This window comes from Nicotiana tomentosiformis, chromosome 3 (genome assembly GCF_000390325.3).
Source record: "Nicotiana tomentosiformis chromosome 3, ASM39032v3, whole genome shotgun sequence".
NCBI classification, from domain to species: Eukaryota; Viridiplantae; Streptophyta; class Magnoliopsida; order Solanales; family Solanaceae; genus Nicotiana; species Nicotiana tomentosiformis.
Window position 1 is genome coordinate 116,119,679 of NC_090814.1, and position 72,089 is coordinate 116,191,767.

A 72,089-nucleotide genomic window follows, 5' to 3' on the forward strand; every position below is an offset into this window, starting at 1 on the left:
GCACATCCAGCTTTGAGATTTTTGCGGAGGGAGGTTCTGCGACGTATTACGCGATCGCAGAACAGGTCTGCGGGCCGCATAACGACCGCAGACCCAGACAGATTTTTCCAGTTTTTGTTTGGCACCCAATTGTGCGGCCGATATGTGGACCGCATATCCATTCTGTGGTCGCATATGCCACCGCAGATCCTATCTCGGGACTTCATTTTTGGGGTTTTTAAACCCGACCCTACCTCGTTAAAACACATGCCATAGTCCATTTTTGAGGATATTCCTGATATTCTTAGAGTGAGAAAGAGTTCTTAGAGTGGGGGAGTAACCTTTAACCTATTATCCATTAATTCTTGCTCAATTATTGAGGATTAACAAAGAAGTCTTCACCCTAAAGGTAAGAATCTATGCCCTAGCTCTTCATTTCGAAAATCTTCTAAAAGAGGAGTAATTAGCAAGACAATTTTTGTGTGTGGGAGTTGTTATCTTGCATGCATGTGTTATCAAATAATGTAGGAAGGTTGTGAGCTAAAAATAGTAGAGAATGGGTTGAGGGATGATGGAATCTTTCACAAAAGGGCCTTAAAAACTATAATACACACCTAGTGCTTGATAATATGCTCAAATGAGCTAGAATCATGATCGTCTTCCTAATTTTGGTTCAACTTGTTATATTTCTAAAATAGACTGAAGTTGCTAAGAATTACGGAACGTTTTAAAATTTTAAGGAAGCTCAATTGATGTATGTTGGCTAAACCCCCTTCTTCTTAGAATCGAATCCCACGGTGTTCATATAATTGGTGTAAGTCCCAAATTGATCATTATAGAATCGGCTATTTCTAATGTGTTTGTGTTGAAGGATGTATGTTCAATATTTATTCTAAATGCTTCATCATATCATCTTGCCATTTGAGGATGTTTTCAAAATATGGAATATGTGTTAGAAATGTTAAGACTTCATGTCAAGATCGAATGAAAGTTGTTATGCCAAACTGTATGAAAAACATCTATGTGCCTAAGATTCCCAAATTGCTCATATATGAATTTAATATCTAGGATGGGAAACCTTTTTATTGTTGATAATGATAATGATGTTTGAATGTGGAAAGAGGAAACTGGAATTATGAAATACAGCCAAGTACCAAGAATGACTTTCTAATTGAGGCCACTCGTGCCAATGAATTGAAAAGATGTGAAAGAAGTATGAAGTGAGATGATTGATTGAAAAGGTAATGTCTCGGGTGAGACGGCCTAGCCGATCGGGCTGTGAACGGACGCCATGCCGCACACATAGTGGTAACTGTGCTGGAAATTATAATGAAATTATGGTTTATGGTTGATGTCTCAAATGAGACGACCTAGCCAATCGGGTCGAGATCGGACTCCGTGTAAGAATACAGAGGTATTGCAAATTATGGTATATCGGCTTTAAAGATCACCCAAACTAATAACATGGGAATTGACTTGAGAACTTATGTGATCCTTACTTGATGTTTTAGTATTGTTTGAAGCCCTTATTGAACTCATGACTGTTTACCCCTTGTATTATTATTCATTCTATTAAGATGATGTTTAGTTTTACATACTAGTATTATTCGACAGTACTAGCATCCCTTTTGCCGGGGGCGCTGCATCTTTAAATGGATGCAGTGGTTCCATAGCAGGTAATGTTGATCAGCGATAGTGGTACATCCTCTTCCCAACAGACTTGGTGAGCCCCACTTCATCCCGGGGTCATGTATTGTATCTTTTGTTTATATTATTATCACGTTTTAAGGTAGAGCCGGGGCCTTATTGCCGGCACTATCATAACACTCTTTTGTATCTTTTAGATGCTCCGTAGACACTATGTGGGTTGTACATGGGTGCTAGAAAAGTCAAACAGATTATGTTGTGTTTTGGTCTCTTGTTCCACTCGAATCATAAGAATGTATGTATCTTGAAACTTAAAAATGATGTAACCAATGAGACGATTTAGTATTATATATATGATCTTCCTACTGTCTAATTAATGAAATCATGTCTTCTCTTGATCATGGGTGAGTTGGGTAGAAAGTATCTAACATGCTTGCTCGACTGAGTTCACTCGGTTGAGCACCGGTCGCGCTCTCCCGAGGTTAGAGCATGACACAAATGCTGGAAATTCCCAGTTTTAATAGCTTTCACTGCCCATTGTGCAAACAACTTAGAAATCATGCCTATAGGATAGTGTCACTCGCCTGAGACGTCTATCTATAAAATCAGTGCTAATAATCCTGAGTCTGCAAACAGTTTACTGCCTCCTCGCCTAAGCCACTTAGAACAATAACGATACATATACGATACTGGAATTCAAAATCACCTAGAAACCATGCCTATAGGACTCTAAGTCTCGATTCTGGAACTATGTACTACCTAAACTGCCCGCGTGCATTTGTTACGGAGGCTAACTTGGGCCTTTAGTTGTCTTTATGTGGAGTCATATCTATTTTGAATGTCGCTTAGTTTTATCATTTTGAACATCCTAGGTGAAGTCTAGAACCATACAAATAATAGGTCCAATGCCTCCTGGACCGTAGGTATGGGACGGGTAGTGCATGCATAGGATACGATTTAGAATTGAATTAGCGCGCCTTTAGGTTGCAACTTCAACATAGTAATTGAGTAGCAGGAGATGATAGTATGTGCCCGCTGAATAATATGAGAAACCCCTAACTTAAGGGAGTTGCGAAGTATTATTTATGTTGCACGGGGTGATCCTTTAGGCAAAAAAACTTAGGACCCCCCCATTCCTGTCCCCCACTTTTCTTTATATATTTGTTATTTACACTTAGTCATTTAACATAAACCAATGTAGTTGCATCCCTGTGATCATTAAGATTTGTACCAATTCTCATATGTTATAGTAAGACTCTTCGACTTCTAAATTTTCCTTTATTTATTTGATCACCTAACCTAGTCACATAATCCACATAGTTTAAAATTTGACTGGGACCCATAGTTGTAGACCTCGAAGAGTGCCTAACACCTTCTCTTTGAGGTAATTTGAGCCCTTACCCGATCTTTGGTGACACAGACTAGTCAAACAGAGTTATTTTCAAATAGGTGTCCTAACACACCTCAAAAATCATTAGGTGGTGACTCTTCTCTTTTAATACCTTCATTTAAAAGAGTTGTCAAACGTCGAAATCCACTTTCGCGAGAAAACGGGACACGACAGCATGGCGACTCTGCTGGGGATATACTTAGGCTTTTACTATGACGAACTTGATTTATATGGATTACTTTCCTTATTTGTTTGAAACTGCTATGACATGCACATCCCTTTCCTTATTCACCTTTATTTATTTTAAACTGCTGTGACATGCACATCCCTTTCCTAATTGTTTTAAACTGATGTGACATGCACATCCCTTTTCTTATTCACCTTTATTTATTTTAAACTGCTATGACGTGCACATCCCTTCCCTTATTCTCCTTTATTTGCTATGACATGTATGACCTCTCTCCATCTTTTTTAGCTTGCCTAAGACTGCTATATTATGACTCTCCCATCCCTATTTCCCTACATGCTTCATTACGTTCTCGCACATTTTCATGAGCTAAAGTGACTTCTCTCTTTTGTCTTTCTTTTCTTTTCTCTTCTTTTCACGTTCACCTTTGTTATGTTGTTTACTAATTTTACATACTTTTATCATGCAACTTGGAAATGTGTTATTATTCCTTCATAAAGCATGCTCCACCTCATACTCCACTCGTGCCAATTATCAATATAGTGGCACTTGATGAGTGTCCGCGCTTTCCTGAAATTACCCTTTTTAGATCGGAAAGGCTTATTTGCGGTAGACTAGTCGATCATCGGTGCAGTCGACGGTCCTGTGCCTTTCCCTCTCAAGTTGTCCACTTGGGAGTACTAGTCTAGACCCTTTTAGAAACCCCATTCCAATTTTAAATGTACATGCATCATGCTAAACCTAGTACGGGTTGAAGAGTTATTGACGTAACAACCCTCTTAGATAAACCTTATCCAAAGTCCGATGGGATTTCCATAATACCAATGGACACTATCATGTTATGTGCATTACTTGGAGAAAATTTGCCAACATGTTGATCATTATTGCGTAAGTAGCCGAATTTGGAGGGGAAAAAGGGTTAACTTTATTTGTTTGCAGAAATGAAGCACAAAATCCCCAGGTTTGGTATAGTCCAGACTATCCCGCCTTTGCTACTTGACTGGTGGAAAGACCTTGTACCTTGTGACAAGAATTATGTGAAGAGAGTACTTGGTTACCTACCATCTTTGCTGAACATTCAACCAAATAGGGAATTGATCGAGGCCGCTACCATATTCTGGGATGAGAAACGATTTTTTTTTATTTGGCAATATAGAAACGACTCCTCTCCTAGAAGAAATAGCGGGTTTCGCCAAGTTACCATGGGATAGTCTGGAACTGCTAGTACCAGAGAATCTCACTCCCCGCGGTTTTCTGAAAATATTAGGTTTTAAGAAGAATGATGAACTGCTCTGTCTAAAGAAATCATACATCCCTTTTGAGTTTCTTTACGAGCGTTATGGGCATAGCAAGTCATATCGTCTTCATCATGATGAACTAGCCATTACTTCTTTGGGATGGGTGCATCTCCAGGTTTATGTTTTCATTGTCTGCTTCCTAGGGTTGTTGATCTTTCCAATGAAAGGAGGAAGAATTCATACTCGCTTAGCCATGGTCGCCAGGACCTTAATAGATGGTATCGAAGGACAAACTTATACTATCATCCCAATGATCTTAGCTGAGATGTACCGTGCTCTAGATCGGTGCAAGCATGGGTTTGGACACTTTGAGGGTTGCAATCTATTGCTACAAGTCTGGCTGTTGGAACACTTTCAGAGGGGTGAGTATCGTCAACAGCTTCTGTAAAGGCCACTAAATGACTACATAGTCAACCATCACCCAAAGAAAATGACGTTTATTCCAAACAGATTTGCAAAACCTGGAAATGCTGTAAGTTGGGTGCGTTTCTTCAGCAATCTGATGAGCAAGTACATTGGATGTTTGAATGGCTTCCTAGTAGTGAGTTTATCATCAGATCAAAAGGAACTACTCACTTGGTACTGATCAGTCTGCGGGACATCTACCCTTACGCTCCTATAAGGGTAACGAGACAAGCTGGAAGAAAACAAGTCATACCTCGAGTTTCCAACATGGTCCAGTACAAGGCAGATTTTAAGGGAGATGTCATCCCGTTCAAGTTCGAAGCGCAACACATGTGGAACCAAAAGATCATTGTGGAAGGAGAAACTATTGAGCCAGACAGGTATCACGTCGGTCATATGCACTACTATCTATCATGGCTGGAAGACAACGTAGCTGGGGATGTCAAACCAGAAGTCAATATGAAGGATTGGATCATAGATGAAGTGGTTGAGGCACAAGTGAAGTACAAGAGGCTACGCAAAAGGGTTTTTGAGTCCAAAGCTAAATATCTAGAGCAACACAAAGTGAACATGGAGGCGATAAGGGAATGGAAGAAGATTGCCACTAAGTCAACGGAAAGATTGGAATACCTGGAATAAGGACTGATGGAGCTAGAAGGTAAGATGAGAAAGAGACTTTTGGATTGTCAATGCATCAAAGACGATGAAGGATGAAAGCTGGAAAAAGCTTACTTATTGCTAGATATGCGCGATCTGGGAAATATGATTGATGGGGTCAAAAGAGCCAAGCATGGAGAAGGTCCTTCAGGGACCAAGTAGATTAGGAGATGATGTTCTTTACTTCTTTCTAGCTTAGATTAGATTTCGATGTAATAAAGCTAAATTCCATTAGTAACTTTATTATATTATTGTCGATTTAGTAAAAGATTGTTTTGGCTCATTTTTGCATTAATGAAATGAAGCAAACGTTGGCCCCAATTTTCTCCAAGTCTATGTGTCGCTTAGGCCTACCTCAGGCACAATGAGGTCCCCAAATTAGGACGCGAATTATTGTATGACTTTGTAAAACATGTTTAAATATTGCAAACACTCTTTTATTTCACCTTACTAACTTGGTTACCTTTTGCTTTTTCTTTCTTTATGATTACTCAAATCCCCAAAGGTTGGTTCGTGCATACTGGCATCATCAATATATCACACTAGATCCAGAGGTCCTCCACCTTCTCCTCCACCTAGCAACCCGAAAAGCGAAAGCAAGGGAAAGGGAAAATGGATGATTTAAGTGGTATCCGGAAAGACAATGCTGTTGTGGTGGAAAATGTTGAAACTTCAGATGGTAGAAGTACTCCGGGGCAGAATGAGTTGGTCTTGCTTTTGGAGCAGAAAATCCTGGAACTACAGGGTGAGCTTGAGCAGGTCCTAAATCTGGTAAACCTTTCCCTTGCTCTCAATGTTCCCGACATCAACCATCAAAACCAAACTACCCAGAACCAAACACCACCACAAAATACACAAAATCAGAATCCACCACCCATAGCTCAGAATCCTCCCGCAGAACACCAGTATCATAATCCCATACCTCCCCATAACCTTAACCCACCATCAGTGCAAACCCCTCAACAACATCACCATCATCCAACTCAATACCCACAAACCATATTTATCACACTCCCCAAAATACACCATAACCTACTCCCGATCCCCAAAACTCAACCAACGACCACCTATATACCGAAGTTCCAGGAAATCGTCAAAGTAATCCGATATATGTTGAAACCTTAGCCCATACTCTGCAGCAAACCCTATACATACCAGAACCGACTGAGAAGGACCTGCTCATTCGAAACATGGTAGAGTAACTCAAGAAACTTACGGGGAGAGTCCAGAATATTGAAGGTGGGAAAGGCATTTAAGGTCTGAATTATGAAGATCTGTGTATTCAGCCAGATGTGGAGCTGCCGGAGGGTTACAAACCTCCCAAGTTCGAAATGTTCGATGGCACTAGTGATCCAAAAGTGCATCTAAGAACATATTGCGACAAGCTTGTAGGAGTGGGTAAGAATGAACAAATCCGCATGAAACTGTTCATGTGAATCCTTACAGGAGACACTTTGTTTGGGTATATTAATCAAAACCCAAAGAAGTGGGCTAATTAGGTAAGTATGGCATCAGATTTCATGGACAGATTCAGGTTCAACACGAAAAATGAGCCAGACGTTTTCTACATTCAAAACCTCAATAAGAAGCCGACAGAAACCTTCCGTGAGTATGCTACTCGTTGGAGATTAGAGGCCGCAAAGGTAAGGCCATCACTTGAAGAAGAGCAAATGAACAAGTTCTTTGTTAGAGCACAAGATCCGCAATATTATAAATGGTTGATGGTCAACGAAAATCACAAGTTCTCAGACATCATCAAGTTAGGGAAAAGAATAGAAGAAGGAATCAAGAGTGGGATGGTAACTAATTTCTAGGCGCTGCAGGCCACGAATAAAGCTTTGCAATCATGAGGTATTTCAAAGAAGAAAGAAGTGGGTGCCGTGATAGTAGCCCAAGGCCCTAAGTCTCCCCTCACATACCAAACACCTCCATCCACATATCAACCCTCACCCCCAAAATACCAATACCCTGCCACCACCTACCATACCTATAACACTCAACCTGCATATTACCATTCACCTCCACTCGCCCACCAAAGCTACCCAAAGCCACGTCCAAATTTTGACCACAGACCTCCTAGACAATACACCCAAATTGCTGAACCCATAGCCCAACTGTATGAAAGACTGAAGGCCGCTGGTTACGTCACCCTTATTCCTGCTATTGTTGTGGAAAATCATTCCCAATGGATCAACCCTAACAAAACACATGCTTATCATTCAAGTATGAAGGGTCATACCATTGAGGAATGTCGCACGTTGAAAGACAAGATTCAGACGCTGATCGACACTAAGGTTTTACAAGCAAAGGAAGTTGTACCGAACATCCACAACAACCCTTTCCTGGATCACAGATGTGAGGGAGTGAACGTGATAGAAACTGATGAAGAGTGGGATCAGCAAGGGTCCATTGGACTCATTCGAGAGGGAGACGCTCCTAAAACATCTCCGGTCACCCTCATGCCAGTTGTGGTACAAACCCAGGCGCCATTTAAAGTTAGGTAACTACACCCTTCACTGTAATAGTAGCCCCTACACCATCTTACAAGTCTGATGCCGTTCCGTGGGATTATGTTGTGGAAGCAAGAGGAAAGGGAAAAGCCAAAATAGAAGAAACATGTGTCGCGCAAGGTATGACTAGAACTGGCAGAGTTTACACACCTGAGAATCTGGGAGTAACAAGTAGGGAAGTTGCACCTAAGCCGCCTGTTGTTGAGACTAGCACTGACGATCTTTGGAGGAAGATACAAGTAAGGGAATACTATGTTGTTAACCACCTGACCAAGACTCCTGCTCAGATATTAATCTTATCACAGTTGCAAAACTCAGACGCGCACAAGAATACTTTGATGAAGGTGTTAAGTGAAGTTTATGTACCCGTCGTCATCATTAGTGTAGAGATGTCTAACATGGTCGGACATGTATTAAAGAGCCACAAAATCACTTTCCACGAAGATGAGTTACCACCAGAAGGACTTAGTCACAATAAGGCATTGCATGTCACAGTGCAATTCGAGGACAAGTTCAATTCCAGGGTCCTGATAGATGGAGGTTCGAGTCTGAACATATGTCCACTAACCACTCTGAAGAGATTAGGTAAGGGCCTGCACAAGATACGAATGGGAAACATGAATGTGAAGGCGTTCGATGGATCTTAGAGAGCCACTATCGGAGAAATCAACCTTGATCTACATATGGATCCGACTTGGTTTTATGTTGAGTTCCAAGTGCTAGATATATCGGCTACTTATAACCTATTATTGGTACGGCCATAGATACATATAGTTGGGGCAGTGGCTTCTACTCTGCACCAAGCTGTGAAGTTCAAGTAGAATCATCAGGAGGTGATCATTCATGGATATGGGAGCAACCCCATTTACACCAATCAGATCGTTCCAGTCATCGAAAATAGGAGGAAGTTGGACAGAGAAACATATCATCGCATTGAATGGGTTAACGCAATTAAAAAGGACCAATGTTGGAGCAACAAGATAGAAATCATATTGCTATGGACGGGATACGAACCAGGCAAAGGTCTTGGTAAAAATCTTCAGGGGATCACCAAACCCATACAACCACAGTATTATGGCACGACCTTTGGACTTGGGTATGAATATACTGTGCAAGAACATCAGGATCGGACAGCGCCATGGCACGCCCCTTATTATCTGCTGGAACAACCCATACCACCTCTGCACCATACATTCCATCGGGCTGACATAATAAGGGGATTTGAGGAATATGAGATTTTGGCTGGCATGAGAAAGCTATTTCTGGATGAAAAAGAGATGGACTGCAGTGCAATTGTTGTTGAGGAGGAGGAGGAATACCTTACCATTCAGACAATGGAAGAGGGAGCTCTTCTCAAGAACTGGACCGCTGCACCATCCCGAACTCGCCGTGTTCCTGGGTAGCCAAAAAATTAACATGACTTATTTTCAAATTGTTTTGCATTTAAGACATTTTTCAGTATTTTGTTTTGAAATAATTACTCGAGCCATCGAGTCGTACTTGTTGACATTTTAAAAGTTTTATTAATGCATTATTGCTTTTCATATTTATTATTATCTTTCTACATTCTTTTCAGCATAATATCCTGATGAACCTACGACTGTGACATATAATGAGACAACGCAACATAAGGACAGTGATTCGGAAGATCTAGAGGATGATGTAATACCTGAGGAAATTGTTAAAGAGGTAGAGAATTTTGAAAACAAACCAGAGTCTAATTTAGAGGAAACTGAGGCCGTTAACTTAAGGGATTCTGAAACAGTCAAGGAAACTCGCATAAGCATCCATCTATCACCAACAGAAAATGAAGATTACATCAGATTTCTAAAAGAATATGATGATATTTTCGCATGGTACTACGGCGATATGACTGGGTTGAGCACATCCATAGTAGCTCACAAGCTACCTACCAATCCCATGTGTCCACCGGTAAAACAAAAGCTCAGAAAGTTCAAGCCGGATATGAGTTTGAAGATAAAAGAGGAGATCACCAAACAAATTAAAACCAAGGTTCTCCGAGTGGTCAAATATCCGACCTGGTTAGCCAACATTATGCCGGTTCCAAAGAAATATAGGAAAGTTAGAGTATGTGTCGATTACCGGGATCTGAACAGAGCAAGTCTTAAGGATAATTTGCCGCTACCTAACATACACATACTAATTAACAACTGCACCAAGCATGAACTCCAATCCTTTGTGGATTGCTTCACAGGATACCATCAGATTTGGAAGGATGAAGAGGATGTCGAAAAGACCACCTTTATCACGCCATAAGAAATATATTGTTACAAAATGATGTCGTTTGGTTTGAAGAACACTGGGCCACCTACATGAAAGGCCATGACGACTATCTTCTGTGACATGATACACAAAAAAATAGAGGTGTATGTGGATGATGTTATCATCAAATTTAAAAGGAGTTCGGATCACATAGCAAAATTGAAGAAATTTTTCGATCGGCTTCGAAAATACAACTTGAAGTTGAACCCTACAAAATGTGCCTTCGGAGTCCCTGCTGGAAAATTGTTAGGTTTCATCGTCAGCCGCAGAGGTATTGAGCTAGACCCGTCAAAAATCAAAGCTATCCAAGACTTGCCACCGCCAAAGAATAAAAAAGATGTGATGAGTTTTATAGGGCGCCTCAATTATATCAGCTATTTTATAGCACAATCAACGATGATATGTGAGTTAATCTTCAAAATGCTGAGGAAAGATGCTGCAACAAATTGGATTGAAGAATGCTAGAAAGCCTTCGACAAAATCAAGGAGTATTTATCTAAACCACCCGTGTTGGTCCCACCAGAACCAGGAAGACCTCTACTGCTTTATCTGTCCGTGTTAGATGGGGCCATTGGTTCCGTTCTAGGACAACATGATGAAACTGGGAGGAAAGAGCAGGCGATATATTATCTGAGCAAGAAGTTTACGCCTTACGAAGCCATGTACTCTTTGTTAGAACGCATCTGCTGTGCTTTGACATGGATAGCCCAGAAGTTGAGACATTATTTATGTGCGTACACTATATATATCATATCAAGGATTGATCCGCTAAAATACATCTTTCAGAAGCCTATGCCTACGGGTAAGTTAGCAAAGTGGCAGATATTGCTGAATGAGTTCGACATTATCTATGTAACTCAGAAGGCAGTCAAAGAGCAAGCATTGGTTGATCATTTGGCAGAAAATCCCGTAGACGAAGAATACGAACCTCTAAAGACGTATTTTCCCGACGAAGAGGTATCATTTGTAGGAGAATATATTACTGAAGCATACGACGGTTGGAGGATGTTCTTCGACGGAGCAACAAACTTCAAGGGAGTGGGCATCGGAGTTGTCTTAGTATCAGAAACTAGTCAACATTACCCGGTATCCGCAAAACTTAGGTTCCCGTGCACCAACAATATGGCAGAATATGAGGCCTGCATCTTGGGACTCAGGTTAGCCGTCGATGTGAACATTCAGGAGTTGCTGGTAATCAGAGATTCAGATCTATTGGTGCACCAGGTTCTAGGAGAATGGGCTACTAAGAATACCAAAATATTGCCATACTTGCATTGTGTACAAGAGCTGATCAAGAGGTTCGCGAAAATAGAATTCAAGCATGTTCCAAGGATTCATAATGAATTTGTAGATTCATTAGCCACCTTGTCTTCCATGATACAACATCCAGACAAGAATTTCATCGATCTTATCCCAATAGGAATTCATAAGCAGCCAATTTATTGTGCTCTTGTTGAAGAAGAGTTTGACGGAAATCCGTGGTTCCATGACATCAAGGAGTACTTGGAAAAGGGAGAATATCAAGAGAATGCTACACACACTCAGAAGCGAACACTCCGAAGATTGGTCAATCATTTCTTTCAAAGCGGAGGAATTCTATATAGAAGGACTCCTGATTTGGGATTACTGTGATATGTCAATGCCAAGGAGGAATCTAGATTGCTTGAAGAAATACATGCCAGAACTTGCGGATCTCACATGAACGGTTTCATTTTGGCCAAGAAGATATTAAGAGCACGGTATTTCTAGATGACTATGGAAACAGATTGCATCAACTATGTTTAAAAGTGTCACCAATGCCAGATGCACGCTGATATGATACGAGTGCCGCCCAACGAACTCAATATAACGAATTTGCCCTGGCATTTCTCTGGTTGGGGCATGGATGTCATCGGACCAATTGAACTTGCTGCTTCCAATGGACACAGGTTCATTTTGGTGGCTATAGACTACTTCACAAAATGGGTTGAAGCCGCGTCCTATAAGGCTGTGACTAAGAAGGTCGTAGCATATTTGTCCGGGATCGCATTGTTTGTCGATTTGGAGTACCTGAGTCAAGCATCACTGACAATGCTGTCAATCTCAACAGTGATATGATGAAAGCCATGTGTGAAACATTCAAGATCAAGCATCGAAATTGCACAACATACAAGATGCAAATGAATGGGGTCGTTGAAGCCGCCAATAAGAACATCAAGAAGATATTGAGGAAAATGGTGGACAACTACAAACAATGGCACGAAAAGCTACCATTTGCTTTACTAGGGTATCGAACCACAGTCTGTACATCAACTGGGGCAACTCCCTATCTACTGGTTTATGATACTAAAGCCGTTATTCCCGCCGAAGTGGAGATCCCTTCCTTAAGAATCATACAAGAAGCCGAGCTCAGCGACGTAGAATGGGTATGAAACCAGTATGAACAACTAGCTCTCATTGATAGTAAAAGAATGAATGCAGTGTGTCACGGTCAACTCTACCAGAACAGAATGGCAAGAGCTTTCAACAAAAAGGTTAGGTCAAGGCAATTCACCTCGGGGCAACTGGTACTGAAACGGATCTTCCCATATCAGGATGAAGCAAAGGGGAAATTCTCACCCAACTAGCAAGGCCCTTACATGGTTCACCAAGTACTGACAGGAGGATCACTTATACTTGCAGAGATGAATGGAGAGATATGACCAAAACCTATCAATTCAGACGCAGTCAAGAGATATTATGTTTAAGATTATATTTGCACTTTCTATTTGATGTAACCTGAACTACGCTTGACCTGATTCCCGTTTAAAAGGGGATATGTAGGAAGCCCTGTGTTAAGGAGGTTGTAATATCTCAAAAGCGTGTCACATTCACCAATTCGTCAAAATTGTTTACTCTCAGGCATTATCACATATTTCAAACAACTACAAACGATTTATCACAAATGCATGTTTTTCAAATTTTTTTTTATTTTTCTACAGTAGCCAGACGCTACCTGTGGTGACTCAAACATGACCTCAAGACAAGAACAAAGGCAAATCAAGGAATCGAGAGCACGAACTAACCTTCCCCCCTCCAAACTCACGATTTTCCTTTGGATGCAGGTGATCTCGCCCAAGTCACACCTCGAATTGGGGTTGTGAAGCGGTCGATTACAATAATAATACCCAACTAGGAGCCGGGATCGAATTCACAGGGAGCGTAGATGGGATTAGTGGTATGTATTTGGTCTAAGCACGTGAATTGTCTAAGTAGCACTTCCACAAATTTTGTTTTGATTTTACTTCTAAAATTATACTAAGGATTGCAATTGAAAAATATGAAACTAGAGAAGAATGTTTTTGTTGTTGTTTTTCAAATATGTAAAAGTTCTAGGGCTGTGACTTCCACCTAGGTGTTTGCCTAACGGGTTGTGGGCTTTAGAGTGAGTTTCGTTGGTCGGGGTGTATTATAGCAATCAACACTCAAATACCCACTCAATACCTCTCGGTAAGAGAGTGGTTTTGCCCAATTTGGCTTTTTCAAGTCCAAATGGGTATTGAACTAAACAATTGACAAATTGCTCAAGTTGGGTTTTACTATCTCCAGGTTTAACCCTTTAATTGGGATTATCGATCTCTTGATTTCATCCCAAACTCTTGTTAGAGAATTTTTCCTAGACTAAGTCTCTATTTCTCAAGTAGAGACCAAGTCAAATAGGCTTGAACCAATATTTGCAACTATTAATTCTACAATTATAGCAAGAACTAGGTTAAATAATACACACCCAACCATAAACAAGTACTAAATCAAACACCCATTAGGTTCCCACACTAGGGTTGGGTCACAACCCTAGCTCGAAATTTAGCTACTCATAGTGGATATTGAGGAAAAATAAAGAAAAAAAGATGATAAAATTCATATTGAACGATTAATAGATGAAAATCCAATGTAAAATCAACAATATAAACTAAAGTTTCCTAAAAGAGTAAATAAAAATGGCTACAGACTTTCTGGTATTCAAAACTTGACCTAATTTCGTGAAAGTAGTCTATTTATACAAAGCTGAAATTTTCGGACAAAATTGCCCTTTCGGAGGTTCTGCGGCCGCACAATTTTATGTGCAGTCCGCACATTGCTTCAGCTCTTGACAGGAGTTGGATCCGTGGCCACACAATTCTGCATTGTGGCCGCGTCTCTTGAGTTCTGCGGACCGCACAATTCTGGGTGCGGCAACACATTTGATTTCTGCGGCCGCACAATTATAGTGCGGTCCGCAATTCTTGCTGGGCTTGGAGTTGGAACTCTCTTAACCTTGACTTCTGCACGCACAATTATTGTGTGATCCGCACCTTACATTGCAGTTCTATTAATTCTTCTTCATGTTCTACGGCCGCACACAGAATTCTGCAGTCTGCACTTTAGCTTTTTGTGCTTGATTTTTGTCCTTGTTCAAAAGCACTCCTCTTGAGTTTGATTTCATCGTAATGGCTCATTTTCCAATACTCCTGCAAGTAAGCATATTTCATCAGTTTTCGGGAATACCTTTAAACATTTTTGAACTAAAACAAAAGTCAAAAGGCGCAAATAAGTAGTTAAAATCCCCACTTATCAACTCCCCCAAACTTAAGCTTTTTCTTGTCCTCGAGCAAATAAGGTAATTCCCACCTCCACAAGAAAAGAGCTATTCCAGCTAATCTAAGGTGAAGCAAACACACATCAATTGGGACCAACAATTATCCACAACACTTATGAACTATCAACAAGGCAATGATTTGAAGTTTTAAGCACAAATAGTTTTAATGTGACACTAGAGCATCAAGAGTTGACTTAATCATCAAGGAAGTTCGCTCTTTCATGTAGGTCACTGTGGATCCCAAACTTCTCCTCCTCTACTCTCAGTTATGAATTGAACATACCAGTAATGAGTGATGCAGGGAAGAATCTAGGGTGATGAAGTGAATGCGAGATGATTGAATCAATTTGAGTGCACAGTGCTTGCTTTGGTGTCAACTAGTCAGAGTGTGTAAAGTTTTGAACAGTGGTAGAGGATCACTATTTATAGTTGGCTGATTTTAAGGCAAGGAATAGCAGCCGAGTGCGGCCACACAATTTAGTATGTGGTCCGCACTCTTTACCTGTCACCTGCTTCCATCTTTGTCAATCTGCGGTCCGCACAATTCTAAATGCGGCCGCAGATTTTTGTGCGGACCGCACAATTCCTTGTGTGGCCACAGATCGGCCATTTCTCTGCAATTCAAACTTCAGAGAGTTTGCAATTTTGTGATCTCCAATTGTGCGGTCGCACAATGAATTGTGCGGCCGCAAACTCCTTTCTGTTGTGGCCATCAAGATTGTGCGGTCCGCACTTTTTTCCACACTTAACATTTTTCCTGAGCACAGTTCCTGCAAAGCACACTCATTCCTGCAACATACTTCAAAACCAGTTAGCACAAAACAAGACTTATCTAAAACAAAGAAGAAAAAGAATAATAAAAAGAAACATGGGTTGCCTCCCAAGAAGTGCCTGATTTAACGTCTCGACACGACGCAAATTACCATCAATCACTTGAAATGAATCAATGCCACGACGTGGCCATCATCAACTTTTCCCAAACAATGCTTCACCCGGTGACCATTGACTCTAAACACTTCATCATTTTTATTCTTCAAGTCTACTGCACCAAAGGGTGTCACACTCACAACCTCAAACGAGCCACTCCATTTAGACTTCAACTTTCCCGGAAACATCCGTAATCGAGAATTGAACAATAACACAATATCACCTTCTTTGAACTCCTTGTTCCGAATGTACTTGTCATGGAGGTACTTCATCTTCTCATTGTATAAGGAAGAACTTGTATATTCACGGTACCGGAATTCATCATGCTCATTCAATTGTGCCACCCTTAAATTGGCGGCGACATCCCACTCAAGATTTAGCTTCTTCAATGCCCACACAGCCTTGTGCTCAAGTTCCACCGGAAGGTAACAAGCTTTCCTGAACACTAACCGGTATGGAGACATCCCAATCAGTATTTTGTAAGCCATCCTATAAGCCCATAAAGCATTATCAAGTTTCTTTGACCAATCTGTCCGGTTGGCATTTATTTGTTTGACAAAATACTCTTGATCTCTCGGTTGGATACTTCCACTTGTCCGCTTGCTTGAGGGTGATATGGGGTCGTGACTTTGTGAGTGACACCATAGTTGGTGAGTAAAGTATCAAAAGCTTTGTTGCAAAAGTGCGATCCTCCATCACTTATAATGGCCCTTGGAGTACCAAATCTTGTAAAGATGTTCTTTTTCAAAAATGCCACCACACTTCGAGTTTCGTTGTTGGGTAGAGCAACGGCCTTAACCCACTTTGACACATATTCCACAACTACCAAAATGTAGGTGTTCCCACAAATGCTTACGAACGGTCCCATGAAATCAATGCCCCACACATCAAAGATGTCAATTTCCAAGATGGTGGTGAGGGGCATCTTATTTTTCTTAGAAATCCCACCGGCCCTTTGACATTCATCACAACGCTTGACTAGATCACTTGCGTCCTTGTAGAGAGTAGGCCAATAGAATCCACAACTCAACACTTTCGCCGTCGTTCTCGCTCCACCATGGTGACCACCATACGGTGAAGAGTGGAAAGCATCAAGAATTTCCACCTGTTCCTCCTCCGGCACACATCTTCGAATCACACTATCGGTACAAATCCGAAAGAGGTACAGTTCATCCCAATAGTAGTCAAGGCAATCCCGTTTGAGTTTCTTTCTTTGGTTTAAAGAGAACTCATTCGGTATAATACCACTCACAAGATAATTTGCTAAGTCGGAGAACCATGGCATCTTGGTTATTGAAATGGCTAGAAGTTGCTCGTTGGGGAAGGAGTCATTGATTTCAAGGCCGTCATGTGGCCTCCCCTCCTCCTCCAAGTGAGACAAGTGGTCTGCCACTTGGTTTTTACTGCCTTTGTGGTCTTGGATTTCTAGATCGAACTCTTGTAATAAAAGCACCCATCTCATTAACTGCGCCTTTGAATCTTTCTTGCTCATTAGATACCGAAGCGCCGCATGATCCATGTGGACAATCACCTTTGTACCCATCAAATGTGGGCGTAACTTCTCCATAACCTAAACCTTAGGGACATTCCCACCTAAACAGTTGCCTCTGAAACCTCTCCATTCCACTCGTCTTAGAGAAACCCTAGCCGTCATACTCTCAAATCCTCTCCGAATCCAGCCCCAAAATGGAATCAATCCATGATTCCCTTACCTTATACATTCTGTCATCTTGTTACTTACACGATTTTGGCATCACCTAGTACTCGCCTATTCTTGGCAAGTACCAGGCCCTGAGTTATGAACAATCATCCTCAATCTTCGAGACTTAGATGATATTTCATCTATATACACTTACTACCAAATTATATGGGTCCGATTTACCAAGATCCTCGGCTAATCTTTGATTTCCGTCAAACTAGGGTTTGAAATTTCATTTTTTTCTTTACTGGTTCTATTATCGATTGCATGTGATTTTCTTTCCTTATTTGTGTTTGATTAATTATTTTCCATATTTGCTTGCTCGATTTCTACCACTATATAACCCCTCCCCAATTTTCCTTTTGGACAGACTTTTTCACCTTAAGAACTATTCTCTCACTCTCATTTATTTTGTACTATTCTGAAATTGAGCTCTTGGCCTGCTGAAAGCCAAGGCCACCAGATTTTGTTCGCCTTCCTCCAGTGCAAGCACTGCTCGAAGTCCATTTCGAGGCTCCTGTGAACTCTGAAGCACTAGAGAGTTGAGGTTTTACTGGTCTTCAATAACCACAACTATTCTTGAGATTTTCGAGTTCTTCATCCTTTGCCTAGTTTGTCTGCAACTGGTTAGTGCCCTATACTCTCGCACTTCTACTTCTTTCTGTTAGTGTTTGTGTTAGGTGCATTAGTGCTATTTGGATTTCCCTGAGTTAATTTCAATATTATGCCCCTTCGTATACAATTCTGCTTGTTTTAGTACTACTCTATAGTTCCCTAGCTTCAATTCTATGCGAGTTATGATTTTAACTCACATGTGGATAGCTAAGTTGATTCATAATGCCTGCCTGATTCATAATTGAAACCTGATTGATGGTTGTTGAACCTTATTTTTATTTCTTGTACCAAAACCCTTATGAAACTATGTTCTTGCTCAAACTCCTTTCTTGATGATTGAATCCTTAATGCATAATTTGCTATTTCTCTGCAAGCCTATCTAAATACTTAGCCTAATATGCTAGCCTTAATGCATGCTCATTAGGTGTGTCCAACCTAAATAATTTCTAATCATTATGTTTTTGAATATTTAGTTACTTATACCTGTTGCTTATTCTGAGTTTGGTTCCTTGCCTTGTTCTGTACTATTATGATAGCCAACTCATGCCCAAAATGTGTTCTAATTCCTGTTGAGATATTCATGCCCAACTTTTATCTCTCTGGAGTTCTACTATTAGCTATGACTTGTTCCCATGCTATTTGTAACTCTAGTGTGTGCTTTTCTTGACTTGTTCGATCCTGTATTTTTCAGTATTAGTTAAGACTTTTAGAGTAAATCTCATAATTAACATTTTTGCCTATATGTGGCCAATTGGTACAAGGTTTGATGCTTGTCTGTCCTATTGATTTGAAAATTGACATGTCTTCTGTTTACTATAAGTTCTGCTGGTATTGTTACTGATATTCAATATGTTCAAGTTTTCTTATCTTCTACTAAGTGATTGCTCGATCATGAACCTAATTTGTTATGTTGTTTTCACTAGGCCTTCATATTAAAACTTTCATGTGAAGGCTATGCTCTACTTGTTCTTGTCTATGACTCTATTAGATTTTCATGTTTAAATATTGTGTCTAAAGCTCTTTTAGGCTAATTCTGAATTAGTTTACTCTTGAAACTCTTTTGGAATAGTTCACTATCCTATGATGGTCAATCCTGTTACTTTAGCTTTGTTTCTGAGAATACAAACATGAACCTGCCTTGTAAACTTGTCAGTATTTCATGCGATCTTGTCTATATGCTTTGGTTAGAACTGTTGATTAGTTGTAGCTTTAGGAGTTAAGTGTGAAAAGTTGTTTAATTAATTCCACGAGTGGTCTGTCACCTGTATGGTTAAGTTTGGCATCCATTTGGCTAAGTAAGTTATTCATTGGGCCTGGTGTTGGGCCATATGTGTTGTTGGACTTGTGCATTGGATTCAGGAAGAATGTACTGTCCTTATGAGCTTGAGATTTGGGTCTGTTGGTTGGTGAGGCTGCTAAAGGCCCAGGAATTCACTGGGTTATTTTATAGCGGGTTTGTACTTGTTTCAGTCTATATTTTATCATCTTTGAGTTTGTATTATTCCATTTTGGTACTGTAACTTGTAATAACGAATAATTGGGGTGTTTGTGAAATTAGGGAATGGGTGTGCTTCGTTCTTGCATAAAGGGTAGAGAACATGCCTATAGGGTCTACGTGCTTTATTCGTTATCTTGTTTAACTTGCTCTATTTCTACACACTAGTAGAAATCATGTATCAAGGAATTGCACACACCTCAACTAATTTGTCTAATACTCGTACACTGTCTTAAACATGCTATTAATCGCCATACTTGTTATTACTGTGCGTTTAGACGACATGCCTATAGGACGTATATTATATGCTTTTGCTAACCTACATATCATGTCTATAGGACTTCAAATAATTAATTGATCAAATTACTTCTATTACTTTTGATGCACTTTCCATCTAGATATCATGACCATAGGACACTAATGTACCGACCCACATATTTTCCGCCCAAATTTGTTGCCTAAAGGGCTGCCAAACGAGCCAAACTTGGCTGCCAAAGACCAGAAGGTCTTTGCACATAGAGACAACAATCCGACAGGCTGTCCGGGCCCTCCTAGGGGCTACTTTCGTCAGCAAAGTCACATGCAGCCCAACTGGGCAGGACCACAGTCTGCCAGGACAATCATGGAAGCAACATGCTGCCAGTAAAGGCATGTGCTGCACAGCTAGGTAGGGCCACATCCTGTCTGGATGAACATGGGAGCAACTGCCTGCTAGCAAGAACTGGGCCACAACAGCTGGACAAGTCAATTGGCACATGGGCTGCCAACACCTTCCTGGAATCCAGCATAAAGTAGTGCACCACAGGCTGGACGGGCCCACAGTCAGCTTAGCTGCCTGTGGACATTTTTCTGTACAAATAGGATACTTAGGCCTTGTTAGAAGGCAGATCTGTTTACTTGTGTTTCCTTCTTTTGTATATGAGAAAAACCCTGAAAATTGGCCTTGGCCTCCCATCTTTGTGTCTTTCATTTCGTTATCCCTCCAACCTTTGAGTTTGTGTGATTGCCTTGGTCTAAAACACGATTTTGTGCTTGTTTCTTGTTAAGGGCTGAAGCAAGAGTAGTAGTCAGCTATCTTGCTGCCCTCGTTGAGCCCCCAGAAAATGGGTTCGCGACAAGTGGTATCAAAGCAAAGGTTATCGACCATGGCAACTGATGGAGATAACGTCAACTTAGACAACATTCGTGGCAGAGACGAGTCACCAACAAAGCGGCAGAAACCAAAGAAGAGAGGAACAAGCAAAGTTTGAGATCCCGCCATAGCTGTAACAAGTGAGGCGCCAGCTTTACCGCTGCGCCAGCTTTACCGCTGCCCCCACAACAGGTTAGCCATGGTGAAGATTGTGAGGCTTCTGTCTCAAATCCTTTAAACGTGAGAATGGGTCTCACTGAAGCTAGTTTAGATGCTCTAAACCAGCATATGGGAGAAGTTCTGGATTACTTCCAAGCACTTGAGTCTACGACTCTAGATGGACTAGATGAGGTCAAAGAGTCGGTAGATCAAGCAATTTTTGAGCATAAGAAAGGACTGACCAACCTTGAGCTCAAGCTGACCGAGGCTGTATCGGCGTTGCACGGGGAGATTGAGCTCCTAAAGCAACAACTGAAGGCAGTAGAGTTAGCTGGTGGCACTGGTCATGTGACAGTGCGGGAGACCAAGATCGAGGGCCCAAAACCGAAGGAGTTTAGGGGCGAACGAGATGCTCAAGAAGTAGAGAACTTCATCTGGAAGATGGAAGACTACTTTGAGCACCTTTACATCGTTGATGAGGCTGCCAAGATCCGGGCAGCAGTGATGTATCTTGCCGATACCGCCATGCTCTGGTGGAGACGGAATAAAGCAGACATGGAGAAGGGAACTTGCTCCATCAAGAGCTGGGATCAGTTCAAGTTCGAACTGAAGCGCCAGTTCTACCCCCAAAATGTTGTCAACGAGGCATGTAGGAAGTTGAGAGAGCTCAAGCAAACAACTACCATAAGCGAGTACGTGAGAAATTTCATGAAACTCATTCTGCAAATTCCAAACTTAGCAAGCGATGACTTGTTATTCACTTTCATCGATGGCCTTCAAGATTGGGCAAAACAGGAATTGCAGTGACGTCAAGTCAAAGACGTCGATGAAGCTATTGCGGTTGTAGAGTCCTTAAATGATTATAGGACAGAAGCCACAAAGGCGAGGGACACCAACTTCCAACCGGATGGAGACCATGGATGTCGGGACAAGGGCAAACAAGTTGCTGCCCCTGACCGCGATTCCAGAGAACAAGGCAACAAGGCGCACTGGCGCGACCGGTACAATCAAAGGAGGAAGGATGGCGATGGTTGTTATATCTGCAAGGACACTAGTCATGGCTACAAAGATTGTCCTTCTTTGAAGAAACTCGGCGCCATAATTACTGCCGAGAGGAGGCTAACAGAGGAAAGGATCCAAGCGGATGAACAAACCAAAGAACAACCGCCGCACATAGCTCATCTTGGCAACATGGTACTGGGCACAGTAGTTGCCGAAAAGCCTACTTTGAAGCAGGTCGCCCAAGGGAAGCATGACATTGTCAAACTGGTTCACACTTTAGGTGACGATGTGATTGCACAATTAAACGGACAATCAGTCCGTATCATGGTAGACACCGGCGCGACACACAATTTTGTGTCCGAAGCAAAGGCTAAGCCACTTGGCCTTGTGTTCGGTCCTAGCAGTTCTGTACTGAAGACGGTGAACGCCAAACCCACCAACGTGAAAGGGATCGCCCGCAATGTGCAGCTCAGCTTAGGATCTTGGCAGGGAAACGTGAGTTTCTTTGTCGCTTCCCTGGACGTATTTGATCTGGTACTGGTGCTGGATTATTGGGATGCAGTGAAGGCATACATATGCCCATTTCTCAACCAGACATACATTTATGACCCAAGGGGTCCGTATATGGTGCCGGCAGTTCGGGTACCACAAGTTGTTAGTTTGTTGTCCTCGATTCAAATCGTAAAAGGCTTCAAGGAAGAGGGAGCACCGGTTTTGGCAGTTGGGACAGGGACTAAGGAGGTCAAGAGGGACAAAGCCTTGACTCCTTCTAAACAACGAGTCCTTAAGGGTAAGGACTTTATTCCGTGGGCAAAGCCACATGCCATGGGTCCGTACATGTCACCTCCAAAGTTGGAGAATTCAAGGAAGCAACGTGGAAAGCTACTTGGGTCGAGGCATGTCAGTCCGTTAAAGGAACCTTGTAGAGACAAGGGTGATATGGAGCGGAGGCAATCCAAGCGACCAAATGTTTTCACAAGTTCTTCGGTTGTCGACAAAAAGGTCAAGACCATTATCAAGCATCGGGTGATACAAGGAGTAGGTTGGGGCAATTCAAGCGCCCAATTTCTTGTCCGATGGAAAGGGCAACCGTCAGAAAGGGCAACGCGGGAGAAATATGAGGCATTGTGGCCGTTCAAAGATCAAGTTCACGACTACTTGAATCGGTGTGGTGCCGAGGTCGTCGCCATTTCAAGTGGGGGAGAGTGTACCGACTCACATATTTTCCACCCAAATTTGCTGCCTAAAGGGCTGCCAAACGAGCCAAACTTGGCTGCCAAAGACCAGAAGGTCTTTGCACATGGAGGCAACAATCCGACAGGCTGTCCGGGCCCTCCTAAGGGCTACTTTTCGTCAGCAAAGTCACATGCAGCCCAACTGGGTAGGACCACAGTCTGCCAGGACAATCATGGAAGTAACATACTGCCAGCAAAGGCATGTGCTGCATAACTAGGTAGGGCCACATCCTGTCTGGATGAACATGGGAGTAACTGCTTGCCAGCAAGAACTGGGCCACAGCATCTGGACAAGTCAATTGGCACATGGGCTGCCAACACCTTCCTGGAATCCAGCATAAAGCAGTACACCATAGGCTGGACGGGCCCACAGCCAGCTTAGCTGCCTGTGGACATTTTTCTGTATAAATAGGATACTTAGGCCTTGTTAGAAGGCAGATCTCTTTACTTGTATTTCCTTCTTTTGTATATGAGAAAAACCCCAAAAATTGGCCTTGGCCTCCCATGTTTGTGTCTTTCATTTCGTTATCTCTCCAACCTTTGAATTTGTGTGATTGCCTTGGTTCAAAACATGATTTTGTGCTTGTTTCTTGTTAAAGGCTGAAGCAAGAGTAGTAGTCAGGCTATCTTGCTGCCCTCGCTGAGCGCCCAGAAAACGGGTCCGCGACACTAATCTCTTATTCAACTGCTTCTGCCGTTTTATTACACTTCCACCTAGATAGCATGTATATAGGAATAAGTATGTTAACAGCGAGTTCAAATACAAACTATTAGAAATCTTGCCTATAGAATACTGTTATTCGCCTAGAAAGCATGAGTATAGAATCAAACGCTGGAAATTCTTAGTTTTAATAGCTTTCACTGCCCATTATGCAAATAACTTAGAAATTATGCCTATAGGACAGTGTCACTCGCCTGAGACGCCTATCTATAAAATCAGTGCTAATCCTGAGTCTGCAAATAGTTTACTGCCTCCTCGCCTAAGCCACTTAGAACAATAACAATGCATATACGATACTGGAATTCAGAATCACCTAGAAACCATGCCTATAGGACTCTAAGTATCGATTCTGGAACTATGTACTGCCTAAACTGCCCGCGTGCATTTGTTGCGGAGGCTAACATGGGCCTTTAATTGTCTTTATGTGGAGTCCTATTTGTTTTGAATGTTGCTTAGTTTTATTATTTTGAGCATCATAGGTGAAGTCTAGAACCATCCAAATAATAGGTCCAATGCCTCATGGACCGTAGGTACGGGACGAGTAGTGCATGCATAGAATACGATTTAGAATTGAATTAGAGCGCCTTTAGGTAGAAACTTCACATAGTAATTGGGTAGTAAGAGATGATAGACTGTGCTCGCTGAATAATATGAGCAACCCCTACCTTAAGGGAGTTGCGAAGTATTATTTATGTTGCACGGAGTGATCCTTTAGCACGGGGTGATCCTTTAGGCTAAATAACTTAGGATCCCCACTTTTCTTTATATACTTGTTATTTACACTTAGTCATTTAACATAGACCAATGTAGTTGCATCCATGTGATCATTAAGATTCGTACCAATTCTCATGTGTTATAGTAAGACTCTTTGAATTCTAAATTTCCCTTTGTTTATTTGATCACCTAACCTAATCACATAATCCACATAGTTTAAAATTCGGCTGGGACCCACAGTTGTGGACCTTGAAAAGTGCCTAACACCTTCTCTTTGTGGTAATTTGAGCCCTTACCCGATCTTTGGTGACACGGACTAGTCAAATAGAGTTATTTTCAAATTGGTGTCCTAACGCACCTCAAATATTGTTAGGTGGCGACTCTTCTCTTTTAATACCTTCATTTAAAAAAATTGTCACACGTCAAAACCCGCTTTGCGAGAAAATGGGGCGCGACAGTAGGTGCTGAATTTGGTAATGAAAGAGTCTTTTCTTGATCGTCTGGGTCTATCCGAATTTGGTTGTACCCGGAGTAGGCGTCGAGAAAACTGAGTATCTAGTGGCCGGCAGTCGCGTCGATCATTCGATTGATGTTAGGCAAAGGGAAAGAATCCTTAGGGCATGTTTTGTTTAGATCTTTGTAATCCACACACATTCTTAGTTTATTTCCCTTTTTAGGCACTACCACTACGTTAGCTAACCAGTCCGGGTATTTAACCTCTCGGATGGATCCTATTTTTAGAAGTTTGGATACCTCATCCTTGATGAACGCATGTTTGATCTTGGACTGTGGCCTCCTCTTCTGCTTAACCGAATGGAACTTTGGTTTCAAACTCAGCTTGTGAGTGGTTACCTCCGGTGGAATCCCTGTCATGTCAAGATGGGACTAAGAGAAACAATCGACGTTAGCTTTAAGAAAATCAATAAGTTTTTTCTTGAGCTCGGGGGTTAACCCCGTGCCTAGGTATACCTTTCGAACCAGTAGGTGTTCGATCAATATGACTTGCTCCAATTCTTTAACCGTCGATTTGGTGGCATCGGTGTCATCAGGAGCTATGAATGATATCGGGATGCAATAATCATCCTCCTCGTCTACTCCTCATCTTTCTCCGATTCGGCCGAGGCCGGTATTAATTATTGCTATTTAATCTCTTCCTTTCTGGTCAGTTCCGCATTCCTTGATGTCGAAATTGCGGGTACCGGGATTACCTCATCGATAACGAATATCTCTTTCGCGGACGGCTTTTCTCCGTAGACCGTTATACCTCATGTCCCACTTGATCACGTAGAACTTTATTTATTGAATTGTCCCGGCAGTGTTCACTAGCAAGCTACTATTTCTCCTTTAATGGTCTCACATGCCATGTTATACCCATTCAATACCCGGACCGCTAGCACGATTTGGTCCTGTAACCCCAATTGCTCTACGACCCTTGATCTGATGATATTGGCCGAGCTACCTGGATCAATCAGCACACATTTAACTCGAGATTTATTGATAAGTACGGATATTACCAGTGCATCATTGTGAAGTTGTATGATGCCCTCAGCATTTTCGTCACTGAACGAAATGGCTCCCTCTGAGACATAATCCCGGGTGCGTTTTCCCCTTGTGATAGATACTTTAGTGCGCTTTATCATTGATCCTTGGGGGACATCGACTCCTTCAATTATCATGTTAATCACGTGCTAAGGCTCCTCTTGTTCGACTTGTTTGTTGGCATCCCTGTTCCTGAAGTGGTTATTGGCTCGATCACTTAGGAATTCTCGGAGGTGCCCGTTGTTGAATAATCGGGCAACTTCTTCTCTTAACTGCCGGCAATCTTCGGTCCTGTGACCGTGAGTGCCTTGATATTTACACATCAAATTGGGATCTCTCTATGTAGGATCAGACTGCAAAGGTTGGGGTCACTTGGTCTCTTTAATGCATCTTATGTCTGACACAATGCTGGCAGTGTCCACGTTGAAATTGTATTCTAAAAATCTCGGTGCTTCCATGCTCCCGAGCAGCCTATCGAACCCATTTTTGATCATCAGGCCTTGGCCACCGGGCCCTCGATCGCTTATCTTCTCATTCCTTGCGGGATGATGCCTGGATCTGTTCCCCCTTCGGTCTGCGCTGTATGGTTGATACCGATCTCGGACCGGTCTTGGCTCTTGATCAATGGCCCTCTTAGACCTATCGTCGGCCCTGATGGGGTAAACAGATCCAAAAGGGGCCCCGAGTTGGTCGTCCTCAACCCTGATCTTTAACTGGTACCTGTTGTGGATGTCAGCCCAGGTTACCGCTGGGTACACCACCAAATTTTGTTTTAGCTATTGAGAGGCCAAGGAACTCCGGGGGTTGAGCCCCTGATTGAATGCCTAAACGGCCCAATCATCTGCAACTGGAGGTAGGTCTATCCATTCCATCTGGAGCCTTGGCACGAACTCCCTAAGCATCTCGTTGTCCATGGACCCGGCATGGGCTTTTACGAAAGCATCTGCAAGCATAGCAAATGAGTCAATGTAATTTGGGGGCAAGTTGTGATACCATATCATTGCTCCTTTGGACAAAGTCTCCCCAAACCTCTTCAGTAATACTGACTCGATCTCATCGTCTTCCAGATCGTTCCCCTTGATTGCGCATGTGTAGGAGGTCACGTGCTCATTTAGATCCGTGGTCCCATTAAATTTGGGGATGTCGGGCATACGAAACCTTTTAGGATCGGCTTTGGTGCCGCGCTCGGGAGAAAAGGCTTCTGTATAAATTTTTTGGAGTCCGGTCTTTTCAATATAGGGGGTGCCCCCGGGATCTGATCGACCCTGGAGTTGTATGTTTCCACCTTCTTTTCATTAGCCTCAATCTTTTTCTCACTCGACTCAACTCGTTTTGTCAACTCTTCGAGCATCTTCATCACCTCGGGATTTACCCTGGGCTCGGCTTCATCCGGCCTCTCGATAATTTACTCATCTCTTCGAGTGCTTTCCCGGGATTGTTCGGGCTCGACCCTGTTGGGGCGTGGCTTTGATTCTGCAGTTGCGCTATCGCCGCTTGTTGAGCCTGCAACATTTCGAAGATTAGCCATAGGCTTACCCCATCACCTTCGCCTTCGGGCACTTCTCGAGATGTTAGTCGGGGTCCCCCGCAAACACTGTTTTAGGGATCAGTTGGCAAATTGACGTTGATGGACACCAACAAGTTAGCATCGACCGGATCGGCAGCAGGGACACCGTTGAGATCGGCAGGAGGCACCTCGTTACTGGGCACCAAATTATTATTTTCTCCGTGATGGCCAGACTCAGTGTCAACGTTCAAGTGAGCAGACTGGGAGTTTGATATTTTTGGGCTGACCTGAAATTTAGACTTCACAGAATAAGCGTAAAATATGGTGTGTTATGGAGATTCATATTAAATCACCACTATTATCCTTAGCCCCACGGTGGACGCCAAACTGTTTACCCCGAAATTGGATAATAATTAAATTTATACGCAGTTTTAAGGATATGTGATTTAATTCAACACGAACAATTAAGAATATCAAATAAATGAATTAGAGATGAAATAAATGTTCAAACCAATCGCAATATTATGGCCAAGCTTGAGCTTACACTGACCAATGATCTCGTACTTGATTGGACCCTCGGTTCAAGCCTAGTCGTGAATGAAGAACAGAACAAATGAGCAAAAACTTTAACAATAGCTAAAAGACAGAAAATAAACTTGTATTGCTTTGATTTGCATATTACAGTATATGTTACAAAAGAAAAACTTTTCCTTTATATAGTAGGAGAGTTTCAACCTTAGTATAAGTCTAAAAAAGGTAAAAATCTTTCTTTCCCAGTAATTACTGATCCATAATCGACATCGAGCGAGATCCGCGCCATGATATCTGATTGAGTGCGAATATCACGACCCTTTATCCGTCATGAAGAACCGTTCACCATGTCTCCCGAGGTCTTAGAACTCATTCTTGGCCCGGGGCGCGTCGCTTTACCATACCCGATGATGGACACATCGTTCATCCTTCCTGAATCTCGATACGAAGGGCCTCGTGCATCCGTGCTCTCCCTCCATTTTCTCGTCGGGAAATCGAGGTAGGCATTACCAGGGCGAAGCTATGTTGGCCAAAGGGTCAATTGAACATCCTTCACCGAAAAATTATACTACGTATAAGCTAAAATATTACTTATTATTGATTAAAAAATAGACTTTAAACATCCTTGCATTAGCCCACTCACAAAGGGTGTTCAAAATTCAAATTTGGACACCCTTATTGAATTTTCTGGCTTCGCCACTGGATATTACCCCGATTTTACCCTACACAACCTCTTATGTATTCTCGCTTTAATTTGTGAATTTTAATATTAAATTACATGATCTGGTGCAGACATCGAGTGCCGGTAAGTATTATTTTCCAAAAAGATCTTCGTCATTCTGACCTCCTGGTTCAGTTAAGACAAATATATATAGGTTTATTAATCTAACTTTGATAGCAATGGCATTAATCATAGGTGAATCCAACAACCTGACCTTTAACGTAAAACAGTCTGATTAGTATTTTATTTATGTAACCAACTCAACAATTGTACAGCAGGAGATAGTTGACACTGATATAGGATATTTCGGTGTACGTTAATCTAGGATAAAGCAAATATTGGATTGGAATATGGCTGATTTAATGTAACTGCCAAATGAAGAACACTGGCTTCGGATGTGACAATGTTAAATTTTTCTTCCAAATTCCATCATTATCGAATATCGCCAAAATCATGGATGAGATGAAAGAAACTAAGGAAACTATGTAGGAGTAAATATCAAATACTTAGTTTTGTCAGACAAAAGAGAATAATAGGAATGATCAAAGGATCCAACCTGGCGCTTTGTTTAAAACTAATTAACATACTAATGACAAGTGGAGATGAATCTATTGAGGAAACTTGCCCGGTTCATAATCATCATTAAGTTTAATAAAATCATCTTATAACTTAGTTGACTTAATCATAGTTTTGGTTTTTGGTATTTTGTTCCGAGAAAATGATATTGTATAGCCGCTCTAAAAATAATAGTAAAAAATAATGTATTTTTTTGTATCATATACATTATGTATGTTATATATTAAAATTATACAAATTTTATACACTTTTCGACTATTAAATATAAATAATTTTTGGCACGGGTTAAAAGTGAAAAAACGCATTCTTGTTTTTCGTCGAGTGCTAATGCTCAATTGATATTGACTATTCATTATAAAAAGCCAACCAATGAATTGCAAAGTTGAATTGGACCACTCTAAAAAGCGAATTCATGACGAGTTTGATGTTGGCAAACTTTGTTGATCATGGAAGAAAGTATATTTATTTTTTATTTGTGCACAAATGAATAGAAACCATAATTACACAAAATGACTTATAGACAATGTATTTCTTCCTCCAAAGGCAAATTTGAAAGACAAAAAATATTGTTGCCGACGTCTTTGAGTCAAATAAATATAACATCGTTAATTTTTGTTCTTCCCCCCCCCCCCCCCCCCCCCAAATGCATTAGATGATATTCATATACCTCTTTTTGAAATGTAACTTTTATCCTAAATATTTCCAGCTGAACACCTAAAATTTGCAAGGATTCAATGACCTTGAAATAGACCTCGATAACAAAAAGGTACCATGAATCCGTTACAATTGGCTATCAGTCAATTTTAAGAAATCCCAAGTTATGAGTATCAATTCACCATAAGAAGGTATACGTAGAATGTGTTTCGAAGAGGTCAAGTCAACTTAAAACAATGTTAAGATTTAGCTCAAACATTGAAGGAGTAGACCCTCTAACCAAGAGCGGAGCTAGGTAGACTCGGGAGGGTTCCTTAATAAAAAAAAAAAAAAATGACAGTGTATAGCCGCTGTAAAAATAATAGTTAAAAAATGTATAAAACTTATATATATTTTGTATGTTATATACAAAAATTATACAAATTTTATATACTTTTTCGACTAGCAGATACAAATAGTTTGTGGCACGGACTAAAAATGATAATACCCATAAAAAAAAGTATGTTAGTACAAATAAGGTAAAATCAAACTTCTTTGCATATATAATATAAATAAAATTTGAATCCCTATACATAAGGGAAGATTCTAGTGTAACAGTAAAGGTAATTAAGAATTGTTTTAAGACAAATCTAAGGTATAGCACTGTTGCATCTTTGAATCCCCTAAATAGAATTCTGAACTCCCTCCAGCAGTTACGAGACAAAACAAAAAAGGGGGCAGGGCGCAAATAACCTTCTACACTAAGCAGCAATTAGTCCACTGGGAGATGAGAATCAGTCCAGACCTAAATAGTACTACATTAACAATAGGATGTGCAGTAAATCACTCGTAATTTGGAAATCTGGAAGTTAATCCGCCAAAATTCGTGCCCCTGATTCTCAAAGGCGGATTTCAGGTGTATTTTGACCCTTAACAAATCCATGTGCACTATTAATATACGATCTAGCTTCACCTTTGGTGCCTGAACGGATGTATATATCCTCCATTAATATACCCGTACATGGAACTTTAGCACTGCAATCCAGCTTCACTGCAAATTCACCTTGGGAAGTTCCAAGTATCTGTCTAAAAGTAATACCACTAACCTGTACTGCTAAATCCTGAAACAATAAACGTATTAAAAGTTTAATTAAGAGGTTGATTTGGATCAGAAGTTGAACATTGTAAACAGAAATTACTTACATGTTCTGTACAGTTTTCATGATCACAATAGAACTGATCAATAATTATAGGGTTATGAGAATCTTGCGACAATATTCTCTCGAAAATGATGTTCCTTGCGTACCCTTGGCCTCCCTGATTAAATACAACAAAAAAATTGTCAAAACAATAAAGCCTACATGTATTTAAATTAATACAGTAACACCAACCTGCCACGTTTTTATTCGAGCACCATTTGTAGATTTTATGAACACCACGTCACTGACAAGAACATTTTCAACTGTGTCGTTTGATCCATGCTTGCCTAGACTTCCAATACTGCATTTGGATGAGGCTACATTAATCACATTTACATTTCTAAACACAGAAAGTGCAAGAGAACAGAAGTGAGGAGATGAAAACTCAACCTTATACCATGCCCTGGTCCGCATATTATGTTGCTGATTTTCAGATTGGAACAACCATCTACAATTGAGATACAATCATCCCCTGCATTTTCAAGTAAATTTAGCACTGTCTTCACAAAAATCAAATTATTAAGAAAATTTTATCCTATAAGTTGATAGAGATGTCCAAAAATACCAGTTCCAATTCGACAATGGTTAATGGAAACGTCTCGGCTGCTAGAAAGATGAATACCATCAGTATTTGGACTTTTCGCTGGGGCGTCTATAGTTATGTTTGAGACTGTGGCAGATTCGGAGTTCTCAATATGAAAATGCACGTGAGGGTTGTCCTTAAAGCTTAGTCCGCTTACACTAATGTTTTGGCAATGTGAAATATCAAAAGCCTACAAAATAAACCTTTTATTAGTTAAATGCCAAAAATAAATGCTGTCATGAGTTATTGAAAAAGTCATGTTTATAAAAAGTTTTTAGAGCATCCAAAACTTACAGTTGGTTTCCTGCGGTCCTGAAAATAGAGGTAATAAAAACTGTTAGAAACCTAGACTGAAGCTTCACCAATGTCAAAAAAAAGGGGTTTGAAACTAATACGTAAGTTAACTAAGTTGAAAGTAACATTTAAAAGATTCAAAAAATGAAAGAGAAACGTTTTAAGCAAACAATATTGAAGACGGCAACCAGTTACAAGTACATCTGCTCCCGAAAATATTTAACATAGCTTATATATACATCCACCTAATTATAAAACTCTATGAATGAAAAACAAAATGTACCAAATACATAAAGCTGATAATTAATTTGCGTCAGTTAATACGTTATCATTAAATTTTCCCTTTTACTTGGTGTTATTATAAAGATTTAAAAATAACGTATAATTAAAATCTGATTCGTGTAGTTGACTTACATTAACATCCCACCATTTTTGTCCCCGACCATTAATTGTTCCATTCCCACGTACTGTAAGGCCGTTAACATGTTTAATATAAATCCACTTATCACAATGAGTGGTCAAACACGTCCATTCCGAGGGTTCAATTGGTGCAACTATATTTCCATTTATCTGCAAAATCAGTAGAGTTAGGACGTACTTAGACTAAAAAAAATCAGTACTTAAGAATTTCCAGTGATTTAATTACTTTAATTAAATACCTCAATAGTGACGCCCGGTGATACGCAAGGGCCACTCAATATCAAGGGATGAATCAAGAACGTATTGCCAAAAGGAATGTACATCGTCGGAGAAGATGACAATGATGTGCATGTTGCTTCCCATGTTTTGTTGAAAGCCTATATAGAATTTGCAGAAAAAAAGTGCGTAGTCCACTAATTAATAGTCCATTAACACCTAATTCATCTATTAATGGATAGTTAAATACATTGGTTGTATCGGTCAAGCCATCTCCAACTGCACCATAATCCAGAACATTAAACACTGGAGAATCAGGTACTGAAAAAACCAATGAAGGCAAAAGTAGTAGAGCAAGAAAGTATGAGATGAGCATCTTCATTATTATCTTATGGAATCCTGAAAAATTAAGGAGAGCTTATATATACTGGTTATAGAAAAGTACTTGCCAATAACCTAAGTAATTTGCAATTATAAATGCATGCAATATTTCTAGGACTTATCTGATTCCGAAGTATTGTTGTCCTAGTAAACTAGTCCACAGTGTATTTTAATTCAAACGTGACACAAACTAGGAACTAAATAATCAAGCAAGAAATTAAAATCCTAGTCCAGGAGTTAATTGACTACTCTAGAAGTGTAACGTACCACGTGAAGTAAAAATGAACAGAATTGAGGGTATAATTGGAAAAATAATATTTAGCAAGGCGACGACATCTAAAATTTTCCTGTCCAGATAGGATAAGCAGCAATTTGATTGGTCGAATAATTTGGAACCATAGAATTCTGAGGAGAAGAATGGGTCAGCGTTTGGGTCTAATGAAAGTTCATGTGAAACTAGAGTTCTGGGGAGAAGCTGAAACTCTTCAATGGCGGCTTCAACCACAGCTTGTCTGACAAATGTAGAACATGGCTTTAGTTCCAAGCCCCGATTTGGCCGCTTATTTCCCTCTAAAAGCGCCCCGCGTTTCTTGGCCATGGCTCCTAAAAAGAAGGTATCCCATTTATATTACGCTAATTCAGTTCGAATCGAAAATTAAGACATTCCCCTTAATTTGTTGGTACATTCATAAGTTTTCTCGTATTGGCACAAACTTTATTAACCTCCGCATCTTGATGCTCATCTAAAACCTTATTTACCTAGAACAATCAAACTTGTTTGAAGCAAATATTATACTTCTAGTAAGCATGATGAATACATGATATATGTCTTTACATAAATTTGGATTATTATATATACTATAGTTAATTTATAACTTAAAACAAATTAGAATGATTTGGTGTACCACGTGGTGAGGGGCAAAGTTATTGTTGATATTACGGGTTCGGCCGAATCCAATAACTTTAGTCCAAATCTTGTATTTGCCTTAAGAAATTCATTGAATATATACAGAATATTAATCTAGAACTTATTAACATAAAATGACTAGAATCCTAAATCCATAAAATTTATATTCTAGCTCCGCCTTTGCACGTGGTGTATCAGAAATCTTGTTTCGTTATAGGGTGGGAATGGGTTTGTGATAGGACCTCTGAAGTATAAGTGCGTAATGGAAAAATTGGGACAAGTTTGGTGGTTCTGGTGTATTATCCCACTCTTAATTCAGTTAAGTATACATCTAAAGGGTGCTTGATTAATAAAAACAGTGAACTTGATTCTATGGGCTAATACTACTCTTATAAGACTAAATTTGTGCAGAATTTACACTTAGGCACAATTGTTTTTTCCTTTAAACATAAATGCACTCCCTCAGTTGAGAGGATGCTGATCTTTTGCTCTGCAAATTCGCACCTTTTTGTGCAGTGATTAGTGAAATACCATCTTATCAAAACGAAAATAAATGTCAATGTAAACCATCATTCTTTATATAGACTTTGGATCAAATTACTAAATTCTGTTTTACATTCACATAAGCTGAGCTAAAAGAGTACCACAATATATAGTAACTAATAATATAAGAATCACTAATGCAGGTGAACAAGTATGATGATGCTTGGAAAAAACAATGGTACGGAGCGGGACTATTCTACGAGGGCGGAGAACAAGTGGAAGTTGATGTGTTCAAAAAACTGGAGAAGCGAAAAGTTTTGAGCACTGTGGAGAAAGCTGGGCTTCTATCAAAGGCCGAAGAGCTAGGCTTTACGCTGTCCTCCATAGAGAAGTTAGGTGTATTTTCGAAGGCCGAAGAACTTGGTCTGCTTAGTTTGCTGGAGAAGGCCGCGAGTTTCTCTCCTTCTGCTTTGGCGTCGGCAGCGCTTCCTATTTTAGTGGCGGCTATACTAGCAATCGTGTTGATACCCGATGATTCTGCGGGTCTTGTGGCGGTCCAGGCCGTTTTGGCTGGAGCACTCGGGTTGGGAGCTGTCGGGTTGTTAGTTGGATCAGTGGTTTTGGATGGGTTGCAGGAGGCTGATTGACCACCGTGTATATCCAACCTCACCTGAAAACTACCCAAAAAAGGGAAAAGAAAGGAACCAATTCCTGGAAAACGGCAAATAAAGGGGATATTTTTATGCTTCTTACTTTTTAGGTGTCACTGTGAGATTCATATTGTCTGTCAATTTATTTGGAATTTTGGTGTAAGTTATTGTTGTTGTAAGTTCTAGCTGTTACATGCCTTAGTTGACATTAGATTTGTGTTGAAAGTTGAAGCTAAACCAATTCTTAAGGTTACGCTCTTGAATAATTTTTGTAGTTATTGTATGTGAAGTAGTAGTATAATTAATCAAACCTTGTTCCTGCACGACTCTGAAACTATTTAGTACAAATTTCTGAATTCACTAAAAATTGATTTTGGCCTTGCTTTGTTTATGAACTAAACAGTCTTTCGAAAAAAGAAAACCCACCACAAGCTAGGTACAAAACGTAATAGACGAAATAACTTCGGTGGAGTTGAAAGGAAGAAAAAAAAACTTTCGGAGAAGAGTTAACGCACAAGTCAGTGCAGAAAAAAGGAAAAAACTAATTCTTCAATGGAGATGCGGGGTATCGATCCCCGTACCTCTCGCATGCTAAGCGAGCGCTCTACCATCTGAGCTACATCCCCGTGATATTGCTAGTCATATAGCAATTAAATAATTAAACATATCAGAAAGTTTCCCTCTTCGCCCCCTTTGTTATTGTCCATGTACCCGAACCCAAGGTGTACGCGTGCGCAGGTATATTGATCTTTCATGAACTTGGCTTCGATTCTAATGAACTAATGATGCGTTAAAGCATTTGATGTACTTTTAAAGACTCATAACTGTGCAAATTTTAGTGTTCCAAATTGCTTTCCATGCGTATGTTGAATGTCTCGGTGATTCTCATCGTCAAAGTTCTCCGGGCATGAGGACTGGGTTGTATATGCAGCATCTATTCAAGCTTCAAAGTAGTGCGGCACAATGACTGTAAGGTAAACCAAGCAATAGACAAGGATTGAAAAGATGGTGATTTTCTGCTACTGTTGTTATTGAACATTTAATTTGGTTAGACACTCTTAAGCTTTTCCTGCTTTTTCGTAAGGCTAATCCCAAAACTTATTTCGATTTCCTGTCAATTCCATGGAAATAGCCTCTCGTTCTAGTTCCAAATTATCTGAGTGCCAAATTTTTTGAAGTTCTCTGTGTTGTTCTGAGCACTAGTAGCTTAATCCGATGCATGGTATTTGTACAGCCTATCTTCCTTTGACTTTTACATTGTCATGTCTCTATTAGATGTAAACACATCGCAGCGCTAACTAATTCAGAGGTTTTTATATGACAATAGCTACCCTGTTATAATGAAAAGTATATTGTGCTAATTTCTAAATATCAAGGAGTAAATAAAAAATATAGTGTAATAGCATTCAATTAGTGATAGAAGGAATTTGTTATTTGAAAAGCAATCAAAACATCTGAGGCTGCGACTGCCCAACTTTTAGAAACTAATGCTACTGACAATTATCTCTGCTAAGATCCCTCCTCTCTTACCCTCTTCTTATTTTTGGCATTTGAAGAACACTGAACAACTATAGCTGGGCTTCTTACGGTGTGTTGTCATTTTTGCCTCTCTGGTCATCAGGCTCTGTTGATCTGTACTTGTAGCGAGTAGCCCAGAGGAGATAATGTAGGAAATTTAACCCACTTAATATGCACATCAACCAATAAAACCTTTCAAGGTGATAATGATTCAAATTACTCCCGTAGAGCCATGGCGTTCGCTGAAACCTACCAGTTATATGGTTTACTATTGATACGATCACTGAACTAAGGTAATAACCCATGGCTAGTGATGCCCAAGAGACTGCTGTTGCCAATGACCTCATGCTTAAGGGGGCCTCTGTGAAGAAGAACTCCATCAAGCCAGCCAAGCTGAAGAGATCAGCTGATCCCAGGAACAGATATTGCAATGCTACCCAAAGAAATGTTATAGGTAGTGGTTCAGTTGAATTCATTAAGCCAGATTGCGCTGCCACTCTCTTCCGCTTCATCTCCACTAGAGCTGCAACAGTCATGGCTACAATTGATAGGAATAGCCCGGTTCCGATTCTCTGTAGATGAGTAATGCCCATTTCACTCTTAGTCGCTGCCCTGGCGAAGGGGATTATAATATGATTATATACTGGTGCCAGTATCATGGTGAATATGACTGGAAATATTGGAAGAGAAGCTGGTGGAACTTTTAGAGCACCAATATATGTGTTCATGGTGGCTGCTTGTTGTATAGAAAATGTTGAAAGCTGAGCCAAGCAACAGTTCAGCATAACGGTTGACATAAATATTGGCAAGATCTTGACGACTGTTTTCACCTCTTCTACTTGTGTGACTGTGCAGTGAAGTGATGGGTAGGCTGCTTTGTTCATTGTTGATTTATCGATGAACTTCTGGTCCTTCATTTCACTCTGAATTTCTTCCTTCCATTCCCCGTGTCCTTCTTCTTCGTGACTTATCTCAGTTTTGTTTTGGGGGGATTTCCTCGTGTCTAACACATTATTGATAGAATTCTTAGGAAAAAGAGAGTTGCAAAATGCTGCTACTAGAACCTGTTGAAACAATTCAATGAAGATTACTCTATTTTAGTATGCTGGTACAGGATGCAGGCAACTAGAAGTCTAGAACATACCTTAAAAATGGTTGTAAATGGGCTTCCTTTGGGAACTTTGATCCTGTAAGTCCCAGATCCAAAGAGGAAAATGGCAATTGAGCTCAATATTGCTACGGTTGAGATACCAAAACCCCACTGCCAGCCTTTATTATCTTCTACCCATACTACTAATGTCACTGCAATCAATGCTCCACAAGAGAGGCAGAAGATGTAATAATTGAAGAAGGTAGATCTGTGCTTCCTTCCTTGTGGCGAATTCTCATCGAATTGCTCCGCTCCATGTGCAGGAAGTGAACCTTTTATCCCTCCAACACCCAAGGCCACCAGGTAGAGGCCACCAAATAACATTGCTGCTTGGCCACGACCAGCTTCGTTACAGGAGGTGTTTCTGTTTATGGATGCACAGATAGGCGGCCTCAGGGAAGGTATGCGAGCTTGAAATGTGAGCATCAATAGTCCCTGTTCCAATAGTTTTGATTATTAACAATTCATGTGACATGGCGTCCTGCTATGTTATCATCTTCTGAGTGGTTATCTTTCATGTCTCCGAAAGGAGAAAGGCTATGTGTCGTGTTTTCTTTACCATGCTAACTAAGAACTAAAGAAGCAGAATGTTTGTCATCGTGTTAGGAAGCATAGGTACTTCCTTTTAAGAACCATACAGTTGTCCCTGCAAAACTATTATGTCCATACACAAAGCCCATCTTTTTCTGGGTCAGAGAAAAGCCATGGACAGTTCTTTATAGAAGTCTTGATCACTTGAGAATTTTATCTGGTGAAGTCGGATGAAACGGACTTTGGTCAGGTGCTCAATACCTATCTTAAGTTGTGCTTTTTGTTACTGTATTTCTGTATATTGAGCAGCTCATTATTTGAGCTTTCATTATTTCTCCATGAAAGCTAAAGCAACAATTTATTACCAGTATGTCTTTTTCATTTTAAAATAACCTGAAAATGAGCTGCACCGATTTATGTACCATAGGTCATCAACGGGGTGATTGTGCTGGGTCCCATTTTTCTCATTCCTGATATCTAATTGGACAGAACGAACTCAAGACATGTGAAGTTTGATGTACAAACATTTGTTCTTCTATAAATAATCTTTGTTTCTACTATGCTACTGACCCACAGGTTATTAAATGGCATGAATAGAAATATACAAGATGTGGGGTAAGTAAAGTAATGAAGTGAGTCTTATGCTTGCTACTATTGTTAGTGTGTGTTTGCTAGTATTCTTAGTGTATTCATGACAATAATATGAGTGTGGCATTACTGATTCTTCCACAGACGACCTCATATATCCTTATAACACTATCTTATGGACTAGCTGGTAATTGCATTGAATTCTGCTATCTCAAATGCAGACCTAAAAGAGCTGACTGTTTTTCTCATATTGCTGCAATGGTAAGACGATGCACGCCTGCTAATGATATCCTATTCCTTTTGTCCAGTTTCCTGTGATTGTTATTAAGGTCCAGATTGGCAGGTGTAGGAAGGTGTACTCTATCTACATATGCTTTTGGATAGTAGCAGACTATACAATGCTAGGAAAACATTGATCTCAAAGAGATTCAACAAGTGTTATGTGGTTAGTGCATGTTATTGAACAAATGATAATCTCAAAGACACAGATTACTTACCATAAATTCAATTGCTGCACTAATCAGATAGATGTAATAGGTGGTGAGGCAAGCATCAGATGAAAACCCGCCAAGTAGAGCGAGAAGGAAGGAAGTTCCCATAAAGTTGGTAACTATGTTGGCTGAAGCAGATGGAGAAAAATTCATATTTTTTGATAGATAAAGGACTAGATTGCTCGCAGTTGCCAGGTATGCTAAGTTCTCTAAAATCTCCACCACTACGTCCACAATTGAAAAAATTCAGATTGTCAGTTGTTACAATCTATAATTTACCTTAATAAATAAATTTAGCCAGCTTATAAGTACTAATTCATGAAGTTCATTGCTGTAGCATTAGAAGCTAACATAGTGTATGGGGTTCAAATTGTAATGAAAGCAACATGTGCATGAGGAGAGGTGGTTTACTGACCCAACACAAAAGAGGCGGCAACCACACCTCCATGACATCCTTTCATGGCTGGCCTGTTTCTCCAGTCCACGTAACCTTCCCACATGGTCAGTGTCTTCACATGATCCTGCAGCACAGTGCACATAAATTTAGTAAAGATTTGCTGGAGGGAATATAAAAAAGAAGAGATGAGAGCGGGAATGTGCACCATCTCTCTCTCTCTCTCTCTCTCTCTCTCTCTCTCTCTCTCTCTGTGATGTTTCTGGGATCTTGATGTAGAAGTCCCTAGTGGAAAGTCGTCCAGTGCTACAAGGAAGTTATGCCAGTGTCACCTTTAAATACTGGAAGGATGGGGATGTCAAGTTGTGTAGAAAAATCTGGAATCTCTGAATGTGACCCTGCACTTAGTAATATCTTTTTGCTTAACGTATGGTAAAACCTCATATATTTATGTGTACATGCTTCTTGGTACATAGTTTTGGGGGGGGGGGGGGGGGGGAGAGAAAAAAACAAAACAAAGAAGTGGTGAGTGCTCACTATTTTCAGAATGGTATACGAGTATTAGTAACATAGTTTACGTGGAATAATTTCATCTTTATATTAGCTTGAGCTGCTTGGTTCATTTTAGTTTTTTAACTGTAGACGTTTGGTTTTTGAGTATTTGTGTGTCTCGTCGTATTTCTTCCTTCTATCACAAAGTGCCATATGTTCTGTGTAGCATGTGTTGTAATGCTTTTCTAAGGGTGAACGGAATCCAATAAATTGAAATAATCTGATGAAATAGATCTCACGTTCAAGCATGTTGGGAAGGTAAATAAAACTCATGATGGGATGTTGTACTCCTTTAGTTTTATCTTCAGCTTCATCTCACTCCTATCCCACTCTGCTTTCTCTTTTCTAAATCAAAACTCAAGTGTTATATATTCCCCTCCCTCTGCTTTGATCTTCTTCCAGATATAGTCCATGCCCTGGTACATGTTAACTTACCTTGAGTCACAGGGCTCTGTTTGAAAAATAACCTTTTTCTTTTTGTGTCTTTGTGAACACAACACTGAGGTTGGAATCCTGAGGGACATGAAACGGGGAGAAGAGAGGAGGGTTCAGGTGGAAGATGATGAACTGAATAACTATGTTAAACTTCAACTCCTGCTTTATGATGAATTACTATAGTTTGAACATTTGAATAATGGAATGGTCATCTCATTTTGTTTAATAATATTCTCTATTTGATTTTCTTTGTATCTCGTGACATAATCTATTAGAATTGCTCTATCTCTGTCTTGATGCTCGTTGGTAAAATGAGATTATTCATTATAGTCGTTGTCTATAAAGAGCGGTCAGTTTCTACTTCACGTGGGGCTTGTCCTTGGCAGTGTCTGTAGAGGGTTCTCAACTTTGCCATTGCTTCTTCTTGGTACTTGAGTTATGGCATTAATTTCAGCTTATCATCTGAGTGGAACTCATGTCTGCAAGTTTCCATGTGGACCCTCTTATTATGGGAATTATACTCCTAAAGGTCTCAAAATTGAGTGGCTAGAAGTCCTTAAGGTCATAGCTATTTACCATGCGCTTCCTTCTAATGTCCTGTCGCACTCTGTTGTCTAAGCAAGCAATTTCAGATAGAACGGCATGAAGTAAGAAAACCTAACAGTATTAGCTTGTCCACGAAAAATAATATATTTTACTTTTACTCATGCGAGTGGTATCAAGTTGTAGCGGCCTAGCGGGTAGCCTTTTCCAATTATGTAATGGCACAGAAATTGTAAATTTTTGATCTCCTTAAAGCATATATATATATATATATATATATATATATATATATATATATATATATATATATATATATATATATGCTTTAGATCAATCATGTCATTATCATAATTTTTCTTTTCAAAAAATTGAAATTGTTTGCATCAATGACATCCTATAGTCCTCACACCAAATTACCTTCTTCCAAATTGTGTACCCTGTGATTTCAGATTTTGTTTTTCAATAAAGAGATGGAGTTCCATAAGCTTTATTTTCTTCTCTGTTTTTAAATAGGCCAAGATATATATCCAATAGTTTCTAAAGATTTTCAGGATATTTAATATGCTTGGACATTAGAAACAATTCCACCATCATATCGCATATATGTTGTTGCAAGCAATGATGAAATACCAAGATACATCCCTGACTCCCTTTTTCGGGTCGTGCTTTTTATTTTTAAGATCAACATTGCATGTGCTTTTCCTAATTTTATGTTGTGTGCTTTGAGCACTAGGTTCTTTTCTAAATCAGAGATGTAAGAACTTTTTAACTTCAGTACATCTGAATGTTTTTCCATTACCATGACATAAGTTTGATAGTAAACAGGTAATGATTTTATGGAAGTGGTGTTGTTTTTTGGCCATCAAACTGAAAGGTTACAATTATAGGTGCTGGTTTCATGACGTGCATTGCACAGTAAGAAGGGATTATTGGTTCCTATATATGGTATGTTGAGACGTCTAGAACAGTTGGAATCTTTGACATTACTGTTAAGTTTCGCAATTATGTTTTCCTCTCTTGTTTTTTTTTTTTGAGGGGACTCTTCCTTATTAGTTGTTCTTTTTTTCTTTACTGTGTTCTTGTATAATCTCCTATAAATATGTGGGCAAGTTCATCATTATCTGAAGTCAAATATCTTGCAAAACTTTATGCCGATGCTCATCCACCATTGCATTAGTTCGGTGGACTTCGGATGTTCTACATCCTTCTTATGCTCAACTGAAGGAGCTGGAAAACCATCATTTAAGACATGTCTGGTTATGCCAAGTCGACAATGCATCTTTTAAGTGTTTGGACTCTGGATTCTTATCCATAGTCCAGGTTATGGCAAGCTGATCATGTTGCAACTAACTTTTAGGCCCATAAAATAGTTAAAATAGTAAATATGTTCGATGGTTGCTAATGATATTCCTATTGGGACCTTACCAAGCATTTTGTGCTCAATTTTGAAAGCTCCTATTGTGACAGGGAGGCCTTAGTCAAGAAATTGGTGAATTGGGTCAAAAATGTCCTCGTCATTCCTTTCTGTGGCTCACAGGCTTTTTAGTGTTCCCGCTGTATATTTATCTGTACTAACTGGGCTGAAGTGCTTCTTTTTTTTCCCGCCTCAGATTATTGCATTGCTTGCTGCTTTTGGAATCCTTAAATCGTTTACTTCATCATCTTGGGAAATTCAAGATGAAGAGCCAGTAGCCACATAGTTTTTAACATTACTCTCCTGTGCCTATCATTTTTGTCTTAGAGTTCCTGTATCTGGCCTCTGGAAAGAGCCGGTGGATGGGAGTGGGATGTGAAGTGGATATAAGTATTCCTATTTCTGGACAGAGATAGGAAGTTTTTTGTTAGGAAAAGGACCTGGACAGGAAAAGGCTTACCTGATTGGTTGCTTGGTCTCAGGAGTCAGGGGTCACATGTGCCCTTTTCCTTCTGAAAGAGGGAACTCCAGTGGACAGTGGTGCTATTTTGAAACCTAAGTAGACCACTTGAATGTCCTATCTGGATGATGCCAGATGCATTTGATAAACAAAACTAATTCAGTTTATAGCTACCACGGTCTAAAATATTAGGGACCTTGGTGTAAATGTCAGCAAATGATTCATATATTAAAAAAAAAGTTCAGCAAAAATAATTCTGAAAAACACTCTAAGGTTTCAAGGAAATACATCTGTGGCAATTGATTTGCCTAGCATATGCAAGTTTGACACTGTTAGCTAAGTTGTGATCATTCTTTTTTCCTTACTGGCTGGAGAGACGTAGTAACCTGCAACTCTTTACTGAGTTAACATACAAATGAGTTAAACCTGAGACAAGCTACCAGTCAACCTGTTTATTCTTACCCTTGTCCTTGTAGTTAAAAGGAAGCTCATTCCCAGAAACAAACAGGGGCATAGCCTTTGTACAGTTGAAGTCCTAATCTTTTGTAATCTAATTCATCATGTAAAGAATGAAAATTCACGTATTGAAGAGCCGGTCTGAAAAGATGAGTGTGATGTTTGTAAGACGGAGGATGAAAGAGATTATTGTATTGGTAAAAAATAAATGTTACACGTGGAATTATATGAGGATGACAGGGCAAGATACGTGGATCACTAAGAAGATGATAACTAGAGTGTCGCATTAAAAGATTCACAATTTACAACAGGTACGAACAAATCACTTACGAGACGAAAGGGTACGGTTGCTCGAGCCTAAATTACTCAGACACAGGCAGGATGAATCAAGACAGTAAAGAGGGAAGATTCATGAACCTCTAATTAATGTGGAAAAAGAATCAGAACCGTTACAGAATCTTCATGAGCAGTTACAGTTGCCAATTATAACATTTCATTAATGTCATTAATGCTCATAATGATTCGGTCATAAAAGGGAAGAAACGTTATGTTTGTAAATTTCTATATAAGGGAAGGGAATTTCACTTTTAAGGACACGTTCTGAAGAACATTGGAATATAATTATTTTCTTGTGCTTTCTATTGATTACTTTGTTATTTCTAATTCTGATTTCCTTTCTTATTTTTGAGAGAATATTGAATTTCTTGATTATCATTAACCCGAGTATAGGCTTTGACTGAGAATCTAATTCTTTGGTTAAACAATTATCATAGGGAAAACTGGAATTGCTGGGATTTTTGTGTGTTTAGAAGTCTTTTCTTTCGTCCCCTCTAGCTGACATTCTTTAAGAATAATCTTGACCTTTCTTGAAAGGTGTTTTGGTATAATTAGGAAACAGTCAAACCATTCTGCAGGCAGGAATGTACTACAAAGAACTTAGATGTTAGTATAATGACATAGAAAGTGTAAATTCTCAAATTAGTTCACATGACTATGTTATACTTTCTTCAGAATGTTGGTAGGAAAGTGTTCATATCAGGCACTTGGGCGCTTAATTTTGTTAAATGCGTGCAGTGTTTATCCGAAGTTGAAAAGACACTCGTTCAGGAATCTGGTTGGTAGATATCTTACTATAAATATTTCCCTGGTACACTCATTTATAATTTAAAGGACCTTTTTTTTACCTTCATGAGACGCAAAGTGCTAATTTATTCGACCGACAGTGGTACCACCAATTTTTTTTTGGGGTCTCAACCACCGACTAACTGATTTTGGATTGTCTTTTAGCACTATAGAGAAGTATTAACTAACTTCAGTTTTCTTCATCTTCCTCTGGTTTGGTATATGGTCGATCCTAAAAGTTATTCGGAAAATTAGATTGGTCCCGTAATCAAAGCCGTCCAAAACTTATGAAGCATATGACTCTAGGGGAACTCACTGCTTTCACCTTTGAACTAGTAGTACAATAAGTATACTAGCTTTCTATCTCAATTGTATACTATTGTTGATTTTTTTATTTTTTATTTTTATTTATTTTTGCTTTTCTGTTGTCAACTTGAGAATATTGAATCTCAAGTTTTTGAAACTCCAATATGGATATTGAACTGTTAAGTGTTTAATCTAAATGGTCCTTGAAGTATTTCACTTGGTTCCTGTAATATGCTGGTGACCAAAATGCACCTGTTGTTGTAATCGTTTTGATCTAACAGCTAAAAGCCGTTTGCTAATAATCAGAGAAACCTAGTAGTTATCAGCACCAACCGAAGAGAAGTTTAAGCAATTAGAATCAAATGAAGTCAAAGTATAAGATATTGAAGAAGGCGGAGGCTGACAGTCTGATGTAAAGTTCAGAAATCATATTGTGAAATTAACCCTTAGTACTAATACATTTGGGATCCAGAGTAGTGCCTAAGCAGACACTTGGCTATGTGATCATTGATATAAGAAAGAAAAACAAAGGTCATACAGTTGAGCATATAATTGAAATCAGGAAAAAGTTGTGCATAAAGCAGAATAGCTTATACTATCACTAGTTTATACTTTTCTTTCCTCCTCTAGACTCGCACGTTCTTCTGTCTTTTTTCTCTTTCACATTGTTTGGCTGGATATTATGTATGAGCTTATTAACATCTTAAAGGGCCACTGATTGAGGTTTGTTCCATAATTTTTATAAGTGTAAATGGTTTTATTAAAGAGCATGTTCTTCTACGAATTAAAGTTCTGAAACTGATCCATTTCTTATTCCAAAGAAAGAGAAAAGTCTTCTTAACAAGCCTGGTTTCTGATTTCTCTATTTGGTTCTCTTGAACAAATTTTTGAATTGGGATTGAAAGTGTCCAACCATATTTGTTTTATGAAATAATAAATTTAACACTTAAAAAGTTGGTGACATATATATGATTTAGTACTTAGTAATTATGTAAAAATGAACTGTTTTTTTAATCCGAACACCACAAAGATAACTCGCTCTCTCACTCTCTCCTTATGGTTTGCTGAACTGCTCCTTTCGTTAAAACACACGATTAAAGAAGAAAGGATGTATAGAAAGAGATTTGGTAGGTTTTCCATTACCTGTTTATGATCACTATTTTCTTTTTCAAGTAGAATATGTTTCTTACTATCTATTTGTGAGATACACTAACTAATCCTCTATCTCTATCCACGCAAACACTTGGCTACAAATCTGATACGTGAAAAAAATAAGAAATTCTTAAATATATTTAGTGGTAACATCTTTCTTTCAAACAAAATTTGAGATCCACATTTCATAAATTCCTATTAATCTTTGGTATCAAATTTAAAATTCTTGCGTTCTTGCACGTTTATCGTGTCTAACTGGAGAATTTATAATGAAGTTACAATCTTTTTTAGATGTATGAAAATTAACTCCTAAGGATAAAGGGAGCAAAAGGGAAAGATAAGAAGTGGAGAAGTTCAAGCCCAGCTCATACAAAATATTATAGCACCGATTTCATGCAGTAATAAGACACCCTATCCTTGTTCCAATCTTATAGGAGGAGATAAAAAAAAAATTCTTAAGTCAATAAATAAAATAAATTTGCATATAAAAAAATTAGATAAATAAATAAAAACTTCATCTAATCTTTATAATATAACTTCAAAAGAAGATTGTAAGGTGTATCAGTTACTAATTCCAGCATTATCCTTTCTCTTCTCTTTTATGTTCTGTTCCAATTTTGTTATCTTCGTTTTTATCTTCCTTTATATATGCATTTTGCTCCTTTCTCATTCAGGAAAATTCTCTTTATTCCATATATTTGTCCTTATCAGCATATTAAATCTTTGATCATACATATATTGTAAGGTATTTCTCCATTTTCCCTCAAGAAGTAGATGAAACACATCTCCAAATTCCAAGATTTCACCACTATGAGATTGTGTAAACATGTGCTGGGATTCTTTAATAATGGTCCACAAATGTTACCACCAAAGGATGTGGTGCAGCGGATGCGACTGTTTTTCCCTTAACCAGAGGTTTTGCGTTCGAGCTATGGGTATGGAAATATTGTTGGTAGGGAACGCTTCCCCCCGAATGGGACCTAAAATAGGAGTTATAGTAGTTTCAGCTATTCAATTCGAATGAGTGCCCTCACTTCCTTTTCTTACTACGATATGCCCTAAAAAAGAAAAAATACAACATAACGTGAATTCGGATATAGTCGGGCTTCAATGCGAGTATCGAACACCCGAGGAAACCAAAAAAAAAAAAATGGTCCACAAATGTTGCGGAAAAAGACATTTGAGGAAAGGAACTTTAACCAACAGTGTTAGTGATCACAAAACAGTAGTGACACTGACACATTTAAAAATATTTTTTAATATTACCTCTTTTTGCTCGTTCCAGAGAATTAACATCGGTTCTTCACTTACCCTCGAATGAATTAAAAACTATATTTTTCCTTTTTGACTGATTGACTCGTAGTATTGTTAGAGAGTTCTTTGTTATATTTGAATGAGTTGAATAATTATAGGCAAAAGAAAGACATATTAATGTTCTTACTTTAATTTTTAACTGGTCAAATTGCTCAGTTTGGCACATAAACATCGGGTGTGTATAAGCTTTTACCATATACTTAAAAATCGTCATAGCCTTTTTAGGTATGTTATCCCACAGCATTTAACGGGTTATGCCATTTGTAACGTTAAATCATAAATATTAACATGCTCTCGTTTGCCTTTCAAATCTTGAGTTTGTTTTCTCCTAGCAATATACCTTACCTTAAACTTCCCCCGCAACCTTTTCCTTTCCTTCTTGAGGAGACAAATATAGAATTAGTTTTTTTTCTTCTTGGGATGGAGAAGGGAATTAAATATATTAAAATAATATCTGAGTCTTTTTGGACTTTACTCTTATCCGACATCTAGCAAGGTATGTCATATATTTTCATTTGGACGTGCCAAATTGTCGTACTCCAATGACATTCTTATAGGGAAATAAGTAGTGCTAGTATTTTCGAAGTTAGAAATTTGCTGTTCTCCGTCAGAAAAGAAAAATAAGTCACTACCTCGTCAAACTTATTAAGTAAGTAGTTCCATAAAAGACTAATTTAAAAATATTTTACATTTTTTTAAATATTTCAAAATTAACTGTTTAGATACTAGTAACATTTATAATATGTTGTATAATTAGTATAGGACGGCACGCCCGTAAGTACCGACACCTACTCAAAGTCAACTCTGATTGCTCAAAAAGAAAAAAAAATTAAAATTTCGACTTCCATCCTCTGAACAAGCCAGATGTTTCATCAAACTGATTTTTACGATTATAGTATTGCTTAAGTCAAATGATTTCCTATCAAATACCCAAAAGAAAGAAGTCTAAAGAATATACTAATGGTTGCCGTACACGTGCGAATAATGAACTTACGGTCACGGCACCGAAAAAATTCAGTGAAACGAGATTATTACAAAAAGAAACACTAACAGATAAAGTATTTTACAGATAACTTTGTTCAAATAAAAAAACTGTTTAATTTGTACGCTCGTTATCACACCAAGTAATCAAATTGGTTTTTAATTTAATATAAACAAGGAACAAAACATTATGAATTTTACGTATGTACAGTCTATCAAATTATAAACTCTTAAGCATACAAAACTTGGTGTTTATCCCAAAAATGGATAACAATTAAATTTGTACGCGATTTTAAGAATACGTGGTTTGATTCAACATAAATAATTAGGAATATTAGATAATGAATTAAAGACGAAATAAGCGATCAAATCAATTGTGATGTTATGGCCAAGCCTGAACTTAAATTGAACAGTGACCTCGTCCTCGATTGGACCCTCGGTTCGAGCCCAGTCGTGAATGAAGAACATGATAAGTGAACAAGAACTTTAACAGTAGCTAAAAGGCAAAAAATAAACTTGTATTGCTTTGATTCACGTGTTACAGTGTGTTTTACAAAAGAAAAACTTCTCCTTTATATAGTAGAAGAGTTTCATCCCTAGTATAAGTCTAAAAAAAGGTAAAAATCTTCATTTTCCTGTAATTACTAATCCATAATCGACATCGAGCGAGATCCGCGCCGTGATCTCCGATTGGGAGCGAATATCACTGTAATGACCCAACCAATCATTTTAACTTTAAGAACCTCGTTCCCTAAAATAAAATTTTTCGTATGTGCTTTTAATAATTTATGACTTGCGGGAATAGTTGGTTCGAGATTTGGAAGTGTTTGGGTTGAAACCGAAACACTTGGTTCCTTAAGTTGACCTTAAAGTGTTAAGTTTGATTTCGGTCAACATTTTGAGAAAACGACCCCGAAATAGAATTTTGACGATTCCAACAGCTCCGTATGGTGATTTTGGATTTAGGAGCGTGTTCGGAATTTTATTTGGAAGTTCGTAGTTAAATTAGGCTTGAAATGACTAAAATAGGAATTTAAGTTTGGAAGTTTGACCCGGGAGTTGACCTTTTGATATCGGAGTCGGAATCCAGTTCTGAAAATTTTCATAGCTCCGTTATGTCATTTATGACTTGTGTGCAAAATTTGAGGTCAATCGGAGTTAATTTGATAGGTTTCGGTACCGAAAGAAGAAGTTGGAAATTTTAAGTTTCATTAAGCTTGAATTGGAGGATGATTCATGGTTTTAGTGTTGTTTGATGTGATTTGAGGTTTCAACTAAGTTCGTATGATATTTTAGGACTTGTTGGTATAATTGGTTGAGGTCCCGAGGGACTCGGGTGAGTTTCAGACGGCTAACAGATCATTTCTGGCCTTTGGAACACTCCTGATAACTGCTGGTATTTTCTTCTGGTATCCTTAAACGCGATCGCGTAAGTTGGTCTGCGACCGTGTAGAGTAATTTAGGCAGACATGGATTTGTTCTACGCGATCGTGTGAATGGGGTTGCGATCGCGTAGGCTTAATTTGGCAGCTAAGAATTGTTCTATGCGATCGCGTGGGAAAGTCCGCGATCGCGTAGGTTGGATTCAGTTATGCTATGCGAACGCGTGGCTAAGGCTGCGTTCGCGAAGAGGAAACGAAGCAGAAGCTGACTACGTGCTTTATGTTTCGTGATCGCGTGAGGAGGCTCGCGATCGCGCAGGCTTGCAGAGACTGTGCTAGAAGAAATCACTGGGCAGAGTCCCATTTTCCATTTTTAATGATTTGGAGCTCGGATTTAGGCGATTTTTGGGAGATTTTCAGAGAAAACAACGGGGTAAGTATTCTTAACTCAATATTGGTTAAATTACCCGAATCCATCACTATTTTTATCATTTAATTGGTTAATTGAGTTGAAAAAGTTTGAAAATCCTCTTGGATAGATTTGACGATTTGAGGGTCAAGTTGTTATCGGAATTTAGTGATTTTGGTATGGGTAGACTCGTGATTGAGTGGGTGTTCATATGTCGTAACTTTCGCCGGATTCCGAGACGTGGTTCCCATGGACAAATATTTAATTAATTTCGAAATTTTTATTGAAAATATAGTATTTTCTTATAGAATTGATTCCTATAATTTTTAGTGATTGAATCAAATTATTTTTGGCTAGATTCGAGTCAGACAGAGATGGATAATCGTGAAAAAGGCCTTCTAGTGGATTAAATTGGAGCAAGACGAGGTAAGTCTCTTGTCTAATCTTGTGAGGGGAAAATTACCTCATAGGGAGTAAATTGAATAATTGTTGATAATTGCGGGGGCTACGTACGCACGAGGTGACGAGAGTCCGTACGTAGCTACTATTAATGCTAAAGTCCAGGTAGTTTAGGACTCAAAGTATGAATTACTTGTGTAAATTGTATTCCTTGTTTAATTAATATTATTTGATATATTTATATATATGTTGTGAATTGTTAGATAAAAATATTAAAGGATGAAAAATTCATATGCTTGCTTTTTTGTTTAAATTAATTAATTGTTAAAAGAAATTATTCTCCTACCGAATTTATCCTATAATAAATATACTCTCATTCCCGGAGGTACATAAGAAAACAATATCCTCCTTTCTTGTGGAGCGGGGCGAATGTCTCGGCAGGATAGATGCATCTATGGATCGCACCGCACGTCCCTCGGCATTGTACACGACACTCTGGATCGGGCCGTACGTCCTCGACAGAAATCGTGCTTAATAATAATAATTGCACGATACTTTAATAATTTATTTCAGCTTGCAAAGCTAATTGATAAATTGAAAAATCCTTGGAATTTAATGAATTATTATTATTTCTTGTTAAGGAATTAATTGTTATTCCTGTAAATGAGATTTAAATTGATAAATTAGAAATTATTTGAATTGAAGGAATTTAATTAATATATTGAGAATTGTTGCATTTGAAGGAATTTGATTATTTTCGTTGGTTAAATAAATTATTGTAAATTCTGTAAATCAGGCTGATTTAGATATTCCAATTGTATTTCAGTTATTATTATTGATCCATAGTGAGTGTCAAAGTCGGTCATCTCGTCTCTACCACTTCGAGATTAGGCTTGATACTTACTAGGTACACGTTGTTTACGTACTCATACTACACTTGCTGCACTTTTTGTGCAGGACCTGAGGCAAGTACTAGTGGAGGACCTATCGTCTTACACCCACGCTATCCAGGGGCAAAGTGGTGAGCTGCCTTTCTAAGCCGTTCTGCAGCTACTAGTGTCTCTCCTTGTATTTTTCATTCTGTCTATTTTATTTCAGACAGTTTGTGAGGTTTTGTATAATCTACTAGATGCTCATACACTTGTGACATCAGGTCTTGGCACACACATTGGTAGAATTTGGGCTTTATTATTTTCTTGGTTTTAAATTTTGTCAATATATGCTTAATTTATTAACTTGGCTTGCCTAGCTGTATTGTTGGGTGCCATCACGACCTATAGGTGAAATTAGGTCGTGACAATCACGACCCTCTATCTGTCATGTATAACCGTTTACCGTGTTATCCGAGGTCTTAGAACTCATTCTTGGCCCGGGGCGTGTCACTTTACCATACCCGATGACGAGCGTATCGTCTACTCTTCCTGAATCTCGATACGAAGGATCTCTAACCTCGATTACAATCTCGTGCATCCGTGTCCTTCCTAAGTTTTCTCATCAGGATATCGGGGTAGACATTACCTCGATTTTACCTGTACACACTTGGTATTTTTAAATCTTACATAATCAAGTAGAACTATTAATTTAAGACAATTAAAGAGTGCTTTTCCTCCCGTTCCTTTTATTTTATGAAACTTTTTCCATTTGCCGATGGATGGATGGACAAGGAGGGATAGATGTTCGTACCCTCACAATATTAACTCTAAATATTTTTTCTGTATATTCTAATGTTACAAATCAAATGTTTGATTTCTGTATAGGTCAAAATGTACCTCAGCGGGAAAGCATGAAGCGATATCGTGAAAAATAATATGGTCGAGGTCGACTATTAGATAACGGAGCTCGTAGCCGAGCAGTCAATAACGGCCAAGGTCGAGTATCAAGGGCATTGCTAACGGCTAATTTTTGCAATAAGATATTCAAGAGAATATTCCATTGAATATTCTTGGTGTCTGTACTTTTAGGGTTGACTAGGGTATGCTCCATATAAATAGAAAAAGAGATAGGGGGAAAGAGGGAGGTAACATTTTCTGATAAGAACACTTTTGGAGAAGAAGACTTTATCTATGAAAAATATACAAACATTATCTTTCTCAGAAGATTCGATTATATATTATTTTATACTTTTCCGTCAGATCCGAGAATATTTCAGTATTATAGCATTTGCCTATCACTCATCACTGTCAGAAAGAGGAATCATCCACCACATTCAATATTGGGTGAATCATTCTCCTTATTTACGTTAATGTCATTTATTTTTATTTATTGCCTGAAATTCTTCTATCATTAATGATCTTGAAACATTGAATGTACCTGGCATTTAATCATCCACCAATACTGTCCGATTTAATTAGGTTTAATCTCTTTTTATATAAAATTAATTAGTTTAATCAAAAGTTTGTATTTTTTGGTCAAACAATTTCATCATCACATATATTTATTCAATATTATTTTAAAAAGCAGAGATGGAAATAAAATTTAAGCTTTATAGATTCAACTTTTAATATTTATAATATTAAATATGCTATACTTTTAAAATTATGCGTTAACATCTACTATTCATTATAATTTTAATATATTCTTCACATAAATATATGCTTAACATCGAAAATACTGTTCCGATGGATACGATGGCAACACTCCATTTGCCCCTGTTAATAAGAAAGGGAAATAACATTTAAATACGATCAAGAGCCAACACTCCATCCACCCCTATCAATGTTCTTTTTCTAACTTCAAATTCAAATATCTTTTTCTTTCACACTTCAACTAAATCATGTCTAAACACTTACTTAAGACGATGCGAAAAAGTCAAAACTTGCACAGAATAAATTAACTGATAAAACTGATATAATACAAATTTTCAAATGGAACCGAACCATTAATACCTCAATCATCAACCTTACTTCAATGATGCAAAGACACACATATAGATAAAAGGGCATCAAGAAGTGACTCAGTAATTATTTTCTAGCCAAAATTCAAAAAGTATAAAATGTAGTATTTGGTTTGTGTCATTTCATTTTATATGATCAGTTGATTAGATATGTATAAGATATTAATTGGACTTAAGTAATCTATTAGTGATAGTGAAAGAATGTTGAAAACAAAATAAATAATGTTATGAAATATAACTCAAAGTAACATTATGGAACAAGGAAAAACAAGCTAAGAGATATAGAGAGAAAGAGAGGAGAGATTCTTATTTCTTCTTCAATTGTTTGTATTTTCCTATCTATTACAAGGCCTTTATACATGCATGAAAAGTGAAGAAAATATGTCATTGAATATGTCATTAAACATAGAAAATATGTCATTGAATATGTCATTAAGCATTTGAGATGAAGATCATGGAGGAAGAGTAGACATCCACCATAATTTGATATTTCTTATAACACTCCCCCTTGGATGTCCATAGATAATGTGTCTCGTTAAAACCTTATTAGAAAAAAAAATCTTAGTGAAGGAAAAAGAGTACACATGTTTAGGAATACGCTTTTTGGTTGCCTCATTAAAAACTTTGCAAGGAAAACCCAGTGGGATAAAATCTTGTAAGGAAAAAAGAGTACATCGCGTATTAACTCCCCCTGATGAGAGCATCAATTCACATCCTTGAGTCTTCGCATCCCAATCTTGTACACTAGTTTCTTGAAGGTTGACGTTGGTAGAGATTTGGTGAACAAATCAGCCATATTATCACTTGAACGGATCTGTTGCACACTGATATCATCATTCTTTTGAAGATCATGTGTGAAAAATAACTTTGGTGAAATGTGTTTTGTTCTATCTTCTTTTATGAATCCTCCCTTCAATTGAGCTATGCATGCTGCATTGTCTTCATACAAAATTGTGGGTAGTTTGTCACACTTCAAACCACATTTGTCTCGAATTAGGTGTATTACAAACCTCAACCATACACATTCTCGACTTGCTTCATGAATAGCAATTATCTCAGCATGATTAGATAAAGTAGCCACGATTAATTGCTTAGTCGATCGCCAAGATATTGCAGTGCCTCCACATGTAAACACATAGCCAGTTTGAGATCGAGCCTTGTGTGGGTCAGATAAATACCCAGCATCGGCATAACCAACAAGATCAGGACTGCAATCATTGCCATAAAATAAGCCCATATTGGTAGTCCCTTTTAGATACCGCAATATGTGTTTGATTCCATTCCAATGTCTCCTTGTAGGAGCAGAGCTATATCTTGCTAAGACATTAACTGAAAAAGTTATGGCAGGCCTTGTAGTGTTAGAAAGATACATTAGTGCACCAATTGCATTACGATATGGTACTTCAGGACCAAGAAACTCTTCATTCTTTTCTTGAGGTCAGAACGGGTCCTTATTCACATCAAGTGATCGAACAACCATCGGAGTACTTAATGGATGTTCTCCATCCATGTAAAACCGTTTCAATACCTTTTCTATGTAGGCATATTGATGAACAAAAATCCCGTTTGCCAAATGTTCAATTTGCAAACCGAGACATAATTTTTGTCTTTCCGAGATCTTTCATCTCGAATTCCTTCTTTATTTAATCAATTGCCTTTTGGAGTTCTGTAGGCGTTCCAATAAGGTTTATGTCATCAACATATACGGCAAGTACAACAAACTTCGATGTTGTTTTCTTTATAAAAATACATGGACAAATAAAATTATTTATATAACCTTCCTTTAATAAATATTCACTAAGGCAGTTATACCACATTCTTCCTGATTGCTTTAGACCATACAAAGATCTTTGCAATTTGATTAAAAATATTTCCCTGGACTTTGAATTATGTACGTCAGGCATTTTAAATCCCTCCAAAATTTTCATGTATATCTCATTATCAAGTGAGCCGTATAGGTAGGCTGTGACCACATCCATTAAATGCATGTCAAGCTTTTCATGGACAACAAGACTAATGAGATAACGGAACGCTATAGCATCCATAACAGGAGAATACGTCTCTTCATAATCGACACCAGGCCTTTGTGAAAATCCTTGTGCAACAATGCGTGCCTTATATCTTTGTACCTCATTTTTCTCACTTCTTTTACGTACAAAGACCCATTTATAGCCAACAGGTTTAACACCATTAGGTGTTTGGACTATAGACCCAAAAACTTATGTTTTGCAAGTGAATCCAACTCGGATTGGATTGCTTCTTGCCATTTTAGCCAATCACGTCTTTGTCGACATACTCCAACAGATTGAGGTTTAAGATCCTCATTATCTTGCATAATGATAGATGCAACATTGTATGCAAAGACATAATCCACCACTATATTTAATCGATTCAAATTTGTCTCAATATCGATTGGATTTATTAATAGTTCCTTATTTTCTTGAGTCTCAGGCTCATCGATATCCTCATGAATTTCAGGATTGGTTAAATCATGGGTTTCTTTATGAGACTCTTTCATAGTGTCATCTTGATCATTTATTTTCCTTTTTCTAGGATTTCGATCCTTAGAACCCAATGGTCTGCCACGCTTTAGGCGTGCTTTTGACTCATTAGTTATGACACTAGAAGATTTTCCAACAAGGACATCAATACGGATTGAAATATTCTCTATAGGGATATGTGATTTCGTTATCCTTTTCAGATCCGTAAATGCATCTGGTATTTGATTTGCTATTTTCTGCAAATGGATAATCTTTTGCACCTCTTTTTCACAAATAGAGGCACGTGGATCAAGATGAGATAATGATGAATTTTTTCACAAAATTTTCTGTTTGATTTCACCAATTTCTCCCCCTAATTTTGGGAAAAATGCCTCATCGAATCGACAATCTGCAAATCGAGCAGTGAACAAATTTCCCGTTAATGTTTCGAGATAGCGAATAATGGAGGGCGATTCAAACCCAATATATATTCCTAACCTTTTTTGGGGACCCATCTTGGTGCGATATGACGGTGCTACAGGCACATATACAGCGCATCCAAAAATTCTTAGATGGGATATATTAGGTTCATGACCCAAAACTAATTGCAACGGGAAATATTTATGATAATTTATCGGTTTGAGACGAATTAGTATTGCTACATGCAAAATGGTATGACCCCAAACAGAAGTGGGTAATTTTGTTTTCATGAGTAACGGTTTTACTATCAATTGCAGACGTTTAATCAAAGACTCTGCAAGGTCATTTTGAGTGTGAACATGAGCTACAGGATGTTCCACTTTTATCCTAATTGATAAGCAATAATCATTAAATGCTTGGGATGAAAACTCAACAGCATTATCAAGTCGAATAGACTTAATTGGATTATCGGGAAACTATGCCCGTAATCGAATTATTTGTGCCATTAATTTTGCAAACGCTAGGTTGCGAGATGACAGTAGGCACACATGAGACCATCTAGAAGATGCATCTATTAAGACCATAAAATATCTAAACGACCCACTATGTGGGTGAATAGGTCCACAAATATCCCCTTATATATGTTCCAAAAACGCAGTGGACTCAATCCCAACATTTGTTGGTGATGGTCTAATAATCAACTTGCCTTGATAATAAGAAGTGCAAGAAAACTCATTATTTAAAAGAATCTTTAAATTCTTTAATGGATGCCCATTTGAGTTCTCTATAATTCATCTCATCATAATTGATCCAGGATGTCCCAATCGATCATGCCAAAGTAAAAAAATATTGGAATTAGAAACCTTTTGGTTTACGATAGAATGTGCCTCAATTACAATAATTCATGTCCAATACAGGCCACAAGATAAAGATGGGAACTTCTCAATAACCCTTTTCTGGCCAGAGACATTCTTAGTAACGATGAGATATTCGAGATTATTCTCATCTATTGTCTCAATATGAAATCCATTTCGACGGATATCTTTAAAACTCAACAAGTTCCTCTTGGACTTGGAGGAGAACATTGCATTCTCTATGATAAGTATTGTTCCCTTAGGCAGAGTTATATTAGCTCTTCCAGAGCCTTCAATTAGATTACTACTACTAGAAATTATAGTAACATCTGCCTTACACATACTAAAATGAGAGAAATATTTCTTCTCTTTGAATATTGTATGTGTTGTACATGAATCAATTAAGAAAATATTTTTACAATTGAACTTTGATCCAAATTTGCTTTGAAAGATATCCATATTTGCTTCCCATAGTTTGACATACAAAAGAAGTATATGAATAAATATTAGTATTTTTAGAGAAAAAAGAAAAGAAATAAAGTTAAACCAATAATTTAATAGTGACCTTTAATGCATTTTCTAGCAAATTTTAATTATTATATAAATAATTACACAGCAAAAATAATACAATTATAAGTACATGAAAAACAATTAAGGATGAAGTAATAAAAGTTGTTCCAAGGTGCTTGTAAACCTCTTCTTAAAGAGAATTAAAGTAACGTAAAGGAAAATCAAAAGGAATTAAAAGATCAGTGAGACTAGGACACTAATTACTTAGATATTACTCCTTATTTGTGAAATTTATGAAATATATATATTTTTAAAACTACATAAGAAGTATTATTAAGTGCAATAAATATTACAAGATGTTTATTCATTAGATACTACGAGTAGAAAAACATAAAAATCAAAATGCTCAATCATCTTTAACCATAGATCCATCACCGATCGAGTGGTTTATTTTTCCATCAGGGTGCTCAAAAAAATCTGCCACATCCAAGTGGGTGATGTCAAATTCATTATCATAGACAAAATTAGCTTCAGGAGCTTTATCCTTTAGAGATGCTTGATAAAGCTCAACCAAATATTTTGGTATGCGATAAATATTTGCCCAATACCATTTTCCACCGCAACGATAACATTCAGTTTCTGAACCATTTGCCCTTGGCCCTTTCAACTTTTGGTGGTTATTTTTCTTTGGGGGGTGATTAACACCAGAAAAATTTCTTCCTTAGCCACGGCCACGACCACGACCACGAACAGGGCCACGACCTTTTCCACGCTTAGTATAATGGGAATAAACCTCATTCACTTCAGGCAATGGTGTAGACCTAGTGGATCGATTTTTGTGATTTCTCATGAGCAAGTCATTGTTTCGTTCAACCACAAGGAGAAGAGAAATCAACTAAGTATACTTCTTGAAACCTTTCTCTCGGTACTGCTATTGCAAGACCATATTGGAGGCATGAAACGTTGTGAACATTTTTTCAAGCATATCATAATGAGTGATAGTATCTCCACAGAGTTTCAATTTAGAAGTAATTCTTAATATCGCAGAATTATATTCAAAAACAGACTTAAAGTCTTGGAGCCTCAGATGAGCCCAATCATATCGTACTTGTAGAAGAGTGACCAACTTTAAGTTGTCATATCTTTCCTTTAAGCCATTCCACAAAATAAGTGGATCTTTGACTGTGAGATATTCTATCTTCAGCCCTTCATCAAGGTGATGGCGCAAGAAAATCAAGACCTTAGCACAGTCTTGGGTAGATGCTTTATTTTTGTGTTTAATGGCGTCTCCAAGACCCATTGCATCTAAATGGATTTCAGCATCCAACACCCATGTCATATAGTTCTTGCCCGAAATTTCAAGGGCAACGAACTTTCTTTTCATAATATCAGTTATAATTAAAAGAGGAGAAAAGTTATACTTTAGTCTTCTCAAAGAGTTTCTTGAGACGGTAGAGCCTCGTGCTGATCACGTGTTATGAAATATAACTTAAAGTAACAAAATAGAACAAGGAAAAACAAGCTAAGAGATATAGAGAGAAAGAGAGGAGAGATTCGTATTTCTTCTTCAATTGTTTGTATTTTCCTATCTATTACAAGGCTTTTATATAGGCATGAAAAGTGAAGAAAATATGTCATTAAACATAGAAAATATATCATTGAATATGTCATTAAATATTTGAGACGAAAATTATGGAGGAAAAATAGACATCTACCATAATTTGATATTTCTTATAACAAATAAGAAGTTAATTTTAATTTTGATGTAAAGAACACCGTACCAATTACTGAATATGAGTTTTTAAAAACAATGGAATAATATAACTGTGTAATGTTTTAAACTATAGCCAAAACTTCCAACCCCCCCCCCCTCCCCCCAAGAGACACGTGGAGTGACTTTGAGCTGGTGGGCCCAGATAGAGAAAGAGCAGACTGGTTTACTGAAATGCTAAAGTTACATACGCAGAATTACCAACATATCATATTCCTATCGTGTAGTGCAATAATCGTAACGTGTCAAGTGAAAGGAAGTGCAGTGACTAACAGTCTGTCTCTGTAACATGACCTTACAAATATTAGTTTGAATAATTAACCTAAATAACAGTTCATTCAATCGCTCCCTCGAACTAAAACGTGAATATATATATATATATATATATATATATATATATATATATATATATATATTGGACAGGCGCAACTATCCTATGTCAACTGATACAAACTTTTAAAATAATATAAATAATATTAAAAGAAAATTACAAGCTCAAACTTAATTGTCGAATAAAAATGATTAGCTAAATTTAGTTAGATATAGATACGATCGATGTGTACATACAAGCACAAACCAACATAAACTTAATTATGTAGCATTTTGACTCTTTGACTCATCCATAAGTATATAACGTCAAAAATATACAATAAGTGTCATACGTGAGATACAAATGCAAAGTTTTGAAAATAATTTTGTTTCATATATTTAAGGCGTCAGTATACAAGACAAAAGGGATGTGGAACACATAATCAAATTTTGAAGATGATATGGAAAATAAATTTATTTCTCGTGGAAAAATTGCATCGTAGCAAAAGTTTTGCATAAACAATGATATTCTTTACGCTAAAAGAAATCAAAAAACATTATAAAAATCATTAACTACACCAGTTAGGAGCTATGATGAAGCTAACAATTAATTAATTTTTTTATCCTAGCTAATTCAGTCCTAAAAACTTAGTCCACCTTTTAGCTTTTTAGTATCATAAATATTGTCCAGATTTGATAATTACATTAGAATTTCAATATATAATCTAACTACCCTATACAAAGAAATAGTCGGAAGGAACGAAAGAAAAGAAAGGTATGGCATTAGCAAAACACTTATAAAAAGTAACATGAAAGAAAAAGATGCACCTTATTTGATATTTGTAGATGAGTTTCGTATGTAGGAGATGGTGACCGGTGAAAGAGAGAAGATGAAATAATTCTAATTAGGAATTGAAAAGCTATAAAGTAGTATAATTTTATCTAGGAGTTGAAAGGATACAACGTACACATTTATCATTTATTGTATGAAAAAGGGTCAAAAATTCCCCTAACGTATTGATAATGAGTCAAAAATATCCTCCATTAATTTTTTGGTCTAAAAATACCCTTAACGTTTTATTTTTGCCTCAAACATACACTTGAAACTAACAGATCATCCAACTACACTCTTAATCCTTAAACACCGATCATCCCAAATATAGGCATAATATCCATGTTCTGTCACACGTTGGAACCTTCTACATAAAGAAACTTCTATTACCACGAATGCAGTTGAAGTTGTAGACTGATCACACCTAATTATGCCTTGTAAAAAGGATTAAGCGGTCGCTACAAATATAACCCGGTTCAAGTCCGAAGTCGAATCCCACAAGGAACTAACCTATTTACTACAACTTTAAATAATGCTAATGACAAGCTCAGACAACTTCCGGATGCAAGAGTTTAATGAATAATCAGTGGAATTTATTTAGCTAAGAAAAATGACAATAAAATTAGCAATAATCAAGACTAAAATTGAATTCAAGGGTAAAAGGATCTAGGGCTATTGATTTCCCCAATTGCCGGATTAATTCTTAACACTTTAGCTATAATCTCGCCGTAGTACTCTATGAGGATTATGAGTTCCGGGCCACCGTAATTATCTCTCGATCAATTACGATAATTTACTAGAAGCATTCGCTCGAACTACTCTAGTTAACAATTTATGCAACTCAGAATTATCCCACCAAAGCTTTGTTATTTCTAACCCCACTTTTAAATTTAAGTAATTAATCTCTTAACTTACCCAAAAGTTGTGTTGTTCAATAACAATCTAACCAAGTGTTCTTTCTCAAGCAACACAAGGTAACTAGACATGATTAATCAAGGGCCCTTTCAATTAACCACAATACAATACGTAGTTTAACAATCATAGAACAAACACGGCTCAATTATAACAAAATAGAGTCAAGACTTCATCCAACAATTGGTTCCATCAACCCTAGATAATAGATTTAGCTACTCACACTAATGGAAAATAAATCACTAAAATAATTCATAATCAACAAATAGAAGTATGAAGAAGAAGATGAAAACTCTTAGGAAATTATCTGTCTTCTCTCCCTTGTTCTTGCCTCTCAAATCTTCTAAAAACGGTTATCTCTCACTTCTGGGCGAGTTTAGGCTTCATATAGGTTTAGGTTAGTCGCCTAAGAAATTATATAATTAACCCTGCGTGTTTGGCTTTCGTCCGCCCGTCCGCGGATTTGACCGTGGATCCGGCTGCTGATTTTCACTGCCTCAATGCGTTGAGTTTGCGGGCCAATTCGCGGCCGCGCACCTGGAGAGGTCGTCTCGCTTGCTTTTCTCGCTCCTTTTCGATCGGGCTAACCTTCGATTGGCCTTCCACACTCCATATTGACTCCAAAACACTCGTTAGCTTCCTCCTAGCTCGGAGTAGCTCCTGCAAAGCATCAAATTCTTAATTAGAGCATTTTGTTATCTTTTAGTATTCAAATATCAATAAAGTGCGGCTAAATTAGAGTGTAAATAGTGTCTAAATTGCATGCATATAGTCTACTATCAACACCTCACACTTAAACCATTGCTCGTCCCCGAGCAATCAAACCACACTCTAAGAGGCCTAACTTCACTGAGCGACTTCCCTACTCGTCACACCAAGAATATTTCCCATAAATTAAGGATATTAGTGCAATATCTACACCTCAAGAGTTGACTCCTTCTAGCCACGCAATGTTCCTAACCGGCTTACTTACTCTAATTCAGAGGTCCAGACTTACCTCTCCTTCATGAATCAAGTGCCTGCTCACAACAAAAGAGACTCATTTCACAATCAGTAAAATTCACACACACTAAGGAACTTTAAAAGGAACAGAATTCACTCACACTCTGAAATGACATTCTTGTGCCACAGAAAACGCACCATAGGCTTGCCCGTAGTGTACTACTCTACTAATTGAGCTCACTCAGTCTAGGATCAAGTATGGCTTTATTTGGATGTAATGTAGGCTGTAGGTTGGGTAGGATATATTTGGATATAATAGTGACTACACCTCCCTAAGCACTTTAATTGTCACGACCCCAAATTTCCTCCGTAGGATGTCGTCATGGCACCTACTCTCTAAGACTAGGTAAGCCTATCAATGCAGAATAATAATAAATATCTGAAATAAATAAACTACAATTCAAATAATTTCAACTCCCAAAATCCGGTAGAAATAAGTCACAAGCTTCTAAGAATTTATTCTCAATATCTCTATATGTCAAGGTCTAAATAAAATATAAGGAAGCAACATAAAATGATAGAAGGGGACTCCGAAGTCTGCGGACGCTGGCAGATATACCTCGAATTCTCCGTGCGCAGGTAACTCACTGACGTCTAGGCTGGTAAAAATGTACCTGGATCTGCACAAAAAGATGTGCAGAAGCGTAGTATGAGTACACCACAGCGGTACCCAGTAAGTGCCAAGCCTAACCTCGGTAGAGTAGTGACGAGGTCAGGTGAGGCCCTATTGGAATATAATAATGGCATGGTAAAATATTTATCAATGTAGTAAAATAAAATGGCATTGAAAATGAATCAAATTGTATGTCACATTTAATGACACTAAATAATTGTAAATAATATCTCATGGAATCAAAACAGAATTTCCTTCAACTTTATGAAAATCACAACAATTAATCGAAAGCAACTATGGCCATAAATCAATATCAACAAGGGCACTACCAAGGTACTGCCTCGTAGTCCCAAGTTATAAATAATTTCACAATATCTCATTTTCTTATATCACCGCGGGAGCCTTCACAATTTATTTAAAGAAAATATTTTTTCCCGAAATAGCATCCCGCGTTTTAGCCACCCTTATCACACCGCATGACTTCTAGTAGTCACCCCTACTAGCCACGCGTATCAAGCTACCATTATCTCACCGCATGCGTTTTAACACCCAGACCTTATACCACCGCATGCGTATCAATATCATAATATATCACAATTTGCACCTCAAGTGCTCAAATAATTTAACTTGCCAAAATAATTCAACAACAATATTTTTTTACAATAAAGAGCTCACGGCTCATGCCAAAATAAATCATCAATAATAGTTTGCTACAATAAAGAGCTCACGACTCATGTCAAAATAATTCAACAATAATATTCTTCTACAATAAAGAGCTCACGACACCCTCACAATAAGTATAAAAATATTCAGGAGTAAATAATTTAGGAAAATAATATTTTAAAATCTTTACTACGTTGCTTCAATATTAAGTTTAAAAATGTCAAATACTTCATATTAATAATATTTAATTTAAAGAAAATCAACCTTCAAATAATGCACAGAATAAAAGAAACCAAGTTTCAACTATACAGGTAAAACAATTAGTAAGAAAAGATCAAACAAATTTGAAGTATATATCTCAGATCAATGATGAAAAATATAACAAGATAAAAAAAAATTTAATAAATGCGCAACAATGATCTACACAATTTAAAAATATAATCTTTCGCAATTTAGCCCGTGTACACACTCGTCACCTCGTGCACATGACTTTCAACACATTTCAATAATCACATCAATACCAATCCAAGGGAAAATTTCCCCCACACAAGGTTAGACAAGTCACTTACCTCGACTTGCTCCAATTTAATCAAGTATCATGCTTTTTTCTCGATTTTCCGACTCCGATCGACTCGTATCTAGTCATAATTAATTCGATACAGTCAACAAAAATTATAGTAATCAATTTCATAAGAAAATATTACATTTTCATTAAAATCCGAAATTAGCTCAAAATTTGTCCGTGGGGCCCACATTTCGGAATCCGAAAAAACTTATAAAATCCGACAACCCATTCAATTACGAGTCCACCCATACCAATTTTACCAAAATCCGATAACAACTCGACCTCCAAATCTTAAATTTTCGTTTATGGAAGATTTTGCAAAAATCTTGAATTTTCTTCCATAAATTCACGGATTCATGATGTAAATGAGTATGGAATCATGAAATATAATCAATATAGGATAAGGAACACTTACCTCAATGTTTTTCCGTGAAAATCGCCCAAGAACCGTGCTCCAAAAATCCAAAACGAAATGAATGAAATGACCATTTTTGGTCCTTAAGTTTCTGCCAATCCGTCACTAAAAGTCCATTTTTCGTCACTAAAAGTCTACCAGAAACTACTTTACCAGTCTTTCTTCAATCGATCATAACTTTATGTACAAATATCCAAATGATGAATGGTGTAACTTTCTAAAAATTATAATCCAATGACTACAACTTTTATGTTTTGAAAATATTCTGATTCCTTATGAATTGCGAGATATAAGCTTCCAAAGTCGGCTCCACGCATCAGAAATTTCTGGCGAAACTGCTCTACCAACCTTCATTCAATCCATCATAACTTTCTGTACAAATGTCCAAATAATGAATGATTTAACTTTCTAGAAACTATAATCAAACGACTACAACTTTCATGTTTTGAAAGTATTCTGATTCCTTATGAATTGCGAGATATAAGCTTCCAAATTTGGCTCCAAGCACGAAATTTCTGCAACAGAAATTTCTAGCACTCTTTGTCCGAAATCAATTCCGTTTACCTTTCGAAATCCACCCGAGACCCTCGGGACCTTAACTAATTATTCCAACATATCCCAAAATACCATACGAACTTAGTCGAGGCTTTAAACTATATCAAATAACATCAAAACGACGAATCGCACCTCAAATCAAAGTCAATGAACTTTGAACTTTCAAATTCTATTTCTTGTGTCGAAACACATCAAATCAATTCAGAATGACTTCAAATTTTGCACACAAGTCATAAATGACATAACTGGGCTATAAAAATTTTCAGAATCGGATTTTGACCCCGATATCAAAAAGTCAGCCCCTCGGTCAAACTTTCCAAAAATTTAACTTTCGGCATTTCAAGCCTAATTCGACTACGGACTTCCAAATAAAATTTCGATCACGCTCCTAAGTCCAAAATTACCATACGGAGCTGTTGGAATCATCAAAATTCTATTCCGGGGTCGTTTGCACATAATTTGACATCCGATCACTATTTGAACTTAAACTTTTAATTTTTTATCAAAATTCCATATCTCGGGTTAGGGACCTCGGAATTTGATTCCGGGCATACCCCTAAGTTCCAAATCATGATACAGACCTATCAAAACTGTCAAAACACTGATCCGAGTATGTTTGCTCAAAATGTTGACCAAAATCAACTTAGTTGAGTTTTAAAGCTCTAATTCACATTTTAATTCATTTTTCACCTGAAAACTTTCCGAAATTTTTTTTACAGACTGCGCACGCAAGTCGAGGAATGATAAATAGTGTTTAGATCACATAATTAATTATTAAATTTAAATATGATATTTTGGGTCATCACATTAATATATTTATTTTACAATCAAGTCCACACCTAAGTTAAACCAATATTTTCATCTTTAACATCACATATACCACCCCACACTTCTTCATTGAGCACAATCACCTTAAAAGCCACCAAAGAATTATTACCAATCAACATGATACACTATTAACAATGTTTTTTTTCTTTTCACAAGTGGCTTTTCCAACAAGATATACCTTTCTCCTTATTTTTCTAGTTCCACTCAAAAGCTCTAACAACTACCCCACACTTTATCTTTTGTAAATTCATAGTATTTCAAGTGCTTACGAGAGGTAAAGGGTTCAAAAAGAAGGTCAATTCAAAAAAGGGATAGGGCTTGTAATGTGGTTGCCAAGGAAACAGGATTACAGACTCAACGGGGTTAACTATGGTACATAGCAAATAGGTGGGTGGAGTATGTATATATATGGTTCAACAAAGAAATGCCTATATCACTTCCCAGACTAAACAAGACTACCATTTCGCTTTGCAGACACACGGGACAAGTTCTAGGCGTTAAATGTCGTGCACAGAATATAAGAAGCCTCACACACACATGGCACAAGAATCATTCCAGATTAGATTATCAAACACTCAGATCAGGGTACTTAAGCCAAATTAAGTACATATATTTTAAGGCCTTCTTACAAGAGTCAACAAATGAGCCTAAGCGTCACACTAAAGTAACCGCTATATTCAAGGCATTACAAAATTAAGGGATCCTATTCTAATTCTGTCCATAGCCCATAAGTTCCTAACTAAAAATAAAAATCTAACTACACCCGGTTTAAACAAAACCCTTAAAAGAGAACTGTGGTTTAACGAAAAACCAAGGGGGAATTGATACACTACTACAAAAGAAAATCTTTTTTTTTTGTACTTTAGTCCCTCAAGAAACCCGTCGAATGATATCCATCGTCGGGCCAAGTCGAAGTTGATTTATACAAATAAATTACAAAACTATCTACATACAACATACAACAAAGTATCCCCCACCCCACACTTAAAAAGATGGCATGTCGCCAGGTCATACAAAGTAAAGTAATGTGAGGTAAAGGAACTTCCCTGGTGGATCAGTCTTGATCAGAGACAGTGCCAGGGTCGAGATGACATGCTCTCCCCAGCGCACGCAGCCAGCCCATGATTTTCTTTTCTGACTTCGCATTTTGGCTGGCCAAAGCATCAATTCTAGCCCCCAACTCCGTGACGGAAGTACGCAGTCCTGCCATGTCTTGTTCTAAGGCTATCATCCGTGTACTTCGTCTGACCTGGGATGGTCCTTCAGCTGCTGCAGCTTGTTCCTATGGGGGTGAGGCAGGTTCAATTTCCTCCTGCCCTTCATCTCCCTCTTCCGACGCATTAGAATCGTCACTATGAGTTGCCCCTGGTGCAATCGGGTCTTTCTAGATGGTCACTTTGTCTGCCCGGAACTTTGCTTCTTTCTTTACCATGCCATCCCCATTTGGGTTCTCAAGCACCCTTGCTGCCCGGCATAATCTAGTGATCAGAGAGGGGAAAAATAACCCATACCTCTTCTATGGTGAACGGACGAACATCTCAGACTGAATAACCTTGGCCACATCAAAGTCGTGGCCATTCATGAAGCACCAGATCAAGGCAACTCTCGGACCATTTACCTCTGTGGTGTTTTGGGACGGCAGCAAGCGACTGTTGTTGATGTACAACCAACACTTTCCTTCAAATGTGAGTAAGGCAGAGTGTAGCTTCGATCCCGGCACAACCCACACTACCACTTTTTCTGGTGCACAGATAGTTCTGAAAAACCTGTCCCATGTGATGGGTTCTCTCCTGTAAGTATCATAGAAATCCTCCTCCCCATTGAATTCAGGTAATCGATACACTCTCCCGATGGCTTCTATCGAGGCATCCACCCACGTGTGTAGCACAGTGCATATTCTATCCTCATGTTCGGGGCAGTTGGCATAGAACTCCCGGACAAGCATCAAGTTACCCTCCTCCGGCTCTTCGAAAAAGTTTTCCAACCTGCACCTGATAAACTCCCGATACATATTAGGGCACTCATCCTAGAGGGACGCCCTATCAATACCCCTTTTCGGTACAGGTTTTTTAGTGGCCTTCAAACTGAAACGGTCTTGGGCAGCTCTGGAGACAAACCCGGTACGATCAAACTGAGCTGCACTGGCCGGTGCCCGTATCCGGGATGAACTTCCATGACCACTTGATGAGGCTCCGGTGGTGCGTCTCTTCTTTGAAGGTGTCATAGTACCTACACAACAAACACTACTATCAGTAATCTGCGGAATATGGGAACCAATGGCGGTTACTCAGACTTCACTCGCACAATTGGTCACAATTTACATTCAAACTCATTGTGGCAATTTAACAAACACTTAAGGTGCATAGACCCCCCAAGTTACCCAAAAACCCAATTAAACTTCCATTCCTCACAAACTCAACAATGTCTTCCCCCAATTCAACCAAATCTATTAGCCTCACATGCCCGATATATACTACAATCCTAAACCAAGACAAGAGTACCCATGATTCTACTATCCTACACATACAATAGCAAGGGAAAAGAATGGGGAAAAAATAAAAAAATTGAAAACGAAACAAATACTAAGAAAGAGGGAGTCTTGTGTTGAAAGGAAAATATAGGGGAAGGGAGGGGCATTTTAGTTGTGGGGGGAAGGAGAAGGGTTTGGGGACTTGAAGTTAGGAAGGAAAGAAGAGAAGTGGGGTAAATGGGAAGGGAAGTGGAGGTGGTGGGCGTTTAAGTTAGGGAAAATAAAATAATAAAAAACAAATTGACAAAAAAAAAAAACTAAACTTGAATACACAGTATTGCATCAACATTGCGCCGAGACCAATACGCAACGCATCACAATACACAGTATAAGACCTTGAATATGTAAGTAATACCAACGCTTGTGTCGGAGTCAAACTGATCTTGAGCTTCTGAAAGCTTAACTCACACTCGTCTGACCCTGTAAATGGGGCACCCTCTTGGATCAATTTGGTCTTAATAGTTGTTCATAATCAATTACAGAATCGTCATTTAACCTCATGTTAACAATAATCTCGTTGCAAACCTTCACAAAACTGATAACTAGATGCGAGGCATGAAGACTTCATAATTATTTACCCGAATTAACGAGTCACATTTAACGCCACCAAGGCGGGCACCTACCTCGTATGTTAAAAATTAATAATTACAACACGAATTTGACAACTATGCACAGAGAATTTCATATAAGAATTTTCAAATAAGCCTAACAGGCATGACTCCCTATTAGTACTATAGTACAAATTTAATTTTACAAGGGAGAACTTAAACACAAGAATTTTTCTCACAAGGATCTCGTCCTTATATAACTTCCACCGCAGCTCGTAGCCCGGTTTAAACATATCAATTTACATAAAAATGTGAGGATCTCGTCCTCAGTTCTGAATCACAAGTAATATGCACATCGTGCCAATTGAAAATTTCTATTTTCTCCTTTTAAATAATTTCGGTTACACCAAATCACAACATATAATGAACCTCATACCGGTAGGGCATATAATTCATAATTTGCAATTAATTATTCGGAATTTACATCAAAATTTACCAAAATGAGTAACAGAAAGCCACATTTAGCCTCGCAGCTCTTATTAGTGACCAACACGAAATGATAGGCGTAGTTATCTCCATAAAATCTCCAAACAGGGGTAAACACATAAGTAGATTATAGAATTATGAAGCTCACTCATAAGTGGAGCACAATAGGAAGACTCGTTTCGATATTGAGAACCGAATCAACTTAAGGAAATTATTCCTTTATATTAACTCGAGGTCGTACCTATAACGACACCATCTGATGTAGCGACCTCCGCCATACCGTAAAACAAATATATTAACGGCTGGGTCTCCACCTCTAGGACGCCTTTTACCCGTTTGTCCTCCACCCCTAACTGGTCGTGTGGGTGGTGTAGTAACTGCAATGGGGCACGTAGCCTGAGTGCTTAGATGAAATATGTCTCTCCCAAGTTTGGGACAATTTTCTCATGATGTGCCTAGTATCACCGTATTCATAACAACCCCTTTGCGGGTTAGGCTGCTCATATTGAGTCTGTGCCAGATAACTGGAATAACCATTGTAGGAACTCATGTCGGTGGTGCATTAAAAGAACTTACTGGAGCACCCCGAGTAATCCGATGTGCGGACTGGGCTGGCCGACTGCCCGATCCCCCTCCATAATGATTTATACTTGCAGAGTAGAATCCACTGAATCCCCCAAAACGTTGAGACGTCTTAGTCTCCTTAGTTTCCTTTTATTTTCCACCCCGAACACATTATAATATATTGGCAATTTGTACAACTAGCAGAAATGAAGTATCAGCTTGTAGCTCCCGAGTCGTACAAAATTTTACGATCATAATTGAGTCCTTTAATGAGTCTATGGACTCGCCCTATGGCTGTAGGAAGCAAAGTAGGAGTATGATGGGCTAACTTATTGAACTTGATGGCATATTCTGACATCGTCAATGGTGACATGACGCAACCGTTCAAACCCTATATGCCACGTATTACGGAGAGTCCAGAAAACAAACTCTTTCAAAAGCGTTTCTGAGAACTGATCCAAGTGGACGGTGCATTGGCTGGTCTGCTCTCTTCATAGGCTTGCCACGAACACCGGTGGAGAATTATCTCTCCCAAGGCGAATTTCTTCTTTTGTTATACTGACTCTACACTGTTGAGCTGACCAATTTCTTAACATACTCTTCGACTCTTCTTTGGGGTAACCCTTACCCCTATTTATACATAAAGATCACAAAAGTAGAGCTCCATACAGACAAATCTTGTCATGAACCACATAGTCCAGACTCTCGTCAACAAGTGTACTTACTCCGAAGCACCCCAAAATCCGCAACAGTGACGTCCACGCTGAGTAGACCTTCTACAAATTTAGAGTTGTTTCTATAACTCCTTTGGTATTGAAGTATAGGATTATTAAGGAGGCGGACATACCGCAAGTCCCAACCTTATCCTCTACAAAATCTCAGGTCTTAAATATGTGTAAATTTTAGGGAACCTTTCAGTACCACATATATACATTTCAGGCCAAAACTGATATAATACATGACCCCGCAATCCACCCATTGGTAGTGGACTCCCCTTACTTGGCGCGAAGTCATAGGTCACAACATCCGATGATCCACAATAATAAACTTCACAGCTTGTATAAATCAACCAGACGCCAACGTCCGTTGCACCCCCACACGATTCACTAGGTAATCTCTCAATACGCCCGCATCTTCAGTCGGAACAACACGTTGAGGCAATGTTTGAGCATCTCTGGCTCCCTCATAGTCCATCTACGGCATCACGAACCGTCGACGTACAACTGATACCGAGTGCGCAATGTCATACATGAGTGGATACAAAGGAATATAAGATATATGTTTCAAGCTAAATCAATGTCGCACGATAAGGAGTCAAAGAAGTGAATATTTCCTAACAGTTCCATAGCCTCTCGAAGATAAGTACAGACGTCTCCGTACCGATCTCCAAGACTCTACTAAACCTGCTTGTGACTCATGACACATATGAACCTAGTGCTCTAATACCAACTTG

At 38.4% G+C, this 72,089-nt stretch overlaps 4 protein-coding genes, 1 long non-coding RNA gene and 1 other non-coding gene across 7 annotated transcripts; 3 read left to right on the top strand and 3 right to left on the bottom strand.

Annotated features, from left to right (window-relative positions):
* The first annotated feature begins 11,478 nt into the window (after positions 1-11,478).
* LOC138908379 (uncharacterized) lies at positions 11,479-12,767 on the top strand. Its single transcript, XM_070199041.1, has 3 exons — positions 11,479-11,922; positions 12,160-12,284; positions 12,446-12,767. Exons 1-3 carry the CDS (start codon positions 11,479-11,481, stop codon positions 12,765-12,767), a joined length of 891 nt encoding a protein of 296 aa, XP_070055142.1.
* Positions 12,768-30,696: 17,929 nt separating this feature from the next.
* Positions 30,697-32,808, bottom strand: LOC104107168 (probable polygalacturonase At1g80170; the record flags this gene model as incomplete). Its single annotated transcript, XM_033658914.2, has 7 exons — positions 30,697-31,277; positions 31,360-31,473; positions 31,548-31,656; positions 31,746-31,827; positions 31,921-32,128; positions 32,233-32,250; positions 32,647-32,808. Coding segments are annotated over 7 exons (915 nt in total), but the record flags the coding sequence as incomplete, so codon positions are not given.
* An 837-nt stretch (positions 32,809-33,645) lies between these two features.
* Positions 33,646-35,612, top strand: LOC104107163 (uncharacterized). The gene is made up of 2 exons (XM_009615897.4): positions 33,646-33,863; positions 34,843-35,612. Exons 1-2 carry the CDS (start codon positions 33,738-33,740, stop codon positions 35,284-35,286), a joined length of 570 nt encoding a protein of 189 aa, XP_009614192.1. The 5' UTR covers positions 33,646-33,737; the 3' UTR covers positions 35,287-35,612.
* Positions 35,613-35,842: 230 nt separating this feature from the next.
* On the bottom strand, positions 35,843-35,915 carry TRNAA-AGC (transfer RNA alanine (anticodon AGC)). The gene has a single exon. It is a non-coding gene; the product is annotated as a tRNA-Ala (tRNA).
* Positions 35,916-35,994: 79 nt separating this feature from the next.
* On the top strand, positions 35,995-41,231 carry LOC104107164 (uncharacterized). Of its 2 annotated transcripts, none has more exons than XR_011414929.1 (4): positions 35,995-36,297; positions 36,911-39,337; positions 39,420-39,521; positions 39,614-41,231. It is a non-coding gene; the product is annotated as an uncharacterized lncRNA (long non-coding RNA). The 2 variants fall into 2 exon arrangements; XR_011414930.1 differs by having other exon boundaries at positions 35,995-36,263.
* Positions 36,873-40,258, bottom strand: LOC138907167 (protein NRT1/ PTR FAMILY 4.6-like). The gene is made up of 5 exons (XM_070197498.1): positions 40,170-40,258; positions 39,983-40,088; positions 39,574-39,791; positions 37,952-38,392; positions 36,873-37,871 (listed from the first exon to the last, which is right to left on the bottom strand). Exons 1-5 carry the CDS (start codon positions 40,170-40,172, stop codon positions 36,873-36,875), a joined length of 1,767 nt encoding a protein of 588 aa, XP_070053599.1. The 5' UTR covers positions 40,173-40,258.
* Positions 41,232-72,089: the final 30,858 nt, after the last annotated feature.

Bases quoted from the DNA above. Each gene is read 5' to 3' on its own strand.
- LOC138908379 (XM_070199041.1), top strand. From the start codon at position 11,479: ATGGCAGAATATGAGGCCTGCATCTTGGGACTCAGGTTAGCCGTCGAT. The intron at 11,923-12,159 runs GTCAATCATTTC...CACCAATGCCAG, and splicing joins AGCGAACACTCCGAAGATTG to ATGCACGCTGATATGATACG. The intron at 12,285-12,445 runs GTTCATTTTGGT...CAATCTCAACAG, and splicing joins GCTGCTTCCAATGGACACAG to TGATATGATGAAAGCCATGT.
- LOC104107163 (XM_009615897.4), top strand. From the start codon at position 33,738: ATGGCGGCTTCAACCACAGCTTGTCTGACAAATGTAGAACATGGCTTT. The intron at 33,864-34,842 runs GTATCCCATTTA...TCACTAATGCAG, and splicing joins CCATGGCTCCTAAAAAGAAG to GTGAACAAGTATGATGATGC.
- LOC138907167 (XM_070197498.1), bottom strand. The intron at 39,792-39,982 runs GTCAGTAAACCA...TTGTGGACGTAG, and splicing joins TGCCGCCTCTTTTGTGTTGG to TGGTGGAGATTTTAGAGAAC. The intron at 38,393-39,573 runs GTAAGTAATCTG...CTATTGGAACAG, and splicing joins GTGCAGCAATTGAATTTATG to GGACTATTGATGCTCACATT.